At 39.0% G+C, this 64,724-nt stretch overlaps 1 protein-coding gene across 2 annotated transcripts; it reads right to left on the bottom strand.

The window, feature by feature from the left end:
• Positions 1-26,944: 26,944 nt before the first annotated feature.
• On the bottom strand, positions 26,945-60,152 carry LOC135461500 (neurexin-4-like). Of its 2 annotated transcripts, XM_064738629.1 has the most exons (32): positions 59,877-60,152; positions 56,362-56,586; positions 55,132-55,280; positions 54,217-54,384; positions 52,973-53,134; positions 50,403-50,472; positions 49,563-49,715; positions 48,875-49,010; positions 46,175-46,278; positions 45,123-45,242; positions 44,309-44,512; positions 43,443-43,739; positions 42,633-42,806; positions 41,371-41,589; positions 40,335-40,454; positions 39,630-39,752; positions 39,088-39,270; positions 38,429-38,568; positions 37,701-37,785; positions 37,168-37,290; positions 36,601-36,651; positions 36,072-36,207; positions 35,486-35,652; positions 34,798-34,968; positions 34,120-34,239; positions 33,692-33,794; positions 32,168-32,340; positions 31,132-31,272; positions 30,591-30,734; positions 29,726-30,046; positions 27,606-27,653; positions 26,945-27,206 (listed from the first exon to the last, which is right to left on the bottom strand). In XM_064738629.1, the coding sequence occupies exons 1-32, from the start codon at positions 59,941-59,943 to the stop codon at positions 27,136-27,138; spliced, it is 4,668 nt and encodes a 1,555-aa protein (XP_064594699.1). In that variant the 5' UTR covers positions 59,944-60,152; the 3' UTR covers positions 26,945-27,135. The 2 variants fall into 2 exon arrangements, with proteins under 2 accessions (XP_064594699.1, XP_064594700.1); XM_064738630.1 differs by lacking the exons at positions 54,217-54,384; positions 55,132-55,280; positions 56,362-56,586; positions 59,877-60,152 and adding an exon at positions 52,311-52,338 and having other exon boundaries at positions 26,947-27,206; positions 52,973-53,066.
• Positions 60,153-64,724: the final 4,572 nt, after the last annotated feature.

The raw sequence follows: 64,724 nt of genomic DNA on the forward strand, positions 1-64,724 counted from the left end.
CGTATACACTGTCACGAACAATGGTAACCATGCGACGCTGAGATGGTTGACTCGTTAAAGCGATTGACCAATAACAATAGCTGCTTGGAATTACGGTAATACGTACGCAAGAGAGACAAAAATGCAGTTATGCTATTTTTGTTGTGTCTACATATCAAAATGGTTTCCCCCGATACATGCTTTGATAAGGGGAGAAGGGTTGTAGTCAGGAAGCACTGGTAATTAGTCATAACTATTCTATACAGTAACACTCTGGTTTAAAAATGACTAGCATTATCTATAAAAAAAAAAACTGTTAAGCTTGATTTCTCATGAATACATAAGTTGGCATAATTAAATTTTTCCCATGCAGTATTCTACTCTTAGATATATACCACTCACGAAATCCGTTACTTTTGTGCCAAAGACGTCATATGTGGAATACTTGCTCAAAAATTAAATTAATCTCAATTGTACGGTGAACGTATTCACACAGAGTAACAAGGCCCTCGGCCTGCAGGATTAAGCAGGTCTAAAACATTTGGCATAACCTGTTGTTTTACATTCGCAAGCATACACCTGTTGCAGATTTATTTATATGCCTAAATCATCTTTTTCGAATTGGATTTTACATTATATACTGAGAAGATATCCTAAACCATTTACCAGCCCTTATATAAAAGTATTTTATGTAAAACAGTCGCAAATCAAAGCTCGACAGAGATATTAATATTCAAACTGGAAATTATTCTCGGATAAGAATTTGAACAGTGACAGTTTTATTTACTATTCGTATAATTATTCCTTACATATTCCTTTGGGAACTGGTGTTTTGGGAACTGGTGTTTAGGTTGCTTTGAAAATGGGTGTTGTGATTATTGACAGTGACAGTATGGTGGTTGGGAAATGCCGTGGTCACACGTAACGGGTGAAATCCGGCCTCTTGTCAATATACCTCAGCTTGTCATTCTAACTGTTCACGCAACGATCAAAGAGTAGCAATACAGACACCCTAACACTACTGTATAGGTCTATATTTTTTAAAGGGAAGATTAAGTTAAAGAAACAGTGATCTTGAATGCGATTTATTGAGACTTATCACTTGTCAGTTGTCAGAGAATGTTTTGTTGTCATTGAATTTAATAAACATTTGCGTGAAAGCAATGCAAAGGAGCTTGGCCTCAGGGCTATCGCAATGCTGGTTACGCGGGAAAAGAGTATGAAAGACTACAGCATGGAAGTAAAAGCATGTTAGAAGAGTTAGGACAGGCAATTTCCACGTGTATTGTTCTCGAAAGAATCAGTATCCATATCCTTATTTAGAGTAAAAGTTTTAGTTCATGGTTCATGTATCATTACAGTGGAATCCCTGTGTAAGAAACTTAGACTTTCCATAGATATATACATCTGCATCTGCGGTACACTTATGATATAAAAACCTTTTGATCGAAGGAAATGGAAATACTGTTAAGTTTAATAAGACCAAATGGCTTTGTTTTATACCTACATACATTTATTTTAGAAGAACTAGGATATATAGAGAAACAAATAATCGACTTTGAGTCCAATGGCATTCGAACTATTGAAAATTTGCAAATGACAAAAATGACACAAGAACAAGTATTTGTTTGACCGGGTTAGGGAAAGGTGAACTGTTCCAATGTAAGTAACCCTTTACTACATACTCTTCTTGTTTCTCAGAGGTGACAAACTACAAATGACAAATGCTCTTTGTGGGGAGCTGCTCTGTTACTCACACCGATGATAATCATAAGTTACTGAACAATATAACGAAGTTTTAATAGTTAATATTAAATTAATTAAATTAATTAGTACCCTGCAAGGATTCTACTGTATATTTCTTGAACTCTAAGGTTACAACAACGTCTTAAAAAAATAAACGTAAATAAAAAAAAATGAATCAAGTGGCATTCAGTGTTACAATCTATACTATTACAAATAATCTACAAAATTAGCAGAAATGCATTCGGAAACATGGTGTATAGGTATTGAGAAAGTCACTTGAAAATACAAATTGACAAAGTTACATGCATGGTAGTTTATAAATTTACGCATGCAAAGAAATTAAACCTCTTACCTGTCCGGCTGCTGATATAGTGTAGGGAACGGTGATAACCGGACGACTGATGAAAATCATCAAGATATGAAAACATATATATCCAAAGATCGACCGAACTGTTCCTTCAGTTTCAGGTAGGCCCCTACGCTCTAAATTATGCCAAAGGGGCACACTTTTAATATAGGTCACTTGGTCAATAAAGCCTATTGTTTGTGACCTAAACACGCGTGGGATCGTAAAATGAATAAATCGTCTCGTTAGTCCTTTGTGGGCGTAAAAGTCATCGAAAGGGTCTTTCACTTCGATAAGAGCTTCTGTAGCAGCTACCATCACACTGCATCTGTGTGGTGTCGTTACTGAAACTTGGAATGTAACGTGTTATGAATGCATCGAGCTTTGCTGAGCTCTAAAAAAAAGACTAATAGTTTGTTAATTATTATCACGTAACATTATCACGCACAAAACTTTGTTCGATATGGTGAACTGAAATACCATGACATTCGCTTTAATGTATAAAGTAGACAATATTTGCGCGTATATTTAGCCCTGAAGTGGAAAAGCATCTGTGCAGAGACACGAATTAAAATTTAGCATAAATTTGAATTGTATAATTTGTATGTGGGCGAGAGTCAACACAGACAAGCATCGGCAATAAAGCAAACTGTGGTCGTTGTGTGGAGAAATTTAATACTAGTCTGCATACTCATCTGCCTGCATCTGACGACAGCACAGCTACAGGTATTCTGGTGTCGCCCAATACAAGTACACTTATGTTGCTATGCAGCAGTAAATGTGGCGTATAAGCCGGTCAAGTGCATCGTTCTTAACTTATCGGCACACCAGTTACAATTGTGGTACTCGTCACGCCTTTGGGTAAAGGTACTAAATTTCAGTTTTTATAGTCTGTTATAGTCTGTTTGGGAAGTTTATGCTTTTAGTTCATGTTAAGTGCTGGCGTATAATGCAGAAATTGCAGGGGTATAAAGAATGAAATGAGGCGACGTCGACAGTAATTTATGGCGTTACCACAGAACTACTTTCAATGTATTTTTATAAAACATGCCCCTTTTTCAAAACTGTTATTCTGAAACGTTACTCTGTGCTGATGATAATGATGAGCTGACCACATATTTTTAACATTTGACTTAGAACGTGTGTGTACACCATTGCTATAATTACAAAGTTATCTGCATATTTGAGCTGTTATGGGAAAACACAGATTCATGCAAGACAACGTTAGACAATTGAAACATACCGTATGAAAGGTAACCTTTTATTTATTTATTTATGCATTTATTTATTTATGCATTTATTTGTCTATTTATTTGATTGGTGCTTTACGCCGTTCTCAAGAATATTTCACTTGTACGACGGAGGCCAGCATTATGGTGGCAGGAAACCGCGCAGAGCCCAGGGAAAACCCATGCACGGCCACCTGCAGGTTAAAAGTTATCCTTTTAAATATAAACGCAAACTATGTTGGAAAAATCAAAACGGCCTACCTGAATTCACTCGCGGAGTTTTGCTGGAATGTAGATTGTCGCTTTTGGTTATACACTTATCAAACCCGTTTTAAGACATACAAAGTCATCCGGTGGCTAAGTTCTTATATAGCGCGCCCTCTAGGTTGCATGGTGTTATGCGATTACCGGTACCAGACGGCGACTGTGTTGGTTCTCCCTGAATCTAACACGTGTACACCCGCTCCGATCACAACCCCTGCCCGACAAATGTCAAGTAGGACAAAATACCCATCAACAAATGACAAAGGCAAAGGAGAGATCACTAAGTACTATTAGTCGTTAAATTATTCCCTTTCCAATTACAATCCCTCTGTCTATTAGGTTTATATGTTTTACTAGTATGCAAACATATACAAGGATATGAACTTATTTAGGCGTTGTATTGTGTCCAACCTTACATTATTACCGTAAGTTCAGTTTACGTGCTCAGAAACAAAAATCTAGCGGCTAAAGTTAGCTGAAACCACACCGGGTTTTGAACCAGGGACCTCACTAACTAGCACCTTCTCAGAACGTAATTGGGCCTATGTACCAACTGTTTACATCAGGCCCTTCATCTGTTTAGTAATGCATGATTGATTTAAAGTCTACAGGTTAACTACCTCCGATACTGACTGAATGGTCAAATGGTTAGTATGTATTGTCAGCCAACTTCGGTGAAACATCAGCATTGTAGAATCTGTGTGGTATAAAGAAACTGAAGTCGCAAATGATGTTAATACTGTTACTAAACCAATGCCTAGGTGACATTCACAACAAATGTGATCTGGAGCAACTTTGCGAAAACGAGAAGTTATATATTAAATATCTATTTGTCATTCATTTATGTTTATGGACGAATGATTGAACAATGTGAAAATCATCGTCAGACTTCAACAACTTTTGATCAAATGATGTCGAAAGACGGATGTATGTCAGAGGACCAGTGAATAACATTAAAAGCTGATATCGATGTTTTCCTCGTAAAATATCATTAAGACCAGACTTTGCATAATTTGTAATGATTACGGTTGTGTATAATGCATAACTTTTCGGCATGGACAGATCTGGCCATCCTTTCACAAAACTTAAATCAGTTGGTATCTTTTCTCCTAAATCATCTTGCCTTATTCCATTTAAGATTGAGAAATTCTTTCATATAAAAATAGAAACAGGAAACAGCAAAACAAGGGGAAAATGGGATGCTTAATGTTTTCGAATGTAGCTTTAGGTTTGTACATGTAATTTACAACAGCTTTTGACGCATGCGCTGAATTATTGGCGTCATCCGTTGACCATATACTGACAAACCGGTTACACGATACACACACACACACACACACACACACACATATATATATATATATATATATATATATATATATATATAACCCCATCCAAATTAACTGTAAACCTAATTGTCGCCAGTGTTTGTGTCAGCCAAGGATGCTATGCTTTTTTACTCTGACTATGACTCTATGGTCAGAGTGAAATTTGTGATGATAAAACCTTTCGCATAATTTGTTTTCCGACAGCTGGTTTAATCGTAACAATATCGGAGCATCGCAACAACGGTCACGCCGACTTTCTGTTCTGTTTTTCAGTACCTGCCCTGTATGTGTTACCAGAAGCGCTATTTCCAAACAGCACTCCCTTTCCATTCCTTTCTATTTTGGGTTTATTTTTTAATCTTTTCAAGGTTCAGGTGTGGTGGTACAAGCACTGAATGCCCTGCCGCTGCAAAATGTCACAGGGGTCATTTTTCCGCGGACGGAGTACATGTGTGACGGTGGGAGTGTCCCTCTAAGTTTTCGGTGTCTAATAGAAATGTCATATTTCCTTTAGTCAGGTTAGTAAAGTAAGGTCAGTCTGTCTTCTTCACTGTGTAAAGTTCAGACAATGTCAGACATGGTACTAAAGGTGTATAACTTCCGGGTTAGCCGGTGTAATAATGGATCCCTAAATCGTAATTTGTGGTGTGTATATAGTGATAATTCTGCAGAAATGTTGCTTGTCTACCTCAGATTATCATCATCATCATCATCGTCGTCGTCGTCGTCGTCGTCGTCGCCATCACCATCATTATCATCACCACCATCATTACCATCCCCACCAACCTCCTCACATCATCACCAGCGTCAGCATCATCGTCATAACCATCACCATCACCACCACCATCATCACCATCATCGTCGTCGTCGTCACATCATCATCATCACAATCATCACACACATCACCACCTCCATCCCCATCATCATATTACCATCATCACAACCATCATTGCCATTATCATCGCCATTATCATCTTCATCGTAATCACCATCATCAGTATTATACACCATACTCAAGACGTTTTCACTTACATTACGGCGGTTAGGTTTATGGGTGAAGAAAACTGAAGCCCAGAACAAACCAAACCCCCTCGCCAGTTGCCTGGCAGGCTTCCTTATTTTTAAATAGTCAAAACCTTTACTAATATTTAACACAATCATCACAAATCATTAACAGAGAATGTGGCATACTTTGGCAGTTTGTAGCTGATTTTTTTCCGTGTGTAATGGGTTTACAGTACGTGGGTTAAATGCAGACATAACACAAATGCAGACATAACACAAATGCAGACATAACACAAAACAGAAATAAATAACACAAACGCTTCTTAACACAACTCAACGAAAGGTTTACACGATATTAATTTAACAATTAACGGAAAAGCATTTGTGCAACTAAAACTCCATAAACTTTAGTAAAAAAAATAGGTAAACGCAGGGCAACAAATCAGTATACAAAGAGTAACTTTGAAGGAGAAGAAACTTTTTTTAAATGACACTATAGGCTGAAAAGAGCACATATTTTTCTATCTTCTGGTGCCTGTTGCATAATTTTGCGATTTTTCATCGCCATAGACGTAAAGCCTGAAAAAGCTGAAAATGACATTTGATTGATATTTAAATTTTCTTCTCCTTTAACATTTTATTTAGTTTTAGCATTAATTATATTTTGGAACCCTCTGTGGAGGCTGATATAAATACAAGTATTTCAATTTTAGGAATGCATGCCCGGAAACAATGTTTTATTAGCGTATTTATTTATTCGTCTGTTTGCTTTTTACAACATACACGTGGGTACTCGGCAGCCTTATTTCGGCCATCAATGTATGGTATTTGGAGATGAAGGGACACAAGGAATTTCCAAATCTGACCACTTGAGTGCCAAATGTGGTGATGGAAGGCGAGTAAGCGAGGTTTGGATTTCATCTCGCCATCTTAAAGATTAAGAGCTATTGAACCGCGCAGAAGCTATCTGAACAGAAAAAACAGGGTCTTCACCTGTTTAAGAAACAAGAACAACGGCTTATCCGTCAAGATTTAAAATCAGTTGAAAAGACAAAGTAGATGTTTAGAGAAAGAAAGAGAAAGAAATTTTTACAAGTATAAGGCCATATATCATTCTAACGTTAAATGTCACTGTTTGTATGGGACATGCTGAGGTGTAATTTAACATGATACATATACAAGCGCCAAACACAGACTAAGTAGAATTTAATTAAATACGGATGCTTTTTGCGGTTATTTTGCTCATATTTTGAACTTGTATACTATGAATGGAAGTGTCGAAAGAAAAAAAAGAAGTGAGAATGAACGCATCATGAAAATCCGCGCTTGCCCATGACAAATATCATCGAATAACTACGACTGTAGACCATTACACAAGTCATGACAAAGTTCTATTTCGTTTAACTCACTTTTAGCGATAACTTATTGTGGAAATCATTGATATCATTTATCCTAAATCAAAACTCCCTCTATTGCTGTATGCGAGACTCAAACGCACGATTTATAATTGGTCAAAATTTTTCCTATAATTTAGATACACGCCTATTTAGATAAATTCTAAACATATTTTCTGAAATGAATGAGGGTGGGAGTTTAATGCCGGAACCTTTCCTCCGCCCACTCACCTAACAGCCATCGCATGTGTTAACATGTTTGTAGTATGGCGTTAGACTCTAATCAAATAAGGTAAGGAGAAGTATTTCAGCAAAGCAATGGTTTACGTTTGGTAATAAAAAGTCAAAAATAAAGTGTTTGCTACTTAATTTTCATTACAGTCGCTTTCGCCAGAGAAGATCATTTGACAAGATTTCAAAGCAGTTTTTCTGTTAAAATTAATCCTGGTATTTTGTTTGAATAAAAACGTGAAAGAGATTTTAACAACGATAGCTGGAGCTAAATGTTACATAACGTCTATGATTAACGTTGATAAAAACTTTCTTATGCTTAATTAAATTTTGATATTGTGTATATAAACGTGATTCTATGTAATGACTTTGGCCATTCTCATTATGACGGACCACAGACTTGATGATGATAATGAGCAAGCCATCTGTCAATTTACATGTATGTGGGTGGTCACAACATCAAGACAGCTGCAAAGGATCAGGTGTACTCTGAGCGGATCGAATCACGGGTAACAATATCAATAATCGAAGAACAGTCGACGCATTTCATCTTCTCTTCCTTAACAAGTGTTTATTTTGAACTCATACACACATGCTCATGGTAACCTGATGATGGTTTGCCCCTGCCTCTCCACTGCCTCGTTATTCAGCAATATCCACGATTTGATCTTCTGGCATGCGACACCATTTCTCTTCTTATTTGCAGTGTATTTGCATGACTTGGATTTGCTCTATGCGTAAAGTTGAGGAAAAGCCCAATCTTGTAGGAATGACTGACATTCATGTGCTCACAGTATTTTATTCAATGAGAAAAGAGTATGTGTACTTTTAATGCTTAATTGTATATAAAACATTTATCACATCCTTTGACCGGTTCAACAGGTTACTTTTGGAATGTGCCTGATCTTATAAGTATTTTGGTTACGTTTCTTACGGTAGGAGAGTTAATGAGTATATTACTTCCCCAGGTTGCAGCCAGACCTTCCCACGTACGGCTGTAGGGGAAGCTAGCATGAGCTGAACTTGAACTCATAGCAAACGCACAGGTGAAGGGCTTCTGAGTCATTGCGGCGCGCTGGTGTGCCAATCCTCTGGGCCAAGGAAGACCCAAATGTGTACGAAGGTTTGTTAGACACGTGGGAGCAGCGTAGGTTTCATGCAGGATATGCTCGCCTTACTATGCTAATAAATAGGTCTATGACAATTCTTGAGTACTGATACCGTAAAACACTGAAAAAAATGTATTTTAACATTTTCTCGTATCAATATTTGAAAAAACAGATGTTGGTTTTTTGTTTTTTCTACACACAGCTAGTTTAATATATCTTGGAGAATCTTCAGAGACTCTTGATAAGAGGCTGAGAGATTTCCACGCATACATATACGTATAAAGCGTCATCAGTTCACGGCTATCTATCTCCCGTATGTCCAGTTTTTGTGTCAAATGTCGCACATTGACTGGTATAAAGGCCAGTTTTAGCGTGACTTGACCTATAAGTGACCGTGTCTGGAAGACAGAAGGTTCATCTACACACAACATTGCCGACATCGGAGTAGTCCTAGACCTATTCACTGGAAACTCACTGCTTACCTGGAAAGGTGGGTTTCTGTTTATCGCTCCATGCTAGTCAAATGACGTGTAAAACGCTATAAACTGTGGCATAAAGTTACAGTTATACAGATCTTTGTAAGGTTTCGGTCACTTAACTAACATACGCGTCTTCAGAATATACCTGCCAAATTGTAACATAATGCATGCTCACCTTAACATTCACTAACTCTTCATTCAGAGGCCCTAACTGGCTAAGTCACCAAAAGCGTTGGTCTCGCCGCAGCCGACTGGCACCTGAATAAATATGTTGCAGACTCCAATCAAAATTTCGCTAGTTTGCCTGCGGCTTTATTTACTTATTTATTTCATTCTTCCTTAAAGCCTTGCCCTAGCCTTTTTCACTACTATAATCAGTTCCATGGGTGGTTTTGCTACATCAGGGTGTCCAGGGTAAACCATCGACCACCGGCATGCTTAACAGTGGCTTTCAACGAACGTTAGACAGTGCAAACGGCCACACGAGCGTCGTCGACGGCTTATTTTCTTAAAGGCCCCACAAGCAGCAAGAGCCGGGGTACTTCCACCTTTAAGTCGGAAGATTTTTCAAGTACAGTAAAAAAAATTAGTCTGTTCATTTTAACAGAATGTCTGTTGTCTGAGTGATGCCAGAATGTATTCTGTTATCTGTTATTGCAGCAGATTATTTTGTTAAAGAAAACACACATGTTCTATGAATTTAAAAGAGAGATTCTATTAGACTAACAGGATGTTATGTTGAATATGACAGAATATTGTGTTAAAATGACAGAAAACATTTTAGCACCACTGTAAAAACTTAACAGATTATGTTTCTTAGTGGCGAAGAACGTAGAACACTCCGATTTAATTCACTCAAAAACCCGAGAGACGTTGGATAAGTTCATAATTCTTGAATACTGTCTTAAACACCATTAAAGTAAACAAATGAATTACTGATGGATTATAATGCAGATCTCTAAATGAAAGCTTGTGAGTATTGATCTGCATCGAATTTAACAGTAAAAGGTAGTTTTTATTTCTATATTACTGACATGCAGTCAAAACAAAAGCGATTATGCTTTCATGTATATCGACTAGGCCTACACAAAGACTTGCATTTTTGCCAGACGATTCAAAACAACTCGAATATGTTACGCGGATTAAAGCTAATGTATCGAGGTACAATCTGATGTTCCATCACCAACGCCCCCCCCCCCCCCCCCCAACAACCCCCCCACCCCACCCCGACCCCCTTCCCTTGTCATCAAGACAGCCCCTCTTCACCAATCATGAGCCAGCCAATTTCCGGTGACCAAGTTATCGCTGTCAAATGGGCAATCACTTGGGAATGGAAGATGTAGTTGTGGCCAATAACAGGATTCAACTGCCTTATCGCTAGGAAATGCTATCCTGGCACACACGCAGAATTGCCCGGGTATGGAGTAATATTGCACTTGGTGCATGCACGCTATATGTGTACAGTGACAATACGCTATTGGTGATGGTATAAATCTGATTGTACTGACTTCCAGCACTTTTATCTCAGTAAGTGCAAGTTCCGGTACGTTGAGCGCTATATCATATGGTTTGACAGATTTTGGCCCCAATTTTCAGCCTAACCGAGTCAGTTCCAAGCTATGAGAAAACACAGCATTCTCATCTGTTTTATAGTGTTTGTGAACTACCTCTTAGCTTAGCAAGCACAGCTATAAAGAAACAGTGATCTCCCATATTCCTCTGCCAACGGTGTGATGAAGTTGCAATAACATTTGTAAGAAGTTATAGTGCTTAGCCTAAGTAACACAATGGCCCCATTTGCCTTCTCGTCGCAAATATAGGTCCTTCGCAAACTGGAACTAAACTCCAGCCATAGCAGTCAGTCTTACATTATGATTCATGATACTAACTATTGCATAATGTAAAGGAAACATTACCTGTACGTTGAAAGTGCCCGGGCGCCAGGACGTCCTTTACCTTGCTCTTTGGGTTTATTAGTGTACTGTGAAGGGGAAGGTCGGACGGGATATAGCGGTCTCAGCAGCCAACCTTGTCCAGAAATAAGGACAGTTTTTACCGATATTTTTTGTCATCCTGAATCATCTTCAGGAAACTGTGTCAGTGAATGTTGAGAAAAACAGTCCATGTCCATGCATAGCGATTCACTTTTAACACCATGGGCATCTCAACTTTATTTTGATTTTAAAAACTGTGACATTTCTGCCTAGTTTATGGACACATTTTCCGTTTAAATGAGCCGTGTAGATGCAACTTTTGCAGAGGAAAAGGTTTTACAAGACCTCAAAGGACCCGGCTTGTCAGTAAATATCTTCTTCTGGAATGATTTATACAGATAAAATCACAACAAGAATTAGTTTTACTCGCTGGAATTCGTGGTAAACAGGTATAGGTGTAAAGAACGTCGTTTAATTTAAAACTGAATTACAAAACAATACCTACATCGTGAACAGGAATATTTCAGGGAAAGACATGTCAAGAATAGCGTTAAAAGTGATAAACGTCTAAGTTTTTGAAGCAAACCGGATAAAACCTACAGGGCAAAATTTGTAATGTTTTTCAGGTAGGCCTAATGGCGAGTATATGCGTTTGGGGGGAAAAGAGTAAAAAGAGAAGGAGTTTTCCACTTGAATTGTGTATTTGACAATTTAACTAAACTTCGTATTAGTTATGACGAAAACTATACTGTTCAACAACGCTGAACTATCAAATTGCTGACTTGTGTCTTAAGCTGTGTAAGTATGCATCATGGGCTGAAGATGGGAATACATATTTACACTACATTGTGATCGCATGGAAATCTACATTTCAACTATCCAAAGAGCAAAACTTCTTCTATAGATGGGTGTCGGGGAAGGGGAGCAAATTTGAATGTATATTGGAGAATAGCGTTTGTTCTTTGTCTTAATCTGAGTTGATGGTCCTCTCGGTGGAGTAATCTAAGGAGTGCTCGTGCAACATAACTACAGAACTCCGTTACCTCGACCCCTGTGTCCGAAACCATTATTTGATTTAATCTGTTGTTAGTCTTCTTAAGTAAAAGATATATACGCTCTCTTTATTTCATCCAAGGCAGTTACAAAAATTCCGCTCTTAAAAGATAACACAAACAAAAATGGAGAAGTATTGCTTTCGTTTGGTAACAGATAAACATTTTGTTTATTTGTTTGATCGGTGTTGAATTCCGAATTCATTATTTTTTTTACTCATAGGGCGATGGTCAGGTTTATGGGTAGTAGAAAGCGGAGTGGCCGGAGAAAACCACCGACCTTGAGCAGGTACCTCACAATCATCTTAACTTAACACTGCGGCCATAGTAGCTAGAGCTGGATTCGAACACTCAACATCGTTGGCCACGGACCTGATAATCGCAGCGAGCCAATCATTAAATAAACTTGGTTCAACTTGTATTTAAGAGTCATGTCAATGTAGGTGCATCTAATGCAACAGTTGTTAACGGATTTCACAAACAGGAAAGAGTATTTTTTAGATATGTACATAATATCATATTATATTGAAATTGCTGTGTTCATATAACGAAATTGTTACTGCCAATATCCTATACGAAGAATAAACGTCATGAACAAGATTGTTTATGCAAAGGTTGTCCCTACCAATTAGATGATCTCAGCTGTTTTCATTATCTTACATTAAGAATTAATCCAGCAAATGAATTATACAAGTAAACCAAAAAGTTAACGAATTTTAACCTAATTTGGTTTTTCCAAATAATAAATGCGATAACTTTTTCTATAGTTAAAGATGCATGTGTTTGCAAATATGTTAGCAAAGATCCGCTAACCTCGTTTTGGGACACATTTCACCAACTCCTAGGTACGGAAGAATGTGAATATCAGTTAGGGTTTGTTCTGCCATGTAGAAGAGCGGCTGTAAAGGAGTACTATTTGAACAACCCTTTTCTTGACCATTCTGACTGTGTGTTTACTTTTTGTTTTATTTTTCTTACAGTGAGCTACACTATATCAGAGCATGTAGACGAAATGTGTGGTCATGTTCAATCCCTTTCAGAGAGGTGGGATTTACTTTGTAAAAACTGGGTTTGAGTGGTATACAGTACATGGTGACAGAGAAGCGCATCTCTTTAATTTTATGTACAGCCTTACACAAAGTATATATTATGTGCATGTACATATCCGAATCGGCGCATATCAGTAGAACACAACCGGTATATCACTGATATACATGACACGTGGGTGAGCAATTTTGTACGTTGTCATTTAATTAGTGTAACACAGTTAGTGTGGGTTAGTACCTCAACTCAGGGGAAATGTTTGACAATCTCAAAATAAAGCCACAAATCCATGCTCGTGGGATATCCTTAATATAAAGTGTACAGTAATAAACAGTGATGTTACTTGGTGGAGAAGATAGTTATACTAGTAATGTTTACCTCTCAGAATGCGGAACCCGCTAGACTGGGTTCTGCTCTTTGTTTCATATCTATAACCTAGATTTAATACTTTGTGCTCACATATGGGATAACGTAAGCTGTGGCAAATACGGACGAGTAAGGGGATTGCAGTACTCAGACAGATTACAGGAATTATCCAGACGAATATGAACATAACCAACAGGGATAAGACCCTTAATCTGGGGATTCCCCAACCTGCAGTCCCATTTTGAAGGCCACTCACACATCACAGAGGACGTGTACATCCTGCGGCTATCCTGTCTATAATTGCACAGCATTTGGTAGCTAATGGCTTACGGTATGATATCCGCCCACTGATGAAGTGAGGGCCAATACGAAAGAAGCTTTAGGTAGAAATAGGCTACCACTAAAACCTAATCATTTTCTACCCTCCCTAACTAACGCTATATAATGGTTGGCGGGTGACTATTGATATCAAAAGATGGAAAACGCCAAAGTTCTATCTTCTCTTCAGAAATCGACCGGCCCGGATAGCACAGTTGGTAGAGCGTCCGCTTCGGGACCGGTAGATCCAGGATCAATCCTTGGTCGAGTCACACCTAAGACTTTAAAAGAGGAAGTTGTAACTCCCTCGCTTGTCGTTCAGCATGAAGGGGATAGTGCAACGACTGGTTGACCCGTATCAGTATAATGGCTCGGGCGGGGCGGCTTACTTGCCTTCGGTAAGTCGTCTCAGTGATGCAGCACTAAATAAAAGAGCGGTGGAAATCCGTCCTGCAACAAGGAGGCACATTACACGTGCATGCACCCTAATGATTCCTTCGTCGTCATATGACTGAAAAATTGTTGAGTACGACGTTAAACCCCAAGCACTCACTCACTCACTCTCTTCAGAAATCTGTCATAGACAATCAGTGAGAATTTAAATCGTTTCCCGATAGACTGACTGATATGCTGATAGGTCATGATAAATAAATACTCATAAGAGTACACAGTGATGCGCGGAAACACTGACCGACAGGTATGCCCAGTGACTGACGAACATACAAAATGGCACATATATTTCCGGTCACATTTACAGACCGACTTACATACACCATGACCTACAAACATACGGACCGCGTAACACACACAGTGACTGACGGACACACAGATGGAGTTACATGCACTATTACTGATGGACACACAGATGGATTTACATACGCTGTCACTTACGGACACACAGATGGAGTTACATCCGCTGTCACTGACGGATACACAGATGGAGTTACATGCACTGTCACTGACGAACACACAGATGGAGTTACATGCATTGTCACTGATGGACACACAGATGGTGTTACATGCACTGTCACTGACGAACAGACAAATGGAGTTACATGCACTGTCACTGATGGATACACAGAAGGATTTACATGCGCTGTCACTGACGGACACACAGATGGAGTTACATGCGCTGTCACTGACGGATACACAGATGGAGTTACATGCACTGTCACTGATGGGCACACAGATGGAGTTACATGCGCTGTCACTGATGGACACACAGATGGTGTTACATGCACTGTCACTGATGGACACACAGAAGGATTTACATGCGCTGTCACTGACGGACACACAGATGGAGTTACATGTACTGTCACTGACGGACACACAGATGGAGTTACATGCACTGTCACTGATGGACACACAGATGGATTTACATGCGCTGTCACTGACGGATACACAGATGGAGTTACATGCACTGTCACTGACGGACACACAGATGGATTGACATGAATTGTCACTGACAGGCACACAGATAGAGTTACATACACATTGACTGACAGACACAAAGATGGAGTTACATACACTGTCACTGACGGACATTTGGGCCGATTTACATACGCAATCACTCTCGAGCATACATACCGAGTTACATGTACATTGACTGACGGACATACAGACGTAGTTACATACACAGTCACTGACGGACAAACAGTGACTGAGGAACATTCAGTTCAAAATATACGCACATGTAAGTAGTGATTACAAACAAGTCAGGTGGCAAATGCAACACTAATCACATATAATAGAGTTACTATACAAAGTGGAGAGAACAGCTTACGGAGTCATATAATACTGATACTTCATGCAAACTTAAGATGAATGTATAAAAACCTGGGCAGGAAATATTCAAGCAACTTAAGTCATAAATTGCAAGTGATTAAAAGGTCGACCTCAGAACAGGAAAGAACTCAAATCCTGGGTTGTACATTAGACTGCGGTAAAGAGTAAAGGCACACAATTTAAGCTTTCCAGAGCAAAACGTTTAAATTGATGTGTTTTAATTTTTGACTTAAGTCTTAACGCGTTTGATAAATATGGGCGCAGTGCCTAAATAACCTATGCCTTTGCCAGTTACGTGATATGAGGCGACATCATCATCATGTACAATGTAAACAGAAGGGATATGTCGTGGTGAATAACAAAGGGAAGTTCGGAAAATCATTATACTGTGCAGCACTCTCCGGTGCACAAAGACACTTGATCATTAGCAGGAGGAAATATTTCATGTCTGCCAAGGTTGAATATGGGTCAGAGTAGGAGTGGGGTGGAGTGAGGGCTCCGTCGCCGAAGTATTCAGCGTAGAAGGGCGGTGAAATGACACAGGAGCCTCTCGCCAAAGCGGTTTCTGTGAGTTAAAGTATATCTCATGATGGCTTCCTCTCCGGCCACACGTGGGAAGGTCTGACAGCTACCTGCGGATGGTCGTGGGTTTGCCCCGGGCTCTGCCCGTTTTCCTCCTACCATAACGCTGGCCGCCGTCGTATAAGTGAAATATTCTTTAATTTATCAAATAAATAAATACTTGAACATGAAAAGTTGAGTTGGAATATTGTTGATATTCACCTTAAGTTTGGAAGTGCCTTATGATTGTTTTATGTTAAGTTTTTAATGATATCTGCCGCTACATGTATGTGCTCGTGTAAAAAATGTACACTAAATCATGTGTACGTTTGATGACTGGTATTTTGTTTTTGGTCCACTGGTTTAGTACTACTATGTTTTCTTTCTGGTCCACTGCTGTAGTACTACTACATGATATGCTGAAGCTTATAGCTGATCACAGTAGTGTTACCGAGCTCTTCAGCACAGTACATTAGTACTTCACTAGTGAGATGTTGGACATCAGCACTCGACCAGTGGGGGCCTCCGTGGCTCAGTTGGTTACCGCGCTAGCGCAGCGTAATGACCCAGGTGCCTCTCATCAATGCGGTCGCCGTGAGTTCAAGTCCATCTCATGCTGGCTTCCTCTCCGGCCGTATGTGGAAAGGTCTGGCAGCAACCTACGGATGGTCGTGGGTTTCCCCCGGGTCTGCTCGGTTTCCTCCAACCATAATGCTAGCCGCCGTCGTATAAGTGAAATATTCTTGAGTACGGCGTAAAACACCAATCAAATAAATAAACTTGATCAGTGTGATGTGGAACACCAGTACTTGACTGGCGATGGTTTTTACCTCACGAGGCTTTGTCAGATACCCGTAACTGCCCATTCTCCTTCATATCGTGACGTCATAATGTTTTAGGTGCATGGTGAGGAGCATTGGCTTCGTCTGTGCTCTGTTTAATTTCCTCTGTCCGGCGTTCACTTTACGTGACGAAGCTTTGTTAGGAACCAAGGCCCCTGTTTTCGTCACTGCCTACATCTAGCCGCGGCTTTATGTCATCAGTCTTTGTTAGGTGGCTGATGAAGAGCACTTGTTTTCTCTGCGATCTGCCCTGTTTTCTCCATTTGGAAATGGCTTTACGTCCATGAGACTTTGTGAAGTGCCTGTTGTAGAACATCGTTTTTGTGATCTGTCCATTGTCTCTGTTTTCCGATGGTTTTATGTCCTTAGACTTTGTCCTGGGGAAGGCCAATGCATTTAACTTGTGGCCTGCCCTGTTTCCTCTATTCCGCGATGGCTTTACGTACTGTGACCTTGGTGATGACACTGGTTTCCTCAGTGCCTCGTCCAGTTTCCTCCGACTATGGAATAGTTTGAGTGCATACAGGCCTACACAATAAACTCTAATGGAACAAATTCAATATATCACGGGTTGTGGCATAATTAATGTTCGCATCCTAAATCACACGTTTTCAAGAAAACCGTTGCATTCATTGAGAACATTAAAACAATCTTGAAATGTATTCCACAGTTACCTGTCTGTCTCGTTCTCAATATCTGAGGCCTGTGGTGACGAAGCATTCACATTCGGGTTTGGCGACAGGCAGGAAAAAGCCTGCATGCATTGGTCAATGAAAGTTACCTCCCTTAAAATGTGAAATTGGATTTTGCGTCAGCCTTTACCTCGTTTTCGTGTCCCATGGTCTCACTTTTGGGCTAAGATCAAATGGAAAGCAACAACAATAGAAAGCAGAATTATGAAAGCAGTGTTAGGGTATAAAGTCTTATGTTATTCCAGTTCACATTTTCATGGTTTATCGATATCTCTCATTTATCCGCGGTGTATTATTGACCTGCTCAAATCTGTACAAAAACCACAACGGTTTACTGTTACGCCGCGTTTACGGCAAAAATGGTAGTTTAATTTTGACATTTAATGACCCTGGATAGTATTAATTACTTGGACAATAACATGCAGAAAGGAATATTCATGTGGCCTGTAAACATCCCGCCATACAACATATGTTATATACCGTGTCTTGTGCGTCAAATTCAATAAGCATGAAACATGAAACATGAAGTGTGGTGGTGTTGTTAAACAACAATCAGTCAATCGATCATTATCCAAAAACTTTATTATTGTAAAAACCATTCGTCGTGAACATTTGTGAACAGTTACGATCAAATCTCAACTGAGACAACGTACAAAGTTGAATGGTGTAAAGTTTTGAAGTTAGAGATTGATTAAATTTATGAGCCTGCAACATTCTTTGCTTCTCCTCGACGTCAATGAAAACTTTACTTTACATGGCACAGAGCTAATTTGTGCATAATCTTATTTCGAAGTCAGCTCTCATATCTGATTAATACAAAGATGACAGACATAAACGGTATTGTACTGTTACAAGGCATATTATACAATTCCACACAACAAACACAATGGTCGCAGCCAGTTCAAACCCAATCAAAAATTTCACAACCTACAGAGGAAAGTAGAATGTAGTGAACTAAAAGGTTTGTAAACTCGCTCAAGTCCATCTATAATGTAATGACATTAGAAGCAATTCTGTAACATTATTTGACTTCGAAAGTCCAGATTTGGTTGAGTTGCCTGTGGTTTTCTTATCAGCCTGACACGATTTCGCGCTATAGGTTTCACTTCAGTGGAAATAATATATTTATATCAAGCTCGCCCAAGTGAGTTTTGGCGTGATACTACAAGATTTAGGAATGCAATGGTCATAGTATCGTTCTTGTAACGTTTGCTATATAGCAGTGGGTAGGAGGAACTGATAGCAGACATACGGCTGTGTATGTTAAAATGCCAGCACCATTGCGCTGCATACAGTTCTAGTTTTGACGTTGTTTTCAAATTCATTTATTTATTTATGTATTAATTTATTTATTTATTTATGTATTAATTTATTTATCGATTGATTTATTTATTCGTTTTATTTATTTATTTGATAAAATTTATTTTACAGCGTGCTTAAGAATATTTCACGAAGGCGCCAAGTATTAAAGTGAAAGGAAACCGGACGGTAACCCTCAAGTTGCTGCCAGACCTTCCACGCACGAACGGATAGGATATTGTTTTCAAATGTATTTGGATAATCTCATAAGAGCGAATGCTAGTGACGATATTTAGAGGGTTGTATGTGAAATGCTGATTGGTTAAAGCGTCAGACCGCGGGGATCTGATCTCAACCCACCCCCATTAACCTTATCAAGTCACAGAATATATCAACTAAACAGGTTTTGCGATATTCAGCCACTGCAAACCCTATGCCTAGAAGACATAAGTATGCTGATATTAGAAATCTTTAACTTCACAGTGTTGTGTTAACAAGGTGATGTGCACTGATAAGCCTGTGTACACATATACTCAAGGGGAGACAATCTGTGATCTGTCATTGAATGATTAAGTAAAAAGCTACAAGGTCATGTCAGATAGGAATTTACCAGTATTTGTTTAGGTATGTAAATCAAGTTAAATTCGAGTTGAATTTGCGAACGTAAAAATGACGCTACGTTTTTATCCAGATATATGGTAAATAGAGGCTATACAATACTTTGAAGTCCTCTATACATGTATTAGTGGTTAACATTTCGAGACAAAAGAACAATTAGCACGAAAAAAAAAAAAAAATAGCAAAGAAAAACATAAACAGGTTCTATCGACCATATAAGTCTAAATAATCAAATTACAAAGATATTAAATGAAGTGCCTTTTACTGTGTAATGGCAACTTGGGTCACATACCTTAGCAGTTAACTCTCAAAACGTCATCTCAAAGCTCCTCAGTGCTTTCAGCTTTCTGGCTCACCTACATGTATAGAGCAGCTACCTGTGGTAATCCAGTCAATCATTTAATGAGTATTTAAGAAAACTATCAAGGCAACAATTTGAAGATAAATTTTTACAATCCAGAATTCTCGCCATGGACTTCACTGTGTGACAAGCAGTACACAGAAGAAGAACTGCGTTCAGTCTTCGTAATCAAGTGTGAAATCAAATGCCGGTGTCTGAACGCTGAAGTTACCTCGAGAAAATATAATACAGACAAAACATATTCACGGATGCCGTCATGTTATGAGCATCGCCAAAGGGGATTTCGTCATATGAAAAGCACGGGTACTTTTGATTTGTCAGAAAAACTTTTTCAACCATATCAAGACGACTGAGATAACTATAATGTTTCAGCGTCCCGGATAATAATCATCCCCACCTGGGTATGTAAAACACAACACCTGAGGAACTTTTTATTTTCATGTACTCTTTCAAGACGTTCTGTACATCCGGGTTCTCGTAAATGCTCGTGGAGGTTTCGCGTCTGGATCTTGACGGGTTAGTGAGTGAAAACGCCTTCCTGGCCACGGGGTCGGTTCTTTGTCGAGTGGAAATCACCTTATCTGACGCACCTCTCTTGATGACGAACGCTATGATATCCTCTGGTGATTCTTTTTCTGATACCAAACCCCAATTTTTAGCCCAAGGGAATGTGCTTTTTGTCTCGGTTTTTCTCTGAGATTCGTCAACTTTGAGATGCGCTGCATTACTTCGTGTACGAAAGATGGCTGCCTTCGTATCCGCTTTGAGAACGTCCTCGTTGTCCATGCCTTCATTTGTCATGGGCAATTCTATAATAAAACTCTCCACTATGACGTGTACACTCACCACGATCATCACCAGTTTCAAATCCATTTTGGATACGCCCTGAAATTAAGAAAATATTATGGTTATCTATCAACACTCACACTCTACATGATATTCCAGCCTAGAAAGTAAATCAGACTCGTGGAACTCCAGGAAAAGTTGTTGTAAATCTGGGTAAGTATTGTGAGATAAGTGAGTGAGTGATCGCTTATGGTTTAACGTCGTACTTAACAATTTCTCAGTCATATGACGACGAAGGAGTCCTTAGAGTGCATGTAATGTGCCTCCCTGTTGCAGACCGGAATTCCATCGCTCTTTTGTCTAGTGCTGCTTCACTGAGACGACTTACAGAAGGCAAGTTTGTGAGATAGGATATTGAAATTTATATATGGCGTGTTCAGTATTATATAAGACTTTGCCTGGAGAATATATGAAAACTAACCCATTTTTGGCCGATAAGTAAAACCTTAGTCTTGTTGGCGTTTTTGTTGTTGTTGTTGTTTTTGGACAACAATAAAAAGATCCCAAGCCATTAGGTTCCCTCGCTCTCAGTCTTTATTGGATCTTTGTGGCGTTAACCCGTCAACGACGATCGTCACGCCGTTTTTGCAGTCTAAAGTTGTTGAAGACAATTTGTCTTCCGCCATTATGGTGTGCATATCTGTGCCTCACAAGTGGGAAAGTCCGCCAGTAACTTGCCAAACGTCGGTAGTTTACATCGGTTACCCAAGTTTCCCCCACCCATAAAACTGACCACCATCGTACAAGTGAAATTTCCTTGAATATGGCGTTAAACAACAATGAAAAAAAAAACAGATAACATATCAAGAGGAGTTATTCATATCTACATATTCATTGATAAATTCCCACTTGGCGACTCCTGTTTTTTTACTAACGCACCTGATCACTTTCTTAATCAGGGAAAACCTTCAAATTACTCTGTTCATGTCGTAAAATCAACGTATAGGTAAGAATAGTTAAATTTCCATCAATATTCAAATAAAGTCAGGGGGGTTACCTTCATTTGACTACTGGACCCCAGATTTGACAACGTTCATGTACTGGATTCCCCCAGCTGTCGATGTAGCTCGGTTGAAGTACCTGTTCAACACTTGTGAGGGTAGTGACTTCTGTCAAGTCGGTGACAGGGCTTTTATAATGGCACGGGTCGGGGGTATATCCGCAAACCTCACCGGGAGTTCAAGTAGCCTCAAGAATTTTTATCTTACAAAAATAGATGGTTTTCAAACAGACCCCTGGGGGTTTTGTTGAAAGGTGCTTGTAAGGCTATAGATGATAAGGGTTCATCCCCTACAGCCGCAGTTGTCATCTCCGATTCAACCATTATTTTGTATTTCAGACAAAATGTAGCAAATTCTCTATTAGTTTTGTATTATTATCTTTGGTGCAGTTCGCTTTCATATAGGTACTTTTCAACAGACACATATATGTCACAATTTATTTTTTCTCAGAAGATTAAGAACAAATCTCCGTGGGGGACTGACACTAGCTTGAAGATGACACAGGGAAGTCGATCTCCCATTAGCAAACAATCGTCGGCGACGACAGAATGTGATAAATGAGGTGTGATCCACAGCGTGAGATTTCAAGTGGGGAATCAAGCCTATGGCGTACAGATAAAGACATTGCTAGCATTTCTTATACTTTCAGCTATGATTTTACAAACATAGTGTTTTAAATATGAAAGAAATGCTTAATAGTTACAGATTCCAGAACGTAGAGTGATTTTCCCTTTCTAATTTCGATAAGCCGCTAAATCTGTACTTAGAGTGTGGGAAATACAAAACACAGTGTTTGGACAGTTTATTTTTTTACAACTGATCTGTTCAAAACTATTAAAAAGGCAACAAAGTGGAAACTCAGCCTTAGCGTCATGAAATGTTGCCTGAGCTAGCTGCACGTTAAACTTGTTGGGTATCTTTACACACCTGTATAGGGAACATGGGGATTGATTCAATAAAACTGGGACTTCATATAGGGTTAAACTACAGAAATAAATTCAGAAATTAGGACTGTAAATGGCCAAAGACTGTGGTGATCATTGAATAGTCAAAGTAACATTTCATACAAAAGAGTTTGCCTCTTTGACACACTCGCAATGCGATTTGTCGAATAGGCTTGTCAAATTTGAAAATTGCGGGAAAGTAAGACAAATTTGAGTTGTCGATTGCTACCATCGCATGAAATAGCATATGTTCTATTTTCATTCGTCTTTATCGAATTCGACGAGTCAAAGTTTGATGATCATCCAGTCAAGGCCGTCTTAGAGTGGTCTTTCATACAGTATATTGGAGATCAGATATCCTACAACTATATGGCATATGGCATCCAAGTTAAGGTGGCTCATGCTGTGAAGTCTGCGCATCATTATATGTTAGAAAGCTCCCGAGTTTATTCCGGGCAATCGGGCTGCCTCCAAACATGAAAATAAGTGAGCTTTCGGTCAGTAAAATATTATTGAGTAATAATTAGGCCTACAACTAATTCACAAGATATTTGGCGGTGTATGTCCGTGACGCGTCAACCGTTAAAATTTCTTTGCGCAACGGGTACACGTCACTGAGACCGCACAAAGTGATGACGCCTCAATATCCGTACACGTATACATGACGATGCAAACTCTGTCTAATACGTTGAGACATCAGATTTAACGTTTCACACGTGTCAGTGCCCACGACATTCTAACATTCTAACACCACGACGCTGGTTGACTTCTCTCAGTCCAGAACATTCCTCAGTGTATATTTCAGACATTCCTGGAATGACACCACTTGATCTGTCAACCCACAGGTGTTCCCGATGTGCAGGTGTGTGACAGTTTGCAAATCGATATCGGAATTTATCCTAATAATGATTCGGCTAAAGTCGATTTATTATCCTGTATTGAACATCTCAGGATGTACTAATGTAACAACTCTTCGAGCTAAGTATTACGTTGCAAGCAAATGACTTTGTTACCTGGTTAATATATGCCATATAGACAAAATGTCGATAGGGAAGCGCATGCGCCGCTTGATAAGATCTGATTGCTTCACTGTATCCTCTCGACAAGTCTGACCTCTCGAAATGTCACACACGTATGGGCATGGAACCTTGCTTCACCTTTCTCACTTTCTTTCTTGAACAAAATTACGTAAAAGTGCCCATGGGAATCATGTTTGTATTAAGTATTGAAAGAAACAATAATTGATACAGATGGTCAGATTTGTGTTGTACACATAGTGAATTTTGGAACTCTGACGCCAGAGGAAGTTTTCCACTGGAATATTGGAATATTTCTTTTTATCTATGAATAAAAAAATTACTGAAATAATGGTCTGAAAAAGTCCTTCCGTCTGGTGAGCATCAGGAAAAAGGTGATGTGACCTCGGAGTTCCTAAACACCATCAGTATGGCTCGTGAAGCCCTTTATAAAATTCAAATATTTAAATGCCTTTCGACACTCCTTCAAAAAAATCTAAAAAAAATAAATGAGAATATTTCTACGCTTAATTGTCGTGTCTGTCAGGTGTCTGTCTCATGAACCTTACATCATATTTTAGCTTCTTTTAATATAATCGAATGTATTTAAAAGAATTATTTCGATCATGGCTGGACGTTCTGCTGCTTCTCAATAATTCATAGATTAAATGTTTTAAGATGACGAAATTCCAAGTTTACATCCTCAAAAATACTTAACCTTGCCATCAAAAAATTTTACAGTTCATGTTTGCCGAGGGTTATGGTGTTACATGCCATAATACATTGGTTTCATTTCTGCATGCATGTCCTCTCCGGTCGTACGTGATATGGTCCGCAGCAACCAGCGGATGGTCGTCCACTTGCCCCTGGCTTTGCACGTTTTCCTCCCACCATAATGCTGGCCGCCGTTGTATTAGTGAAGTATTGTTGACTACAGGTTAAACCAACAATCAAATAAATAAATAAATCATTTCCGCATGCTTTCTGTTTCACGTTCATGGCTGTTTCGCCCTAGAGCCCAGGTCTCTGAGAATGGGAGCTGTTCAGGTTCCCTAATATGGCGAATCTGTGCATGCATTAAATAGAGCACATGTCGGGCGCACCGAACTGTGTTGGGCGCAACGAATCGCCAATATTTTTTTTCTGAAATCACTTCCGCCTCATCAACGTAACTCCAGTGACCTTGGCGTTGTTCAGCAAGTGGATTAGTGATGGCAGTCATGTAAAGCAATTGAATAGCGGTCCTTGTGCTTTTAGGAATAAATAAATGAATGGGGTTGAACGTCGTACTTAACAATTATTCAGTCATATGATGAGAAGGAGTTATTAGGTGTGTGTATATATGCTGTCTCTTCTTGTGGCAGGGCGAATCCATGCCGCCGAAGAGCTGCCGTCACTGAAACATCATGTCGAAGACATGACACCCTACTCAGTCACACTTTACTGACACCGGGTCGACTAGACATGTTTCCTTGCTCTATCAGCGCTGAGCGCCAAGCGATGCAGCAACCAAGTACCGTAAGTCTTTAGTATGACACGACCTGGGTTTGATCCCTAGTCTCTCGACTTCCAGACGGATGCTCTATACATTAGGCCAGCGAAGACGTCTGTGCTTTGAGGAATATGACAATGTACCTCCCACAAAGAACGTTTCTTAGTCAGTCGGTTTAGCTATAAAGCAGTGATTCGATATATGTCAAACATAATATACTTCCGGACTGTCAGAAATCTACCCTCTTTGCCGTACAGCTTTGATACATTAAGTGCATACAGCACAGGCTAAACGAGCAGAACAGTACAGGCATGTATTCAGATGGAGTGATTTCAAAGGCCGGATCATGACCAACAGAAAACGCGAAAACGAAAACAATCTGATCACAAAAAAAAATTAATAGTAAACTTTATTCACTAAAATTCTACAAAATGAACCAATACTCAGGCTATTGTATTATCCTATTGCACATAAAGTTAAGAAAAACCTGCGACGAAATGATATGTTTAACATGCAGTTGTGGGTTTATATATACATATATACCAGTTGATAAAACTATCGTAAATGTGTCCCAAATGACAAGGAAGCAGTTCATTTTGAGCCTTAGCAGAAGGTCAGACTCAGTGACATTCGAGGGAAGGCTTCATAGCATTTTACTAGTAGGAGCTTATAACATATATAGAAGCACGGCTAAAAAGTAGAATTGTGTATCAGATTTTGATGTGTTTACTTTATCAACTTATACTGCGATATACACTTTCTCTGTACGTGTATCACAACTATAAAAATGTACAACATGTATGATGGTAAGACTACAGTTTCCCAGTATATACTTCCTAGTCACCTAATTCTATAAGCTACGTGTATACATGTTACTTATTCCATGTTGTGTTGGGTCTCTGTGTTGGGCCCCCTGGGCCTCGCTGTTCAGAAGTGTATTTTGAACCAGACTGAACTTGGTCTGCATTGAAGTGCCATTGGTTTTGTATAATACCATGAATGGTATTAATATTCAAGCCCGGCTTAGTTTTTAATACACTTCTGCTGCCCAGCCCTAATCTTTAGTCCAGCCATACAAGTTAAAACTATTTAATATATGTATATATGCTGTAAAACATGATGAATACATGATCAAATAAATTAATCAATATGTACCAGACTAAAGGTCTATAATACCATCGAGAAAGAACAATAAATGAATACACTTACGCTTCCGTAAATTCGGGAGATTCAAAATACAATTAAACAACAAACACGTGCGTTAAGGCCACTGTCGATTCGAGACTTTTCTCTAAAGAAGTCTCTCACCAGAAGTCCTTTCTCGCCAGAAGACAACTCTCTCCATGAAAAGAGTCAATTTTCAACTAAAGAAAGGTCTCTTTCTTGCAAGGAGTCAGTTTTCGACAGCAGTCAATTCTCTCCAGGAGAATGATGATTGATACACATCATCATGTTTTTGATAAACATCATCGTAGTGTTCATATACACCATCGTACTGTTGATACACATCATCGTACTGCTGATATACATCATCGTACTGCTGATACACCTAATCGTACTGCTGATATACATCATCGTACTGCTGATATACATCATCATACTGCTGATACACCTAATCGTACTGCTGATATACATCATCGTACTGCTGATACACCTAATCGTACTGCTGATATACATCATCGTACTGCTGATATGCATCATCATACTGCTGATACACCTAATCGTACTGCTGATATACATCATCGTACTGCTGACACACCTAATCGTACCGCTGATATACACCATCGTACTGTTCATACTCATCATCTTATTGTTGATACACATCACTTAGAGCATTCGCTGACGTCTCTCGTCTTACATCAGCTTCACGGTGAGAACCGTAAGAGTTGACATCACATATAACAATATCAGAGTGATGCAGCTCGCTGTAACAGACGTGTGTATAAAATATGAACATTGCTCCGTACTTCCAAAGTTCACTAAAATCAGTATTGACAAATATCATCTTGTTTATTTCTTCACAAAGACAATTTAATTTGCCTCCAACAAGAAGATCGGACAAGTCTAGGAATTGGTATTAAGTTATCACTGTGATATATTAGAAGTAAAACATTCGTGTTTATGAGAAACACACAATTGTGTACTAGTGGTACATTTGTGCTTATGTATTGGTACATTTGTACATAACTCTCTGCCGAAAAACCTATATTCATGGCAAGGTTTTCTGGAAGTTTGTCCTTTTCACGCATTAGAATGTAAAATTATCATATATATTTATCTTTTGTTTTCACGTTTGCAGGCGTAAAATTATCAGATATACTTACCTTTTGTTCCCACGTTTACAGGCGTCGTCGTCTGAATTCCAGAACCTCCTATTATCAGGAGAAAAATAAATTTATTAATTAATAAGTGCATTCATGTTTGATAAAAACGTGTAAGTTAAAGTGAACATAAAGTCTCTCATTATATATATTTATAGAATTATATAGAAAAAATGATATAGAACACAGTTACCACACAAAAATATGTAAAAAAAAGTTCAGCACTGTGGATATGGCACTGACGGACAATTCATTCTGAGCAGTCCTGTTGTAGAAGCCCTTATGAACCTGGCCAATCACTAGCGCTGAAAGCGTCACGTGATAATTAGCTGTCATGTCAAAAAACCTATTAGCTCTTGATTGTCAGTGAGGTTTCTTACAGTGGATGGACAGGTATGGATACAATAAATTGGATTTTACGATTAGTTTAAGTGTTAAACTGATGCATTCTGGGCCACATATTCATGAGCTGGGAAATGAGAACGGCTGCCCGTGTCACAATGCATGCATTTTGGGCAGGATGCTGGCAAGAAGAGCGCCACGGCAGAGTCATTGCGTGAAGAAAAATACCGTTACTTTGCGTTAATTTTCCTTAGCAGAGTTAGATTTATTACGAAAATATCTTTCCAAAATCTGAATGAAAGAGTCTGTTATCAATCAGAAGGTCCTGCAATGTTCGTTACATTCCCTGAAATCGGTACAGCCAGCTAGGTCAAATGCTTACACCCATGCAGGACGAGGACAAGCCAGACCTCTCAAACACAACGGTTGTGTACACCAATAGCCCTGACCGAGCACCAAACTAAAAGAAATATCAGCCCTTTGAGTACGGAACAGAGTTGATATTCTTTGGTTGAGTATCAGGAGTTTGTGTTTGTATTTTCTCGTTCCCACCATGTTTAATACCGATGGTAGGGGAGGTCTCCCAATTTTTGTGACGTCACTCTAGATAGTTATAACATGCCAAAATAGAGTCACCAAATGACTGGCTAGGTACTAACGATTGTTTGCTATTTATTTTGTTGATAAGCAGTGGAGAATTTTTAAAATATGCTTAGAAGCTTTTCTGGAATACTACTTCATTAATTAATTCAACTTTAGTGGTTGACTTAATGTTCACTTTAACGTGTAGACTTAAATCACGACACATCACTGCATTAATCTGTTTACCTAATTCCCCTTGAGTCATGGCGCTAGAGGGTGTGTAATTGGCTACTATGTTAGCATTTACATCAAGAGTTAGAATAAAACCCTAAGTAAGGTAAATTGATAAGAGGCTGTATTTCACCGAATGTGTTTTTTCACAAAACCGTATTTGTCAGCTATCACACTGTCGTCGCTTTTCTGGTCTTTTATAGTTTAAACATTCCTAAATATAGGCCAGAACACCATAACTTCACTGGATGTTTATAACCTTGGATATGTAAGCCATTATGATTTAATACCAGCTTTAATCAACCTGCTGCGGCTTGCTTACTTAGTCCTGTATATGCACCACGTCATGTTTTGCTTTATACCACGGCTTTTTGACAAATGAGGGTCACGTGTTTAAATACGGAAGCCGGCGGTTCAGCTGCTACTTAACACTGATCCAACAAGTGTATATCAGGGCTATTTTTGTTTCCATATTTATTTATTTATACATTTATTTCTTTATTTATATACTTCACTTTTGTTTAACGCCATACTCAAGTATTTTTCTCCTGTACATTGGCGGTCAGTTTTATGGGTGGAGATAAACGGAGTGCCCGGGTAAATCTCAAACACTGGGCATGTGATCGACAAAACTTTCCCAGATGTGACGTACAGATATGCACCCTATATTGGTGGAAGATAAGTGGTCTTTAACAAACTTCAGACACCCGCGTCGCCGATCGCTTATTGTCACCACGGTCCACAAGCAGTGAGCGCGAGGAAATCTACAAATCACCAGTCCAAGGCCAGATTTGAACCCGCACCAGGTGTGTTCCAGCTATGGAAAAGTAAGTTGCTTTAATCACCATAAACCACGACTCGCTGCCCCCTATACTTTCTAAGTCATGCTTCACTTCGATTTAACTATAGTTAGTTAAATATGTTGTTTTTATGCGCCTATGATTCGACTGTAAAATGAGATAGCTTACCTCCTGCATCTGGCTTCAGCTCTACCAAGGATGACACCGTGTGATTCTTGATACCGTCGTCTATCACGCACTTGTACGCGCCTGTCAGCACGTCAAGATTGTTAAGAAAATTACCTACGACCAACTGCAGTGTGCTTTTCGACTTTTTTGTGGTGAAATAATATTTTTGATTGCCATTTTCAACCTTTTCGTTGTCATGGTACCATGTGAAAGTCAAATTGGTGTCCACGTCATTCTCACATTTCACGCGCAGCTTAGGGTAGAGGTCTTCCGGAGAGATCATGATCTTAGACTTTGGGGCCTCAGTAATAACTGTCGGTGCTGCAAGAAATACATAGCTAAACGTCAGAGGTGGCTAGTATGTCAGACTAATAGACAAAAACTAATATATCACCTTTCACAGATATTTGTCCACTAAGGCTTTAATTCATTAAGCACAACTCTTTGCAAATCGGAATTTGCGGCAAACCACAAGGAAATCATTTAGAATCCATAGCTCGATTATGACTTAAAACACTAATTAAATATATAAAAATCAACAGCCTGTTTAATATCGCATATAGCTATGTAGTGTTAGAATCTTATCTTTACATAGTTTTCTATTCCAGGTAAATATCTCGCTTTCCTCTAAGTTCGAAAACTAAGCTAATAAGATTATTGTAACTGGCCATTTTTAGCAAAACTGTGAAATGAGTTGTCTTGTCCGAACAAAGGTACAAGGGCACGCCAGAAGACCCGTGAAGCTTTGAGGGAGAAAGAATATTAGGTAGATCTATCATTTGAAGCAAGTTGCTTTATTTCGGAAAAAGCGTGAAAACGGCAACTTGGGGTAATTTACTGCAGCATGAAGTAAAGGATTTCTTACCGACGACGTGAAGACTGCCCGTGCCATAAACATAGCCTAATTCGTTTGACACGTTACACTGGAAGGCTAAGATGTCCGTTGCTTTGGAGACGTTTGTTATCGTTAACATATCACCTTCGTCGTTCAACTTGTATCTCGGCGATTCTGAAACATCAAAACCATACTGATTCGAAAGCGTTAAACCTATTCTGGCTTAGTCTTACACCAGACAGAAAAACGCAAACTAAAATAAAGACAACACCATCTTACACTATCAGACTTACTATTAGAACAGGTACGCAACTGCGTGTCATCTGAAGTCATATCTTTTTCCTATGTGGCACAGGAATTGAGTGGAGAATTTAGTACAATGTATATTTACTAATTCATAGGCTAACTATTTGACAGCAAAGTAATAGCATCAACATTGTGCATTTTGAACAATGTTGAACAAGAAGAAAAAGTAAAGTTCTCGAACAAATCAATTCTTATAGTCAAGTAAGTGTTATTTTTTTTTGATATCTAATTACGAAAGGCAATCACGATTTCTAGTCAAGCCTACCTTGTAAAGGCTGTCCATTGATGAACCAGGTTGTATTGGGTGCGGGGTCTCCCTGAACAGACCGGACCTTACAGTACAGCTCAGCGGTCTGGTCCATGTACACAACCGTATCCATAGGACCGTTCTCCCAGGTAGGCTTAGCTGCAGTGCCAGTAAAAACAATGTACATGTACACCCGTCCATCAACACATCTCTGTGTTTTGCCCTGCTTTGCATTTTTAAACACAACAGCCGATTTAAAGTGGTAGGTAATGAACAGTTCGTCTTTAACAAAGTATGTTTCTTTATCCCTGAAATCTGTCCGCAACCACAACACTAGCATTTTACACTTTGTCTGCCTAATGAGCAACTGAGGTATAATAGGTAGGTTACAGGGAAGAAGCAACGAAACAGGTAAGATATAGTTGTATGTTTAACGATGAACTGACGAAATTTTCACTTGTATGGCGCTAGATGGGTTTATGGGTGGAGAAAGAACCTAAAGAAAGAAAAAGGCAAGAAACAATGGTTAAGAAACAGCTGCATAGGTAAGAAACAGCCACGTAGGTAAGAAACAACTGCATAGGTAAGAAAAATTTGAATGGTGAAGAAACAGCAGTATAGGTAAGAAATATCTGAATAGTTAAGAAACAGCTGTATAGGTAAGAAACAGCCACGTAGGTAAGAAACAACTGCATAGGTAAGAAATATTTGAATGGTTAAAAACAGCAGCATAGGTAAGAAACAGTCGCGTAGATAAGAACCAACTGCATGGTAAGAAACAACTACATAGGTAAGAAACGTTTGAACAGTTAAGAAACATTTCAATAGGTAAGAAACAACTGCATAGGTAAGAAACAACTGCATATGTAAGAAACAACTGCATAGGTAAGAAACAGCAACGTAGGTAAGAAACAGCAACGTAGGTAAGAAACAACTGCATGGTAAGAAACAACTACATAGGTAAGAAACATTTGAATAGTTAAGAAACAGCTGCATAGGTAAGAAACAACTGCATAGGTAAGAAACTCTTAAATAGGTAAAATCTGCAACTCACCAGATAGATCAACCGTAATAGTAGCCACGGTATCGTTCTCAAATTTACAGAAATATTTTCCTGCATCGTTTGGTTCAAAGTATGACAACACAAGTTGTCTCCCTTGGGTCCCATTCACAAGTCGATCAGTCGTTTCGTTACGGTCTGCTTTCTCCCACGTTATCACAGACGGACTATCGGAGGAAATGAAACAATACGCGTACAGGTATAAAATTCTTAACCCTTATCAAGCCCATAGCCATTTTTCTGAATGCGTTTTATGGTATATACGTCAGTCTCGTTTCACTTTTTTCATTCTTTAAAATATGTAATCAGAAACCAATGAATCATTAAATTTTTCTAAAATAAAAACGAGCCCCTTTTATAATTTACAACGATATAATATTCCAATCGTCTGTGGAAGTAAACTGGTCAAACAACACGACAAGTTTTCTTGGAATATGGCATCGTTATATTACCTCTCTTCGAGGGTCGTAAGAATCTCGAGTTCTTCCTCAAACGTTGTGCGCTGTGTCAATTACACACTAAACACTATAGTAAGCACATCACTACAAATACTTTTACATGATTATCAGATTGTTACGCTTAATCACGTCATGTCATGTTCACTGGACTGTGCATTCATTGGTAATATCAACCACATTAATATGTGGATATGGTTAGGTAACGGTTTCGTCCTCGCCCTGTAAGATTCCACCCACAAACGCACCTGACAGGCGTCTTATGGGTGAAGAACATATATACAGGTGCATGGATATCCGCGTAAATACGTCGATCAAATAAATACATAATTATACCTCACTTCGAGGGTCTAAGCTAAAATAGTTAGTCCTCAACAGTTTCGCCAATGTATATCGGGTGGGCATAAAAAATGGGCCGTACTTTGATGTTACATTGCTCCATTATCCTTCGTTTAAACCCTTTCAAACTTTAGACATTCAAATTTTGATTTGAAAATGATTCTGTTAATATACTGACATATTTTCAAGGGCATAGCGTCAGTAGTCTGTACACATGGTTAAAATGAAAACATAGCATCAAAAACGCACGTTCCGGTGACCCACATTGCATCACCTGTCAGGTGTCATGAGTAGAGCGCGCGCTGCACCTTTGTGACACGCGTCAATAAAGTGTCGTCCAAAAAAATTGTCTGGCTCTAGTGTCAGAGAAACCCTTCTGCCAGATAGGCATAATTTTGCTGAATCAAGATGGTTTTTCTCTGCAGCGGACAAGGAATTGATCACCTTTTCAAGTAAAGTAAGGTAGAACATCATTTTGAATGTCCGGAACATGCGTTTTTGACTATATTTTGATTTTGGTCCCATGAACAGAATTCTTACAGGATGGAATTGAATTTGGTCTGTATACTTAGGACAAAGTGTCTTTTGAGTGTGTAAATTTTTAGAAGCTGACGTAAGAGAGTTTCGGAGATACTGAGTGTCAAATTACGGCCCATTTTTTATGCCCACCCGATATATACCCTCCAATTTTGTGATCCCATACTTAATACGATTCTTTACTTACTCGGTGGCAGATAATAAACATTCCAGTATCACATGGGAATGTACGTCCACGGTTATATTGGGGGAGGAGTAAAGTAGTTGTATAGGTTCTTCGCCACCTGGGCCTGGAAGGGACATTTAGCAAAGGATCTTTAGACACCGGATCGGCAATAACAATCAGATTACACTGTTGCTACAGCAACGTGTTTGGACAAGAAACAAGAAATTAAGTTCCACATAAACTAGATGAAATATTTCTTGTAATAAACCAACGAAATATAAAAGACCTTCACTAAAAAGAAATATTTACTATCAGTCATCCTGGAATTTTCAAAGTTTCACAAATAGTATCAATCTTTTTAAGCTCTATCAAAAGGCATGACCTAGTGTTACAATTAACATCAATCGACAAGATACTGTATAAGAGATAAGATGTATTTAAGCCTTTACCGGCATTCACAGTCACCGTAATGGTCTTCACCTCTACAGTAACACCCAAATCCGCATTGAACTTGGAGCATTTAAAGGTACCGCTGTCGTTGGCATCCACGGATACGATATGCAGATCACCTAAAAACAAATAACGGTGATTGTGATAAGAGTTCGCTGAAAACAGAATTTACTGATACTGGCCACGATGAAGGGAGTGGAATGATTGGGGTATGCTAAATTATGACAGTTAAAATGGAACTGAGCTTAGCAGCAAGCAATACCAAACTGAGTGGTCCTGCACAATTCAATGTAGTCAAGTTGCTGCCTTTTGAACTAAAGTTGAGCCGCAAGAAAAGGACAATACCGTCCAATATAGTTAACTGTTTACAGTTAAACAAAAGCTGAAGAGAAAAGTGAAAAATACATGTACCAAATACTGGTTTGGTTGCATTGTTCAAGGCATTTGACACTTGAATAAAAGCTGATGATGTAGATGGCCACTGAACAAAGGCTGAGGTGCATTGAACAAAAAAGCTGAGGTGCAAAGTTAAAAAAAACAACAAATACTGCTGTGGCTGCAATGTTCAAGGCAGCAAACTGTTCAATCTGGCACAAATTTGAGCTGCAAAGTAAAAAATACAACCAAAAGTAAAGCTGAGTTGAACAGCACAAATACAATATACTTTTGCTGCTTACCATTTACAGCCTGGTAGAATCTTGGATCGGTCGGGTTTGTCCCTTGGGGTGCCAGCCACTGAGTTTCGGCTTCCGGTACACTACCTGTGCTTACATTACAGCTAAGACGTGCATATTGCCCCGCCCCTAAAATGACGGACTCTGTTATCATTTGATCAACTTTTGGGGGTCCTGAAATAGACACAATGAACACAACGGTTAATAAAATCTTTTCAAACATTAATAATAAATTTATAACAAAAAGATGAAATGAATTTCCTTAATAGTCTTGAAGTGTAAAATCACGACAACATTTTAACAGCATGATAAAACTTTTTCATATCATGTAACAAAACGTTTTAGCGTCGCTTCCAGCAGTTTTTTTTTTACAGCGTGACGGTGTCTACTTTCAGATGGCCATATGTTTATCGTGTTACCTCTATTAAACGCCATACAGCAGACACCAGACACGACACCCACCCAATTGCTATAGCCTGGCATCGCGCCGACCAGTATACACTGCTTATTTCATTACGCTGCGCATCGAAACCGTACATGTAGGTAGGCCTACTAAGTAAGTAAACCAGCTTTAATGTCTTGCGCATGACAGGATACTAGAGTGAGCCCCAGTCTCACCAGCCGAAGGCTTTCACCTCTCCGTCAACATAGTGGGAGCAAACTATAAAGTAAGTGTTTTATATAAACTTACTGGCCAGAAGTACAGTTGAGTAGTCGGACACCGTCTGTGTCCAGCCGTTATCTATCATACACTGGTACTGCCCGGCAACTCTATCATCAGGAGGTAATAACAGTTTGTTATCCTCAACCAAGAGATGAGGACATGCCACTGGTTCGCCATTCTGTGTTATTGTGTACCTAGAAAGTCAAAAAGTTAAACTTCTTGAATTGTTCACAGATAAAATGTTTAACTCCATGCTTTCACACTTGAGTTTTCTAGACGTCAACCAAACTGGACTGTCCCTGTTTCCATGCAAAGTATCCAAAATGACGTCACAAACCATCAAAGAATTACGAAGGTATATAAAGTAAGAAATTAAGATGGAATTAAGCATTGGGAATGACGTACGGAATGCTCCAGGTATTTCGTGTTTCTTGTCTTTATTAACACTTATTCTAAAGACTATATAGTTATAGATTATTGTTTTCCGTTGTACTAAAGAGTACTTCTGTCATAACGGCGATTAAGTAAAAACAGAAATTCATGTAGATGGATCAAGAGCTAAAGCTTTCAAAGCTAGTTTATGTCATAGAAGAGGAGATAACAGATAAGTTACCTTGACATAGGCGACGCCTCACACAGCAAGCTGTTCACCTGAACCAGAGCTGTATCCACGGTCATGGGGTCACGTGAAAAAGGCCCGAAAAACTGTAGAGAAACGGGTTTTTTGCTTCCAAGCGATCCAGGTAAACCTAAGTAAACAAAAATTACCAACGGCTAATGTATTGGTCACTTGGTAGTCACTAGCTGTAATGATTTGTAATGATGCCAGAGGGAAATACAGGCTATATATTACAACCAGTGTATACTACGTTCAACAATCAAACACAAGGTGTTGTTATACAAATAAACGAGGTCAACCTCTGGCCCACTATGACAATATATACTCCAGATACTAATTATTATTTGTTGAAATTAAAAATGAGATGTGGCTTGGAGCTGTGGTAAATACTTTCATCCAAGCCAGAATTAGAAATATAGTAAACCGAACCTTATATCAGATATTAATGATCTGCACCCTCCTTCGTCTAGACCACGTATTATCCTCTCGAGATTGTGTAAGTCAAGAGAAACTATCTACTCACCTGTACTTTGTACTGCAGGTTCCATGTCGCCACAGGTCGTTTCCGGATTCACTGCAAGTGTGCAAAGGGTGAATGGATATTGGCATTATTACTGTATGTTCAATCTGCATGGTTTATTTGTGCTTTTGAATCTATAACCTTGAAATAAAACGTTTTTTCACACTATCAGACATCTGACAGCAAGTTTCGCCTGTTCTAGACACGCAATCAGTTAATGTTGTATTTGATCAAAAACGTGATATCATCAATATATTTACTTATTTGACTGGTGTTTTACGTTGTACTCAAGAATATTTTAGACCAAAAGAAACCCATGACCATCCGCAGGTTATGGCGGGAGAAGAAGCCAGCATGAGATGGACTTGAACCCACAGCGACCGCACTGGTGGGAGACTTCTGGGTCATTGCGTCGCGTGTTAACACCCTCGGTCACGGAGGCCCCTCATCAATATATTCTAAATACGTATTGAACGACAAGTGTCCTCCACAATAGTGTGGATATGAAGAATACCACTGTATGTCTAGTTATATTACTCTATATAACCGGCCAGATACATTTAGGCCTACCATTGCTGCTGTAAGTTATATAGTCTGGCTTGGGCGTGGTCCTCACTTCCTTCAAAAAAGTTTCTCCATTATACTTCAGTCCGAATATACATCCAGTAAAACCGCCATTGGCTGGTGTGGTACCTGCAAGGAATTGCGAAAACATACACTTGTTAAGCATGTTTTAGTAGTAAACACGTGATTAACGTGAATAATCAAGGCATTCAGCTGTTTTACAAATCTGATCAATTTATTAGTTACTGGTTCTTCTCTTTTTGAAGGCATGTGTCAACTTTAGACCGTGTGTCTTACATTTTTATGATATCATCAAAAAGATGAAGGTGTATTAAATCATGTTTTCTCCTACCTTGATGTCAAATCGAAAAACTACACACATATCAGTACATAGAACGTTTTTCTCACCTTGACCAAGGTAAATTATTGGCAGGCCTAAAGGAAATATATGGCAAACAATGTTTTATCCGAAGTTTCAATGGAAGATTTCCTGTTATGAATTAATGAGATATTTTCATGGAATTTCTAATGCTACATACTTTTGCTGGCCAGGTACAAATCACCAGGAAGAGTCGTTAATAACTGTGCAGAATCCTGGGTCTGGGTTTCGTCGTCAAACATCACCTGTTTAACACAATTATTTGCTATACCATGAATTTAACATGTATATATAAGAAGGGCCAGATATGACATTATCGATGGATCTAACAGCTTACAGACCACATATATACCGTTACTTGCGATGCATCAGTTCATACTGTCACGGTCTCTGAGGCGATTTTGTACTTTTTGTTACTGAATAGTATGACTTATTTAAAATTATTTTATTGAATATTATTATTTATTGAAAAACATTATTTAGAAGTAATTCACATTTTGGTTAGAATTTAATACCCTTTCACCCATTCTCACGAACAGTAACATTTATTTCGTCGTTCCATAAGACTTTTAAAGAAACGGAGGACATGGCTATGATTTATAACAATTAAATTTCAAACTTTATTTACTTTTTGTAACGGGTCAAGAACTTTTTCAAGGACCAAAGAAACTTGAGACCCAGGAGGAAACCTGGTACTAGACAAACCTCCTCACTGAAAGCCTCAGTCAAAACACTTACAGCTGGATTCGAACCCGCCACCACACAGTCAAGTGCCCGATGTTCACGGCGAGCCAATCGTTTAACAATCTGATCCAGCAGGCCCCACCTCCCGCCCTCCAAAAAACTCCCCTAAATTTTATAGAGATGAGACATGACAAAAATCCATACCTGCCATGTATCAGTCGCGTTGTTTTGTGACCTCATAACTGACACAGTCACCTTATGAGAGCTGCCGTCAGCTAGAGCTTTGGCAGATGTCATAGTCTTTGACTGATTATTGTCAGGGCGGTATGTTAGCACAACGTTGCCTGGATCAAGCGAACAAAAAACAATATATGATACATCATAAACATCAAAGAGTCGTAGTAAAAGTATAAAAAGATAAAATAATCTAAGTGAAAAATGATAACTTATCCCCTCATGATACAAACTTTATCATCACTGTATTCTTTATTTATTGACTGATTGATTGATTTACAATGTGCCCATTGTTGTGCCCAACGATGAACACCATCAAGTTTATAGTAAGAGGAATTCACCACAATTCACCAGATATCTGACAAATGTTGGCCAGTAGGGACTGGATTTGAAGATGCAACCTTATTGGTAACAAGTAACTCATCTTACTGGTCAAAATATTTGTCCTGTTTTACAGCTTGTGCTTGTAGGGAAAATAAATCAGTTGATTAAAACAGTATGATGAAACTCACCTTGAAAAGTCACAATGAAGAGGTTTTGTTTATAGTTTTTACCGGCTGTTAGCTGACTACCCGACTACTGTTATGAAATTTACGTAAAGCTCATTTAAGTTTTCTAAGCTATCTAACCTGCAGGGTTCAGTTCCAGTGTCAGAAGTTCGTTTTGTGCGTTTCCGGACACATGGGCGAGAACTCCGGCGGTCTGGGAGGTTCGGAAATGTAGCTCCAGTGACCTAAAACTGTGGCTGGGTGTCAGCCGTGTCTGTGTGTTGAACCTCATGTACGATCCAGCAGGGAAGGTTACGCCAACAGCTGTCAAAATACAAAACACAAAACCAACTGCAGAGTACTGCGGACGAACATGGCCAAAGAGATGGCCCAAGAGATGGCCATGACGAACGGCACCTATTGACTGAATAACTTGCGTGATGCCGACCACTACGAACTATTTGTACAATCAATAACGGGTTATAAACAGTTTTCTGTATATGCCGGGCTGTGAACAATACTGATAAAGGTTAAATATATATGATGTTTATGAAAGAATATCACATTTCGAATACTAGTATCAAGCGATTTGACACACCTCCTCCTGGTGCACAGCGGAGAGTTTTACATGGTAGTTACTTAATTATGTTATTTTAATAACTAAACCATTCACTGTTTCATACCATTCCCACAGTAACATCCGCTAAAGGCTGACGTGGAGCAATCACACATGTATGTAGCATAGTACTCTGTACACGTTCCGCCATTTTGACACATGGTCTCACCAGAACATTGACCCGCGCAACCTGCAAATACAAACCGATGTACCATAACAAATGACAGGTCAAAGACAACGTCCCCAATATAACCTTGTTTGTTTTATAATTAGTATATATTATTTGATGGTATTTAATTTCATTATTTTAATCAAACAGTAATATCCTTATGTTCCACCAGAGATTCAACGACAGATATCATTTTGACAGAATCTCTACAGGAGCTCATCCGTATGAGATGTGATGAAGAAGAAGACAGTATATTGGTTGTTAAGAAAGCATTGCCACGGTGTATACAAAAAGGCCACACATGTTTAATACACAAGACTACAGGTTCCAAAATGGTCACACCTAACTGTAGTGTGAACTTCGGCCTTTTGTCCAGTAACCTCAGTTAAGGTTTTATTTTAAACGTTCCTAGCAACTTATATACCCCATAGCACCAAATAGACAGAACTTGTATACCCCATAGACAGAATTAGGTAAAAAATTCCAGTGATGTTAATAGCAATTTATATTAAAAGCTTTTCATTTTTTATGCACACATTTCCTTTTCAACAACTGCCGTAATTATTAACAAAAATTAGTACCAACAACATAGAAAATATTTACCTGGAACCGTTGCGTTGTTGTCGTCTTTATTAACGATGTCGACAATGTCGAATTCTTTACCATTAAACACAACGTCCCTAATGCATCCGGCGAATCCAAAGGTACCCTTTGAGTTGCCCCCTAAAAACAAAGACCATAACACTTTTTGTTCATTTCTGATTTTATCCCACATAAACCTCTGCAGGTTTAGCTGTGATTAAAACTCAAATGCCTGACAACAAACCTAAGCGGGCTCATCTACATATCTTCAGCTGATGCCCTAATTTGTTTAGAAATTCACCTCTTCGAAGGATCCAGTGTCAGTGTATTTTCAAATAAGGCTGTCCGAGGTATTACAAAATGACTGAGCATTATCAAGTCCATTTTGACGATTTGTGATCCAGTAGAGGTAATGTTGAATTCATTTATTTGGTAATCTATACTCAACACATGAAAGATAAACACACGAAGCAATTTTATATTGTTTTCTCTCAGTATTAAATAACGTGCTAACTCAACAATTTGGGTAAGTATTCATTGTCAATTGCGGCTTCAATTTCTACCAGATTGTCACATTTTAGGGCAATAGTCACAAACTATGGCAGCGTGAAAACAGTGGTCGGTAATCACAGTTTAAGCTCTTCATGATGCTAACGGTAGACACACTCGGTACTGAGCGCTGTGAACTGATTACCGACCACTTTTTTTCACGCGCTATGTGAAAATCTGTTAGAAAATGGAACCGCAATTTGTGCGTTGATGTTTTTGTTAAGTATATTTCGTACGTTTTATCAATCACTATACTATAGAGACCTTGTTTCTTGAAGAGCTGTAAGCAATTAGGGCTGAGCTTTTGTCTAATCTGGATACTAAAGGAAGCCGTAATTACTAACACCAGTGGTTAGCTCACTGAAGGTACTCTTATACTCTGTCTTAACTTAAATCGTCAGAAGGTCTTAAATAAACAATGAAGCAAGCCAAGAAATAGTTACAAATCGATGATTCTGAGAAACACGGCTGGTATGTAAAAGAGAGATATGGACATTGTCCACCCAACCTATGATAAGAGAGCGTCCCACATGAATCTCCTGATAGACAGGTTCCATAGGCTCCCACAAATTATAGTCAGATCCATCTACTCGTAGCAACGCCCTTTTGGTGCTCACTTCGAAGTAAATCGTATGCCAGAAATTATCATTCAGATGAAATTGGAAAGGTTGTTCCTTTTGGAATTCTATGTATCGTGTAGTCATATCCACTCGTATTCTGTTGGAGGCTGAAAAGAAAAGAGTAATGCAAAATTCTCAAACTAGTAGGAAATTTTACACATGGTATTAAGTGTAAAAATAAATGGAATGTTACTGGTGTATCAACATGAGGAATTCAATCCACTTTTTTTTCTTATAAATACGCAGTGTTTAACAAAGTGTTTTGTTTTTTAAATAAATCTGTACCCGATGCGTTCATAGGGATTACACCTTTAACAGACTTAGGCGCCATGCTTATCGTAAGAGGTAGGTCGAAATCAAGGCAGGTGTCACAATCATGAACTTCTTTGAATTATGTGAACACAGCCATGGGACACAACAGCCAAATACCGCACAAACTAAAAAACTAAGCCTTTCAAATAACCGTTGGGCAATACAATGACCTCGCCTGTACATGCAGGACACGCGATATCATTTAACTGTCTGTCGTTACCATTGCAGGACAGACACACCAGAAATGGCTTTCAAGTAGATAATTGCTTCCTTGGAGACGGTTCCTTGTTGTTACAAATGAGTGTGCTGGTAACTTTAAGCAACTGATTTTTTTAAATATCCTGTTATGTATTGTTATATAAGTGGATTTCTTTTACTTTTTTGTTGCAACAAGGATTACGGTCATAATGTGTTTTACAGACTTCTCAAATTTATTTTTTTGTTGTTCGTTTATTTATTTGATCGGTGTTTTACGCCCTAATCAAGGATATTTCACTTATACGACGGCGGCCAGATTTATGGTGGGAGGACGTAAGGCAGAATTGTGGGAAACCCACGACCATCTGCAAGCTGCTGGCAGACCTTCGCGTACGATCAGAAAGGAAGCAGCATGAGCTGGACTTGAACTCACAGCGACCGCATTGTTGGACTCAAATAGTGTCGAACAGGAAAACATTTTATCGACACTATGGCGCCCTGCACTCTTTATCATCAGTCTGTGGCATGAAAATCGCTACAGGCTAAATCAGAGCCCAGTTTCCATGAATGCAAATCTCATAGACTAGGTCGTGTTGCAAAACGTTATAGGAAGGCAAAAAGAGGCTGTAAATCACGTTACCCGTCATCATAACCGATATGAAGTTCCAGTGACCGACTGGTATGAAGAACAGTTGTGCCTTAGGCATTGTGGTTTTGAATTGGAAACTGACGTCTACTGGTAAGGTTACAAAACTTCCCCATACATATATTGATGAATCCAGAGATCGTAACGTGACTGTTTTCTCCAGTACAGCTGTGGGTGAAAGCAGATAACAGATTAGTAGGCATTTCTGTCATTTCACAGAGCTTGTTAAGCCATACGTTTAGTCTCTAGATTGTAAACTTTCGGAACCAACAAACCCACATTGCTAGAATAAAGAATGACTTAACACATGTGAAATTCAGTCCCTCTTTCCGCTCTCAAAAACAAAAAAGAATTATTCTTGACTGTTTTTTGGTCGCTTTACCCAAGCTTTTAGGAAAAAAAATCTCTCAGCACAAATCTAATGCAATTTTGCTATCAATTTAGAACAGCCCAAATAAATGCCTTTCACAAAAGATCAATCTCGTCTATGCACGAGTTATACCTTCAAACTCATTTTAACACTATAAACAGTACGGGTACCAGTCTGGTGTTATTTGACAGACAACAAAGTAAAGGGAATATAGATATATACTTTTTAGGAAAATCTCCAGTATTGCCTTTTTAATTTGCAATAAGTTTTTATCTCGGTGTCATCGCCACGATATGACTTGAAATTTTTCACAAGACACAAATCCTCAGTTTTCAATGAAAAAATCTTTCCTCCCACCCTCCATTTTTCAAAAAAAAAAAACACGATTCCAAGAAGTAAGGAAAGTGGAAAACACTAAAACAATGGAAGCTTACCATCTCCTGAACATTTTACATCCATTATTTGAAATTCGGCTGTTTTCGCATCCGTCTTGTCCCCAGTGTCTCCAAACCGTACCTGCGTCACAGGTAAATCTTTCTTGTTACTCAGACAGCCTTCGTCAGTTTGCTGTGTGGATAGTCCTGCGTCACAGTTACACCCTAATCCCTCCACACACCCAGCTTGAGTGGTGGAGCAGCTACAGTTCCTGGACTCGGGCGGCGCTCCGCCCCAGTAGTAATGAGGCGCGTTGTTCCGTCCGACCCACCAACCGTATGGCTTAGAGGAACCCGCTGCAAGTGATCAAGTATATTATCTGAATTTATCTTTCGGATTTAAACTTTTAAATGTGTCAAGTGTGGCAACTCTACATGAGGAATTAAACACATTTTAGTTCGGTTTCTGCTTAACAGCATACTGAATCAATGCTTGAATTTAAGAAATATATGATTTGTCACTGCGAGTCATAAATATAAAAAAAGACCCAAAATATTATACCGTAACTTACAGACTACCATAAGTAATAGCCAAAGCCAATCCCTAAATCGTCCATGTGCAATATATGACATAGACTTAAGACATCCCTTAAATGAAAGAGTAATTAAAGATAGGTCTAAACATACCTTAGCTCATTTTCACAACATTAATTTTATAGAATTATATGCAATGACATCTACGAATTCTGTGACTGAATATATGAACCATACAGTTAGTGTTCAGAACATTTTTTGATAATAATTAAATTCATTTTGTATGGTCTTTGCCTTTAATTAGAGAAGAAGGAAATAAACAACTGTATAAATATTAAGTCCCGGGCATTTCATCTGAAAAACAAAACAAAGAACATAAGAGGTTGACGTACGAGGGGAAGCCATCAATGTGGAGTTGACACATTTGTAGCTGACGAACTGGCAGCAAGTTTTGGCTCTGTTGATGATTGCGATGGCAGCCTCGATCTCCACTTTGTACTCAATATCTCTTCTGTAGGAGCCAGGCTCCTGGAAGCCATCAATACCAATCAGGCTGGTTACGTTGTTCTCTATTACAGTCTCGACAGTTCCCGAGGCTGATGAATAAAAGCAAAAGACGAACAGTCACTCTCCACTTAACGAGGCTATACCGAATATTTGGGCATAAAAATGATCAGCGCAAATCTAATCGAAATTCTGCTATTATTTTAGAATGGAGCAAATAATTACCTTTCATAAAATATGCGTCTAGTCTGTGGAGGTGTTACCGTTCAAAGTGATGAAGTATATAAAGCTGAGCGCATTTTAACTTTTCCAAACTTTAGAATCCTTACAACAGTACAAACTGTACAAGTGCGAGTGAGATGTTTACTGAAAGGCAATATGTGTAACTATTCTTGGAAAGTACAGAAAACTTAAATTGATAAGCGTCTATGGCTTTTTAGTGAAGAAATCTCTTGTAGAGCACCGCCAACAAATCCTGCCAAATTCGAAAATCTCATCAATATGCATGGCGCGAACATTTGTACCATACGTTAAAGTGGAAATAAATGTTCAAACGAGTACGATGAATAGTTTTCTATCTAATATGAAACTTTCTACACCTTATAAAACATAATAATCATAATATCAAAGGCATATATCAATTTTATTTTTTTTTTTTACATATCTAGTTTTCTTTGCAATATTATGAGAATGTTGAGTTACCTTCAACACACTTTACAGTTACTGGTTGTATGAGCCCAGTACCATCAACATCAAGCACCGTATACATCTCATCAACGTTCTCCGGGAAGACAACTTGGTCACAGGTTTTTGGGTATAAGGCTGAAACATATACTCCATACTGTCACGCATTTGACAAAAGAATCTGGTATACAACGGTAGTGTTCATTTTTCATGGGGTTATTTTTTTTGGCGGGTGGGGGGGAGGTCATTTCTAAAGAACGAAAATAACATATAAATCCAGATGCATTATCATAATGCGTAAACGTTTAGCTTATTTCAAAGTTTTCTATCATGGGCACTGTCACAAAGGTAAATGCTGAATAAGCGGAATTCTTCTTGTTGTCCGATGGCAGAAGAGGTCGCTGGTTCGAATGTAGTTTCTAACCTTCGGAAAGTCGGCCACGGAAATGTTTCTCTTTATTTATTTTTCCTTTCAATTTATTTAATTGTTGCTTAACGTCATAATCAAGAATAACTTATCAGGTGTAGGCCAGTTTTATGAATGGTGGAATCCGGAGAACCCAGCGTAAACCACCGACTTTTGGCAACGAACTTAGTTAATAGCGAACTTCCCCACTTGTGGCCAACAAATGCGCATACCATATTCGTGGAAGGCTGATCTTCAACACACGCAGAATATGCAAATGGCTACAGAGCCCCGGCGACCGCTTATACTCCACACAAGCAGGTCACACAAGCAGGACACACAAGCATGCAGTAAGAGCAGAGGAATATGCACACAGCTTCAAACAGCTTAATATGAATACAGCTTAAAACAAATATCCAGACTTAAAATGTGTAACCCGTGATATTCTACTGGAGGATTCAGAACGTAGTTTTCATCACCACCCCAACTCCCCACCCCAGACAATGCGTGTGTGTCTTATTTCAAATTAAAAGGTCAAGTTTAAAAAAATTAAATTAAAAGGTACACTGTTCAGTCAATCAGCGAATCAGTGGTAACATGAAATGTTAAAGAAAATCTCCACAGCACAGTGACGTAGAAGTGAGTGTGTGTAAGGTATACTAACGTGTGTGACAGGATGGGCCCCCGTACATGGTACCCTCACAGTCACAGCGTACATCCTCTCTGGTCCGGTAACAAGTACCCCCGTGCGAACAAATGCCATTGCATCTACAAACAATAAACATTTTATACGATCTGGAAGGCTGGATATGAAATTTTCAAATTTGTACACATCTTATCTAGTTGAAATACTCGATCTTAACGTCGTTTGCCTCATAGGTCTGACTTGATACGTTTCTTAGTTATTTGTTTAAGCCATTGCGTCACAAAAATAAAGAAAATCTTCACATAATTAACTCTTGATCAAATGTGTCAAATCAGAGACGTGTTGAGTAATAACCGTACACAGTCTTTAATGTGAATCATTTTCGCACCGGAATGGCACGGTTTTGATTGTACTTTCCGTTCATACCCTGCCAACAGTTTTGATCATGACCCCTGTTCACAATGTGGCAGCACGGTTTTAAATGGGTCCCTTGTTCATATTGTGATCCCTGTTTACACGATACCCCCACAGCAATGATTATGCCTGTTCTTCAAATTTTACTGGCACATCATTGATTGTGCTGCTTGGTCACATTTATTGGAACACAGTTCACACTGAATGTGCTCAATCTTTTGTTTTCATGAGATTGTTTATTGACTGTGATGAAACACAATATTTTGAGAAATTCCAAAACATCGAAGTCTAATAAACTGCAACTGCAATCTCTGCATTTTTTTACCACGCTGCTTTACTTTTAATCTCCATGCCGTAGTCTTTTACATTCATATTGAATGTGCTCCATGTTCACATTAATTGTCCTGCATGTTCACATTAATTGTCATCCATGTTCACATTAATTATGCTCCATGTTTACACTGATTGTGCTCCATGTTCGTATTGATTGTGCTCATATTCACATTGATTGTGCTCCATGTTCAAATTAATTTTCTCCATGTTCACATTGATTATGCTCCATGTTCACACTGACCGTGCTCCATGTTCAAATTAATTGTGCTCCATGTCCACATTGACTGTGTTCCTTGTTCACACTGAATGTGTTTCATTTTCACATTAATTGTCCTCCATGTTTACAGTGATTGTGCTCCATGTACACACTGATTGTGCTTTGTGTTCGCATTAATTGTGCTCCAAGATTGCATTAACTGTGCTCCATCTTCGCATTGATTGTGCTCCATGTCACACTGATTGTGTTCCATGTCCACATTAATTGTGCTCCATGTTTACATTAATTGTACTTACTGTTTAAATTGCTGGTGTTCCATGTTCACACTGAATGTGCTCCATGTCACACTGACTGTGCTCCATGTTCACTCTGATTGTGTTCCATGTTCACATTAACTGTAAACTAATGGAGTAAACACTGACTGTGCCCCATGTTTAAATTAATTGTGCTCCATCTTCACACTGACTGTCCTCCATGTTCACATTAATTGTGCTCCATGTTCAAATTAATTGTGCTCCATGTTCAAGTTAATTGTGTTCAATGTTCACATAAACTGTGCTCCATGTTTACATTGATTGTGTTCCGTGTTCACACTGATTGTGCTCCATGTTCAAATTAATTGTGCTCCATGTTCACATTGTGTGCCATGTTCACATAAACTGAGCTCCATGTTTATATTGATTGTGTACTATGTTCGCATTAATTGGGCTCCATTTTTACATTGATTGTGTTCCATGTTTAAATTAATTGTGCTCCCTGTTCAAATTAATTGTGCTCCATGATCACACTGATTGTGTTCCACGTTCACATTAATTGTCCTCCATATTCACACTGACTATGCTACATGTTCAAATTAATTGTGTTCCGTGTTCACATTAATATTCCTCCATATTCACACTGACTATGCCACATGTTCAAATTAATTGTGTTCCGTGTTCACATTAATTGTCCTCCATATTCACACTGACTATGCTACATGTTCAAATTAATTGTGTTCCGTGTTCAAATTAATTGTGCTCCATGTTCACATTAACCGTGCTCCATGTTCACATTAATTGTGCTAGCCGTTTAAATTGCTGGTTCTCCACGTTCACATTGATTGTGCTACATTTTTACACTGAATGTGTTCCATGTTCGCATTAATTGTCCTCCGAGTCCACACTGATTGTGCTCCATGTTCACATTAACTGTGCTCCGTGTTCGCATTAATTGTGCTCCGTAGCACACACTTGTGCTACAAGTTTGAACTGATTGTGCTCCATGTTCATATAAACAGTGCTCTATTTTTACAATGATTGTAATCTATGTTTGCATTAATTGTGCTCCGTGTTCGCATTAATTGTGCTCCAATTTTTTATTGATTGTGCTCCATGTTTAAATTAATTGTGTTTCATGTTCACATTAATTGCGCTCCATGTTCATATTGATTGTGCTCCGTGTTCACACTGATTGTGATCCATGCTCACATGGATCGTGCTACATGTTCACATAAACTACGCTCCATGTTCACAATGATTGTGCTCCATGTTCACAATGATTGTGCTTCATGTGAACACTGATTGTTCCCAAAGTTCACAATGACTGTGCTACATGTTCACATCGATTGTGCTCCATGTTCACATTGACTGTGCTCCATGTTCACATTAATTGTGCTCCATGTTCACATTGATTTTTCTCCATGTTCACATTAATTCTGCCTCACGTTCACATTAATTCTGCTCCATATTCACACTGATAGGACTGATTCTACCTACCTGTTTACCAGTGCACATTCCCCCAGTCTGACATTCTGACGGTTTTCCGTCGGTAAATCCTGTACTTCAAACCTATTTTGATTAATCTTGAAGTTCTTCACGCATGCCATCAGCCCGACGTCCCCCGGATATCCGCCTACGTACAGAAGGGAAGCATTCCACGTTTAACGGGTATGGAGAAGTTGTTATCGGTTATACAGTTCGGACATATGTAGTCTTATAAACAAACAGGTTTAAGTCCAGAAAGTGAACGACGAAAGCCGCTTCAAACTGGGCACGGTAATACATGTAACATGGTTACATGGAGCTCTCCTTACGAAAACACAAATATAAAACAAAAAAGCGGTATTTATCACAAGGTAGACGCAAAATTAATGAAATACAAATTAGCCAGAAAAAATGAGGCACCAATGAGACGTCCGCTTGTAGGTCATAAGGCCTAGCAGCAACCTGCAGAGAGTGGTGGGTTTTCCCCGGGTTCTGCCCGGTTTCCTTCCGCCATAATGCCGGCCGCCGTAGTATAAGTGAAATATTCTTGAGTATGGCATAAAACACCAGTCAAAAAAAATAAAAAATGGCTGTAAACTGTGAAAAACCCTCAGCTAAATGTTTACGATGTGCGTAAACTGTCCTCCATTCAGATGAAGAGAAGTGGACGCTTCGGCCAGAACGCTCTAGTTACACTCACCAATATATACCCTCTGAACATCAACCCTGATCTGATCGAAGGCTTCCCTAAACAGAGATGGAAAAACCCTTGGTCTGCCAATAGTGACTCGAACACTGGTCGTCGTTATGCTTAACTGCATGTGATGGTACTTTCCTGACCCAAGTCCATAATCTAAAACACAGATAATTTGACAAAAAATTCAGTTACTTGTGAGACAACGCTCTAAAAATTCAGGTCCAACATTTATACAGTTTATCTTAAAAAGTGATATTTGTGATTTAACCCAGGCTTCTTTAATTCATCTGCGCCTTTAAAACCAGGTGCATTAATAGGGGAAACCATGTGCTGTGTCAGTGGGGAAACCATGTGCTGTATCAGTGGGGAAACAATGTGCTGTCAATGGGGAAATTAGACCAGGTAAATTTTTAAATCAGGTGCAATTTCCCAATGACCACAACCCAATCAATGAGGAACAAGACCCGATAAATCGGAAAACCAGATGCAGTCAATGAACAAACCAGGCCAGGTCACCATGAAGCAACCCATCAAGTCGGGAGACTCAGGATTAAACCTTGGTCGAGTCAGTATAATGTGACTGGTTGAGGTGTCGTATACACTCACTGACTGACTCCTTGTGAACACATGACTGAAACATTGTTAAGTAGGGCGTAAACCCCCTAGCATACATGTGCATGTACATACATACCATGAGGAACACCGGTTCTATATTTTTATTATCTTTTTTGTAAACGACCGTGAGTTTTATGGTTTACATTTACCAGGACCGACTGAAATATATATAAAGGCATGAAGCAATATAAAGCAACCTAAAGAAATCACGATATGAGGTATACTGACCTATTGGTGTACTAATGACGGTGCCGTCACTCCGGGCCATTGTTACAGTGGCATTGTCTGAGTAACTGACCTGTAATAATGAAGAGGACATCAACTTACCGTTCACACATCAGCATGTACATATTCCAATACTGTAATAATAAAGAGGACATGATCTCAACGTTCACCCATCAGAACATGAGTAGCCTAGGACCGTAATACTAAAGAGGACTTCAATTCAACCTTCACACATCTCCATATACACTTCCCAATACAATTCACCCAGTCCCTTCACACATCTACGTAGCTTAATACCGTCATAATGAAGAGGATATCAACTCACCGTTCACACATCAGTATATGCATGACCTAATATTGTAATAATGAAGAAGACATCAATTCACCATTTACACATCAGTAAATAGCCTAATACTGTAATAATGAAAAGGACATAAAGTCACCCTTCACACATAAGTGTCTATCATAGCCTAATAAGGTAATAATGAAGAAGACCAACCATGCAACCTTCACACATCTGTATGTACATAGCCTAATACTGTAATAACGAAGAGGACATCAATTCACCCTTCACACATCTGTATATACATAGCTTAATAACGTAATAATTAAAAGAACATCAACTCATCGTTCACACCCGAGTATGTACATAGTCTATTACCGTAATAATCAAGAGGGCATAAACTCACCGTTCACACATTTTTACATGGTCTAATACTGTTATAATGAAGAGGGCATCAGTTCACTCTTCACACATCAGTGTCTATCATAGCCTAATAAGGTAATAATGAAGAAGACAACCATTCAACCTTCACACATCTGTATATACATAATATCTGTATATAGCCTGTATATAGCCTAATACTGTAATGATGAAGAGGACATAAAATCGCCCTTCTCACATCTGTATATACATAGCCTAATACTGTACTAATGGGCATCAACTCACCCTCCGCACAGCAATACATAGCCTAATAATGTAATGATGAAGGGGATATCAACTCACCCTTCACACATCGGTATATACATAGCCTAATACTGTACTAATGGGCATCAACTCACCCTCCGCACAGCAATACATAGCCTAATAATGTAATGATGAAGGGGATATCAACTCACCCTTCACACATCTGTATATACATAGCCTAATACTGTACTAATGGGCATCAACTCACCCTCCGCACAGCAATACATAGCCTAATAATGTAATGATGAAGGGGATATCAACTCACCCTTCACACATCTGTATATACATAGCCTAATACTGTACTAATGGGCATCAACTCACCCTCCGCACAGCAATACATAGCCTAATAATGTAATGATGAAGGGGATATCAACTCACCCTTCACACATCTGTATATACATAGCCTAATACTGTACTAATGGGCATCAACACCCTCTGCACAGCAATACATAGCCTAATAATGTAATGATGAAGGGGATATCAACTCACCCTTCACACATCTGTATATACATAGCCTAATACTGTACTAATGGGCATCAACTCACCCTCCGCACAGCAATACATAGCCTAATACTGTACTAATGGGCATCAACTCACCCTCCGCACAGCAATACATAGCCTAATAATGTAATGATCGAAGGGGGATATCAACTCACCCTTCACACATCTGTATATACATAGCCTAATACTGTACTAATGGGCATCAACTCACCCTCCGCACAGCAATACATAGCCTAATAATGTAATGATGAAGGGGATATCAACTCACCCTTCACACATCTGTATATACATAGCCTAATACTGTACTAATGGGCATCAACTCACCCTCCGCACAGCAATACATAGCCTAATAATGTAATGATGAAGGGGATATCAACTCACCCTTCACACATCTGTATATACATAGCCCTAATACTGTAATAGTGAAGAGGACGTAAACTCACCGTTCACACATCAGTACCTCGCCTAATACTGCAATGATGAAGAGGACATCAATTCACCCTTTACACATCAGTATATACATAGCCTAATAGTGTAATAGTGAAGAGGACATCAATTCACCCTTTACACATCAGTAAATAGCCCAATACTGTTATAATGAAGACGACATCAAGTCACCCTGCTCATATCTGTTTTATACATAGCCTAATACTGTAATAATGAAGAGGACATCAATTCACTCTTTACACATCAGTAAATAGCCCAATACTGTTATAATGAAGACAACATCAACTCAGCCTTCTCACATCTGTTTATACATAACCTAATACTGTAATGATGAAGAGGACATCAATTCACCCTTTACACATTAGTAAATAGCCCAATACTGTTATAATGAAGAGGACATCAACTCACCCTTCACACATCAGTATATGCAATCGATGCAAGCCCTGATATTCCCTCTCAGTACTCAGAAACTCAACTAATAGCTACTAAAAGCAATATTAAATAAAACTTAATAAACAGCTTTACATCCCGTCACAGGAAAACCGAAACACTTTAAACCATGTCGAAATGACAGTCTTCCGATGTCGGAATGATAATTAAATAATGTTCTGGCTATGTAATGCAAGAAGAAAACATGCCCAGTGGATGTAACACTCACCGTAATGTTCTCGTCTGCAAGTTCGATATGTAGCAAAGTGGCATTATAATCAAATGTGCGGAAATCAAAGGCTACGTCATAGAGGGAGTTCCCAGTGATGTTCTCGGTTCCTACCAAAAGGTAGGAGTCTTCTCCATAAAACATCATGTAGTAGGTCATGATCTGTCGGATGAAATTGGTAGAGCAAGCAGCTGATCAGTTTGTTTATATCGATTATATTGGACAAAACAGTTTTTCATTGATGGCAGGGAAGTTAGTGCAAGCTAGAGACTGGTGACTGGCAAGATAACCAGGAAAGGAAACGTGTTCACGATCTGACATGAGGCCTAATAATTAGAATCTTTCAGATCCAAGACTTTTGTGACACCGATTGTTCCTGTTTTGTGTGTCTGCTGAAGCCAAGTAACAGCCTTATGTCTGCAGTATATGTACTTTCGACAGTTAACCGCCTTATGTCTGCAGCATATGTACCTTCGACAGGTAACCGCCTTATGTCTGGAGCATATGTACCTTCGACAGGTAACCGCCTTATGTCTGCAGCATAAGTACCTTCTCCTTCTGACTGTACATGCAGCTTAAATACCATCGAAATGCAGGTCAACACCTCATGTCTGAAGGGCAAGAACCTTCGAATGTTAACCTCCTTATGTCTGCAGTTTAAGTACCTTCGATATGCAGGTATCCGAGTTACATCTGCAGAAGAATAATCCTCTACGGATAACCGCCTTGTTGTGTGCAGCATGTGTAACTTAGACAGGTAACCGCCTTCTGCCTGCAGCATGTGTAACTTTAGACAGGTAACCCCCTTATGTCTGCAATTTCTTCTAACGTAACAAAAGTGAAAATATTCAGATTTACCGATTCCTTTGGTGGAATATATAGCTAAAACTGTCAGTATTTCACTGTCCACAAGCTTCAGGCTCCCTCTCGGGAAATCTTGCACTCGAAAGAAATTGGACTGGGTGATAGGTAAGGAAACTGGACTGAGTGACGGCACATTTCCTGCAGAACAATGTGATGAATAAAACCCTGAAATGGGATCGAACTCATGATGTTGCTTAGCTCTTCGAGACAGGAATAAAACGTGCCTATATTGCACCCTGCATCGGTATAAGAGTTTGTAAGATATCTAGCTGACAGTACAGTAATTGTTTTCCAACAAAATCGAGCTGCCGAGCTTCTATGTTGCTATGAAAACGTTATTATGAACATCCTGGAGACTCCAGAGTAATACAACTTCTTACCTGACATTCCGTGGGCAGGGACACAGGGCCAAGGTCTCCATTTTGTGCCTTCTCAAAAACATTCACACCGTTCACGGAGACATCTGCCATGCACCCTTTGTAATATCTGACGGACTTTGTGATCAGTTTCTCATTCGCGTCCTTCGACGTATACCCTCCGATGTACAGCTAAAAGCAAGGGCAATAAGTTGTTTTTACCCATGGTTAATCTTAAGGATAACTTCAACAAAGGCAACAAATATGCGATTTAGCTCATTCACTCTCAACACTTGACATGTATACTTGATATGTATACAACTCTTACTTGATATGTGTACACATTAGACGTTAGTTACCAGAGATAGGAATTCTGTTCCGACATTACGCCTGATAGGCTTTCTATCGTGAAAAACATACGTGGTGTATACGCGTAAATATCTAACCCAGCAGTCTGAGCCCATCGATACATGTTCTCCTATCGGTTTACATGGGTTTACAACAAAATATTGTCAAATTCTAAACAAAGGAATAAAGAGCTTAATGTAGCGAAACTTTTGACTCATAGTAAATAGAGATTTTCATACAGAAATTTAACTACAGAAACTTTCTAAGGTCGCATCATTCAAGGGAAAAATCACAGAGGTTAATATCCCAAAAAACTAATGGTGAGGCGGACAGACAAACACACAGACCACATGTAAATATATTGTACGCTGGCTTAGAAGATAGATGACCAGTAGAGCAGGAATTAAACTAAAATGTGACAGAAATCTTCGTTTAAACCTTTTCTGTCCTATTTTGCGATTAAATACTGTATGCTTCACTGTCATGACTAATGCACAAAATGTGTTCCTCAGTCAACACTATAACATACGGAGTCAAGCCGTTAGGACCCGGTCAAATCTCGGATAACACAACAAAGATATATATACTCACAGTTTTTGACAGAGGCATATACGTGTGCACGGTTGAGAGAGATGAGACCAAACCTACGGCAAAGTAAGAACCACGTTCGTCCACACGCAGTGTCACGCTGTACCAATCTCTTTCCCACATCATCAAACCGGAGGACGACTTCATGGTACCTGTTAATAATTTGTTTTCGATTTTGTCTTTCTTTTAGTAGAAAAAGGTATTTAAAAATATTTTTGTACGCTGTGTACTTGAGGCCACCATTTGGAATACAATGTATATCGTCTGTCCATAATAATGTTCTGATTAGGAATATGATGCATGTTTAAGAAATTTATTGCAATTTGTTCTTTACAGCCAGACACATGCATTTAATCTGAATTCTAATAATATTTATGAGTATACTAAAAATATAAATGTTATCAAAATCCACGGAGGATACAATTCTTAGCTGAAAGGGCCAAATTCTTGTTCAAGTATATTTATTAAACATGTGTTACATCCTCATTTATAACATTTCAACAAGTGATCCAAATACCAACCATGCAAAAGTGTTTTTTTATCTCTTTCAAGATAAATCAAACCAAATATTGAAGATTTTATTTACAACTTTAAGTACTCTTTAATCTGAACTTTAATCCGCCTTTAACTATACCACCAAGCTTTTGGTTTGATTGGGGCATATGTCACATTCAACAGTTTTTTCGTTACATCCGAGTGCTGCATGGCAATCCGACACCAATGATGTATATCTATAGTGCTACCTCAGTGAACAGCCATGCTGAGGACACACTGTGCGGTTTCTGGACCTACCCAGATATGATATATCATTGCATTGCATATTAGTTAACTACTATTTGCAAAATAGTATTTAGTGGTTTGCTCGCTAGTGCAGCACAATCCCCCAGAAGCAACTCACTAATGCAGTCGCTGTAAGTTCAAGTTCAGCTCATGCTGTCTTTCTCTATGGTTATACGTGGGAAGGTCTTCCAGTAATCTGCGGATGGTTGTGGGTTTTCCCTCGGGTTCCGTCCGGTTTCTTCCCACCATAATGGTGGCGCCGTCGTATAAGTGAAACAGTCTTGAGTATGGTGTAAAACATCAAACAATCCAATCTATCTGCACAGTATTTGGAGATGTTTATAATAATACAAGTACCTGGATGGGAATAAAATCCCCAAGGACTTCTTACAACCCACAAATAAATGTCACAGATATAATGTACATAATGGGGGAGAGCCATGTATCACTCACCTGTTTCATAGGTCCAGTATAGGAAATTCTCAAACAATTCCATGGCCATTAAGCCTCCTCTATCATTTCTGGAGTAAAACATAATCCCGTCATTGACTGCATCATTATACTTGTTTACTTCCGGATAGAACTTAAATGTCATGTTATAGTGTCCAGGAGTGGGATCCGATGACCGGGTATACACAATTTTGTTGAGCCCACTGAAGTAGTAGTAGAACATTGGGTCTGTCAACAGAACATAGACATAACAAAACATAACAAAACGATTCATCAGCTTCCCACTAAATCTATGAAAAAAAACACAATAAACATTCAACATATAAAAAGTTCTTAGGCAACCAGACTCAAGCGTATTAAGAAAAAGACTAACTGATTTATATATGCACTTGATCAAAGTCCTACTCAAGAATTGTTCACCTATACATGTATGATTGCGGGGGGGGGGGTCATAACAGCCCACAATCATGCATCAAAATGTGATCGATAAAAAGAATACACAGAGGTAATCTACACAAACACCTACAGAGCTGAATATGTTCGATGTGTATTTTGATAATTTCTATTTTATATATATATATATATATATATATATATATATATATATATATATATATATATATATATATGTATATATATATATATGTGTGTGTGTGTGTGTGTGTGTGTGTGTGTGTGTGTGTGTGTGTGTGTGTGTGTGTGTGTGTGTTTACTTAAATGATGTGTAGTGTCGCACTCAAGAATACTTCAGCTAAACCGGAAATGCCCTGGGAAAACCAGTGACGAATTTTCTCGCACGTAACGCACAGACGGATGTGCACGCCATATTGGCGGAAGGTAAGAGGTAATTAGTAGAGAACTTGAGTTAGAAGTTCTAACTGCTAACTCCAAATTTGAATTACTTTACCTATTCCAAGTTGAAGTTAAAAGTTACAAGTTGAACTTCTTAACTTCTAACTAAAGGTCTCTTATGAACTGTACACTGCGTAAACGTCCACACATGCCTCGTCAACACTCAGAGGCCGGTTTTGAACCTCGTACCTTCTGTGTTAGACTAGGCTACGTCTACGTTCAAAATGGATAATACAGTTTGAAATTTTTAATAAAGTATAAATTAAAATTTATAATGCGAGTCACTTGATATAACTTATTCAAACCAGTTTAGAATTATTTTAGCACTATATAAATGGTATACATATGAGCTTTGTAAGCCATTCTTGATAAATGGAAAATATTTGATTTGATCAGTGAATATTAATTTTTAACATAAACCTGCGGCATATAGCATCTCTAAAGACCTTAGGCTACAATTCACTTGTCTGCAAACACCTTTTTCATGCACTCATGTTCAATATCGGTGATTATAGAACCACTGCATCTCCTGTCGCATGGAATCTCAAGATGACGTTTCATTGTGACGTCACAACAAAAGTATGATGTCATGAGCTCAAGGAAACAACTTTATGGTGAGCTCGAGAAAATCCACTGTTTTACTGATGTGTGGTGTGTGTGGTGTCTTCGCTTTTGTGTTGAACATTTACCTTACAGTCAAATGTGGAAATGACTGCTGAAGCGTAAGGATGTGGTTTGAACTGCTTGGTGTTTCAAGAGTCGTCATTAGCTATGTGTACCAGTAGATACTGTGTCCATGACACCACAGTGCTGACGACACTGAAGTATCATGTCAAAGACACCAAACATGACACCCTACCCAGTCATATTATACTAACACTGGGCCAACCGGTCATGTTTAGTTACTTTAACCTCTCGGCCCTCCAAGCGTAGTGGTTTAAGCTAAGCCTTATTGGTCCCGGTTGTTAAACGCTGAATGTACGACAGATGTGTTAGAGTTAGTTTTAAAAGATATGTGTTACTAAGACTTTGCTTTTTCATGTCCTCATTTTTAATTCATCGACAATGAAAACGATTTAATGAATTTTCAAATGATGTTCCCCACGAATGACAGATATGTAAATAAGAACTTTTGTAATAAAACATACTGGTACACTTCAGAGGATACGACGCAATTGTCATAAATCTACGCGCACTGTTTACAAACGCTGAGTTCAGCGCCTGCTGTCTGGCTCTACCTTAGAATATTCCAGAATGCGCTCAGTTCGGTGCCTGTTTGTTTACATCAAGTGTTCAGGAATTTTCTTATTCTAGACAACTCCACCAGGCTATATAAGACCTATGAAAGCAGGTCAAAAGGGGAGAACGGAGAGACGAAGAGAAAGGAGAATTATTGAAACTTTGGATGCTTTCGCTGTGTATTACTTTAGTAGGCCTTTTGTGCTGAATTTTGGTGTCTTTATAGCCTCTGGCTTTGTTATATCCTATCTCCACCGAGCACTTGTTCAGTCTGAACTTGTATGTTTAATTTGTGCTCTTGTATACACAGTGCTTATTAGTACACGGACCCTGTCTGTGGAATTTTGTGTATATTTCGTCATACACTCAGTTATACTGTGGATTTTCCCTCTTGTGAATTTGCCTCTGAGCATTTATGCCTGTGTGGTATATATTGTGGAATATATGCTTCCGTTTGGACTTGTCACCGTAAGTACTTTAGTATTTGTATAGATACTGCTATCCTTTCTTGTTAAACTTAAGTACTTTAGTATTTGTTTAAGTCTTATTATCTGCTCTTGTTAAAGCTAATAAATTGTTGTAAAATAAAATCTGCTGGTTTTGGTTACTTTTTTGTGCGGCTAAACTGTCGTGTATTTCGAACAAGCCATCTCTTTATAATACAGATAGTTTGGGTCGTAACAATTAACATAGCAAACTACAGCTTGTTATAGACAAGCGAAATGTCTGCGCTATTTGAAGAGAAGAGCACTTGAAACGCCGCATGGCTCGTTTCGACTGTCAGGCTTTCAGTATGAGCTCGCATGTTTGAATCAAGCTATGTTGCTGTGGTTTGTTGATTTGTCGGTTAGAAAGGCGGTGTTGCACTCCGGCTTCTCCAGTCCAGCCACTGAAGTTATATTAAAACTTCTTCGTTTAAGCCAGTGTCATCCGCTGCTCCAAACCAATTGGACTATCAATTACAAAAGCGTATTATTAATATCAATATCAGGGTATGGCCGCACACTCATACTTCAAGGGCATTTCTAAATCACAAAGCAGCTCATAGGGTTTGTATTCATATAGTTAATTACAAGTTTGCTGTGACAATAGTCTATACTCTTGTCTGTAATTCGACCCCGTTACCTGATCAGCTAACACTCAGCTATAATTTATTGCGAAATGTACAGCTTTCAGCTCTCCTACACAGTGACCTGACTGATCAATACTAGTGAAGTAGGTTATCACTAATTATAACGATTTCTAAGATATAATACGCTCTACGGTAAATGCAATTCGCCAATCAAGGCAGCGTGTTGTATTAATAACCCGTGGGTATACCGCATGCCAGGATGGTAACGAAACGTTGCCCAGCTAAAACTCGGTTCATTCTGTTTATCTGTATGGATTAAGATAACTGCGCATCTACCTTTTATGCGTCGGCTTACCTGGAACAGCCAGGGCACGCCTGAGTAGTGCTGTCAGCACACAGTACAAACACAGCCTCACATCCATACTCCCGTTAGCAGCGTACGCTCGGCGTGTTCAGGTTTCGGGTCAGACTACTGACCAGTTCTCTCGCTGTTCATACGCCTTGTCACACTTCGAAGTACTGATAACACCACAGCGTATGTAGAGAGTACGTCTGTCAAAATCGTCCCACTAACAACAGTCTTATAATCTAACAGACCTTTAGAGATTCACCGCGTCTTGCGCAAGGCGTCCAATCTGAATGACGCACTGCACAGTAAACCATGTTTGTCGACGATATGGTGCTCCACCCTCGGCAAGGTACGAGAGGTCGGTTTAGTAAACCGGAACCGCGTGCGGGAGTGAATGTCCGCTCACCTGGATATTCAGAGTGTCCTAGCTTTAATGACAGTTTGCTCCAATTTGCTGGGCATATACATGTTAATGGTTATGTTATGTAGAGTAGCCCGTTACAGTAACTGATCAGAAAACAGCTATTACAAGCAAATATGTATACGTAGATGCCCTAAATAATCGCTATGTACACTATAGCTGTACCGTACCCACGTTTGCAGCCGGGAAATCGTGAAGGGTAGAGAGAGAGGGTAGACACGATGTCTTGTGGTCTGCCAGAAGAGATCGTAGGCCCCTATATCGATCCAGTTGGTATTACTACATTTGTACGCTTAGTGCATACGTAAGGAAGAACTGACAACAGGTAGGAAACAAAGTTTCACGGATTTTAGAAATAAAGCATTTCTCTGTTAGTTTTAAGTCATATGTACTGTGTGGTGTTCCGCGATTTTGCGCCGACAATATTTTGTCGAAAATATCCACAATGTTGACATATTCCACCACAACGTCAGCATATAGATGAGTGAATATATCCCATAACGCAATCTGTGCACATCTTATTCGATGGAACAGTCACAAAAAAACAAACCTTTACACGGTATGCCGCTATCAGGTTGTGCGTGTGTATGTGTTTACTCGCGGCCAACACTTCGACCAACTCGAGAGTGCGTAATTGCCGTGGATTTCACAATTCTATTTTCAAAAATTCCCAAAAATGAGGATGGGCTGACCTAGAAGATTGCAAAAGACTTGCTTTGGGGGGTTTTTTCTTGGGGCGAGGGGGGGGTGGGGGTGGGGAGGAGAGAGACGGGAAAAATTAAGACTTCTGCATGTTTTATTCCATGTCGTATCTCATGGTTTTGATATGTTTTGTATGTTCTCTATATTCTGATTATTATTTTGCTGGGCTAGCTGTAGTGCTGTGTAAAAAAGGGAGAAAAGCAGAGTAATTTGTAGATCTGCAGATTTTCTAATAGATGTCACATATGCATATTCCGATATCTGATCGGCTGTTGTTTAGACGAGATTTACAGCGTAGTATACTACGTATGCGTATAGGACAAGAACCATTGATTTGATGGAGTGCGAAAACATCTGCTCAGTGAAATGGAACATCACTGTATTCATTCTCTCAGTGTTGTTTACATTTTATAATTTGCGTCATTTCTGTGATGACTCACGATTTACCCTATCCTCTCATGATCAAATGCTCCACACTGCGTAAAAAGAAGATGTTTAGAGAGTGGTAACGGAGTATGGATTATACATGCCACGGGAGTTTCTACTAATTCAGTCCCAATTATAGCTGGTTTTCTGATTGTTATGGGTAATTGCTCACTTCTGTTAATATGGGTTTTCTCCTATGTTAATTTAAGAGTACACAAACATCTGAATATTGAATAGCGTTTCTCCAGGAAGCAGATGTTACAAACTGATCTAGTAAGAAACTATGGGAAGAGACTGTCTCAATAGCTACTGCAAAGTGACGCGCCCTAGACACGCAACCCAAACGCGTTTTGTTGCTATGATGACCGACTTGTGACGAAGAAGGCGGCATATTGCGCTGCAGTACGCATGACTGCGCTCCGTTCGGTGTTGTCGACCTGGCACAGTTCTCCTCGCGACCCAGGGTGCGGACTCACCTCTCAAAATAAACTGGTGGCAGTAGAGTTATGCTGACATAAACGTATGAGGCCTCTTTTCATTACTGTTTGAGCGAAGGAAAATATTGAAAGAAAATAAAAATAAATATAATAGAAAAGGATACACAGATAGCTTATGTCGCTTTATGTATGACTTCATCACCATGTCATCTTTTAGATGACACAATGTCAGACTGTCGGTGTGCAGTCTGACACGTAGGAATTCTTCTCAGTATAGGACCAGTAAAAAGTTGAAAATTAAATATGCCATTATAGCTCATATTTGGGCTGTAGTTAAGTAATTAATTAATTAAACTGAATCTTGACCACTTCATGCTTGTTATCGTAGCGGAAAATGTTTTACATTTTCAACGCCCAAGCAGTATCAAAAACTCAGAATTAAAGACATTGTTTTAAGTTTTGATATAAATCAGAAATGGATTTGTGGAATCGGCCTCTTTTTAGCCATTTGATTTCAATTTGCGGCAAAACTGTAAGTCACAGAAAAGAAATAAGACCAGATTCATGACCAGGACATCAAACTACGCGTCATGTAGCATGCTTACATATTCGTACATTCATCATACACATAAATGCGTATAAAATGCATTAGATAACACTGGGCACGCCAATGTGCCAAATGCAGTCAATCGGCCTTTGGGTAATTTTTCAAGCACTGCAACTCCCGCATTTATTAAGACACTTCAACGATTTTCCGCACACACAGTACACATATAGCCCTTAGCACTCAACCAGGTCACGTGACCTCCAAATAAGGGTGAAAATTGCACTTTGTGGGACTTTAATGGCAATTCGCGAAAAAACTGTGCATCAGAGAAAGGTAAGAACACCAGATTAGTTATCAGAACATCAAATTATGACAGGTCAACGATTTTCACAATGCATACAATGCATGTATAGTCCTTTATACACAGCGATTTTCAACTTTACAGTTGTAACAGTTTTCTGCTAAAATGAAGGAAATTGCGCTATTTCGCGTTTTGATCGCAATTTGCGACAAATTGCACCCAATGGAGATCTTGTGGAGTTTTCAACGCAGAAAGTTTCCCATATCACCCTGTATGTACCCAGGCCTTGTGCAACTGCAGTCTGAATAGCAGTTCAATCACATCAGCCGTTCTGGAGTTTAAAGGCTTTCATCAAAATCCAATATGGCGGCCAAATCAAGCGATCAAAGGTTTTCAAAAGCTTAGTAGCTAAACTTCAGATCTGTAGCTAAATGGGCTTAGATCAAGCAAAAGGATGATGGACTGAGAATCCTTTGCACTGCTTTAATGTCTTTGTATACTAAAGCTGTTGACAATATAGCAGTAATTCTATAGGCTATTTTGGTGTAATAAATTGCAATTAACAACACTGCCAATTTTTGTCACTGAATTTTACTTAAACAATGGTGCTAGGAGGCGTGCAATTTGCTACTTTTTAAGTATTTACATGAACAGATGGAATAAAATCTTAGCTGAGTTAAAGTGACAAGTGTCCAGTTGCCAACTATCACAGTCGTCGCTGCTCTGCTTTTACCATCAGTGTTGTAGCCTTTTATCTTGCAGCAAAAGTCCTTGTTACTAAAAGTCTAAATTAAGTCTTAAGTTGCTACTATAAAGGCCTATAGTTGAAGAACATTTTAACCGTGGCGGCTTGATAACCGTGATAACTGCATCGCTATGAATCTAATTCTGTGTATGAGATCCTGCGCTCTGAGATTCGATGAACGCGTTTCACAACACATCAAATAACGCTTATACATTGCGTTTCACATTGAAACCGCTGTCCCATCAAATTATTTAATATTAGCGTGCTGGGTGGTAGGAAGGGGAGTATAAGAAATGTGCAAATGATACAAAGGGATTGAGATGGTAGACCTATACTATGAGAGCGTATACTTTGAAATCGGAATTTTCTGAACGCTTTCCAGAGAGAAAATAATGATAACTGATTGTTTGCCCTTATCGCCTATGAAAATGAAAATCCACCTACTAAGGGAGAAGTGGAGCAGAAACAAGGGTCTGTCCTAGGTGCACAATAGTCTGATAATCCTGAGGACTTGGAACTCTATAAGTGGCCAATGTAAGGGAATTACACACAAAAATTAATCTGTTAGTTTTAAAAGAAAATCTGTTGTCCGAGGGATGCTAGAATATATTCTGTCATTAAAACACAATATGCCGTCATATTCAACACAATATTATGTTAGTTTAATACAATCTATATGTTGGATTAATAGAACGTGTGTATTAAATATAACAGATTAATCTACTGTAATAGCAGAATACATTCTAGTAACGCCTAGATAACATACTTTCTGTTGAATTTAACAGGTTATTTTTTGGAGTGTATCCTACTCGTTGGCACACCTGATCTTTTTTCTTTCTTTCTTTTTTTGAAAATAAGTGTCCACTGTCCACATGTGGCGGTGATCTCAGTTACACGCGGACAATGGTATGTGAATGAAGGAGGTATTGGTATCGGAAGTGCAGGTGCCAACTCATACCCGAGAGGCTCGTGAATCACTAGTCGCCGATAGTCGTAATTTCAACCCCGAAGTTCATATCAGTGTGACCAGGGGAGCCGTTCCTTACATTGGAAATAAGGACATTATCCGACCCAACCCCCACCCCCGCCGCCCGGACAACATGAGACCTCGTGCGGGGATTATACAGCGCATTTTAACATCGATCATTTACATTCTCCATACATACAGTACATTACAGGCTGTACAGCTTTGAATAATGTTATGGCATATTAGTGCCATTCAATTTCGTTTGAATTTTTGGGGATGTTTTCTATTTATACTTGCTGGTAAGATGG

Source organism: Liolophura sinensis, chromosome 1, assembly GCF_032854445.1.
Source record: "Liolophura sinensis isolate JHLJ2023 chromosome 1, CUHK_Ljap_v2, whole genome shotgun sequence".
Classification (NCBI taxonomy): Eukaryota; Metazoa; Mollusca; class Polyplacophora; order Chitonida; family Chitonidae; genus Liolophura; species Liolophura sinensis.

Coding starts and splice junctions, on each gene's coding strand:
- LOC135461500 (XM_064738629.1), bottom strand. CDS start 59,943: ATGGATGTGAGGCTGTGTTTGTACTGTGTGCTGACAGCACTACTCAGG. Junction 55,281..56,361: donor ATACTGGACCTATGAAACAG/GTGAGTGATACA, acceptor AATTATTAACAG/GTACCATGAAGTCGTCCTCC. Junction 30,735..31,131: donor CAATGGACAGCCTTTACAAG/GTAGGCTTGACT, acceptor TTGATGTTTCAG/AATCGCCGAGATACAAGTTG.